At 42.8% G+C, this 67,919-nt stretch overlaps 1 protein-coding gene across 1 annotated transcript; it reads left to right on the plus strand.

Moving 5' to 3' along the window:
• Positions 1 to 2,691: 2,691 nt before the first annotated feature.
• On the plus strand, positions 2,692 to 56,210 carry PARP1 (poly(ADP-ribose) polymerase 1). The gene is made up of 23 exons (XM_074949170.1): positions 2,692 to 2,912; positions 13,268 to 13,430; positions 14,984 to 15,102; positions 16,305 to 16,519; positions 26,069 to 26,165; positions 28,252 to 28,368; positions 29,324 to 29,500; positions 30,527 to 30,668; positions 32,118 to 32,258; positions 33,116 to 33,358; positions 34,734 to 34,802; positions 36,057 to 36,189; positions 39,442 to 39,637; positions 41,153 to 41,281; positions 45,855 to 45,938; positions 47,506 to 47,628; positions 48,709 to 48,837; positions 49,355 to 49,453; positions 50,136 to 50,288; positions 50,681 to 50,808; positions 51,193 to 51,254; positions 53,317 to 53,431; positions 55,753 to 56,210. Exons 1-23 carry the CDS (start codon positions 2,793 to 2,795, stop codon positions 55,832 to 55,834), a joined length of 3,036 nt encoding a protein of 1,011 aa, XP_074805271.1. The 5' UTR covers positions 2,692 to 2,792; the 3' UTR covers positions 55,835 to 56,210.
• The last annotated feature ends 11,709 nt before the right edge of the window (positions 56,211 to 67,919 follow it).

Here is a 67,919-nt window from a genome sequence, read left to right on the forward strand (position 1 = left end):
GCAAATCTGTGTTTGTGCTAGAGACTGGAGAATGAGAGCTGATAACTGCTGATGACCCAAAGGATGGAAACTGCTGACGTGTACAGTACAGTTTCACACACAACTTGAAGTAATGGCCCTTTTGGCAGCTCCCGGATTTTATGGCTATGCCTGCAGCTTTACAAGCTATGTTGTCATCTTCTCAGATCACAAAGCAATCAATGGTTGGATAGGTGCTTTTGAAACCCCATATCTTTTTATTTTGTTATTGAAGCATCTTAGACTCTGGAGCATTTTGACTCTGCAGCAGTCCTGTATATCTCCTGGGTGTTGGATGAATACCAAGTGACATTGTTTCCTCTTTTCCATAATATATGCATTCTGGAATTTGCTTCTTGTGTAAAGTTCTTGGTAAATAGGTCAATATCTACTAAATATAGGTCACCTTATCAGCTAAAATCATGTTCCTGCACCTTTGGCAACTGACTCCCTTCCCAGAAGTATACTGAACATACAGTGCCATATCAGGTTTCTGTGATGTAAAGCTTAGGGATATTTAATAAAATAATGCTGTAGAGTAGTGTGAAGGGCAGAAATCGTATATAAATTTAACTTCAGCAGCAAAGTCCTGCAGTAGAACCCCGATTTTACGACACTGATGTTATGAACAACCGGTTGCATAAATCATTTTTCCTGGTGGAAAAAAAACTGTATCCCTCGATCAAGAAGCTACACATATGTACTTGGCAGCAAGTAGAAGGCATGTGCACTCAGAACAGAAGTGTATTATTTCACCAGTGGCTACAGGTACACTATGTTCATATATGACAGGTTTCAGAGTAACAGCCGTGTTAGTCTGTATTCGCAAAAAGAACAGGAGGACTTGTGGCACCTTAGAGACTAACCAATTTATTTGAGCATGAGCTTTCGTGAGCTACAGCTCACTTCATCGGATGCATACTGTGGAAACATAAATAAATTGGTTAGTCTCTAAGGTGCCACAAGTACTCCTTTTCTTTTTATGTTCATATAAGATTGTAAGATACACTGCATACATTTGTTACCATTCACTATGTACATTGTCACTGAATGATTTGCACATTAAGTTACATACTGTACTTACTGTAATTTTTAAATGGTCAAATTTTTGAATTTTTTGATTTTTTGAACACCACTCTGCAATGCCCAGTTAGTTCATGACATTGGGATTCTTCTGTAATGATCTCAGTCACGGTGGAATTTACAGCAAGTTATGTAAGTTACATACTGACCTAATTAACTATAGTTCCACATTGACTGTACGTGCAGGTGTCTACAACAGAGATCAAACCTGGGAGCTTCAGCAACCTTGTTAATTAGGGAGAATGCTAAGATTATAGTCTGTGCCCAGAAGGATAAGGATGATCTGTGCATTCACTACAGAGCCACTATCTTGCAAGTGGACACTACCTGAGCTAAACTGAAAGACCTGTCGTACAAGTCAGCAGAGACTCTAGGATTTTGCTCATTCACATCTGCACTCAAGTGACTTTCTGTGATCTAGTCTGGCATTTACACACACAGAGAGAGATCACACAGGGTCAGATTATGCTCCTGAGATATATGGACAGAAGTGCTTCGCTACCTGCAGATCTCCCCTGAATTCTGTGGCGGTTAACATCGAAACACCACCACCCTGGGGCAGCTGGGAGGAGGCTCTCTGCAGGTTTAGGTTCCATATGGGAGAAAGGAAGCTGAGAATGTGTGGGTGGATGGGTCACGCCAGATCCTAGGACACACATACTCCATCCAACTTGCTTTCTGGCTCTGAAGAGTTTCACAGAGACTGTATTAACTCCCCCTTTAAGAGGAATGGGGGAACAGCTGTAGCCATTGGGACCATGCTGGCAGGGAGCTGGGTTTTGGTTCCCTAAAGCCACCCATGTAGAGGCACAAAGCCGTGATGTGGATGCCACTGATCTCCTGTGGGATTATGTGGAGAGTGGGGACTGGTAAAGTGTGGAAGGACCTCTCTGGAACCCAGTGCAATTTTCCTCCTCCTGTGAGTATTACCCCAGGAGGGGCTTGCTGGGACAGTTATAATGGCACAATTTCAGAGTAACAGCCGTGTTAGTCTGTATTCGTAAAAAGAAAAGGAGTACTTGTGGCACCTTAGAGACTAACCAGTTTATTTGAGCATGAGCTTTCGTGAGCTACAGCTCACTTCATCAGATGCATAGCATATTGCTGTAGCTCACGAAAGCTCATGCTCAAATAAACTGGTTAGTCTCTAAGGTGCCACAAGTACTCCTTTTCTTTTTATAATGGCACAACTACGCAGTGGTCTAGAAGATAAGGGTATAAAGAGCCTCAGCCGCTTTAACGTCAAGGTTAAACCTCTCTAGAGCCTGGAAGTGAACAAGCAGGCAATGGGCTGACCTGACCGATGCCTCAATAGATGCCAGCAGACGTTCCCCAGCCTTGGGTGTCCCTGGACTGCAGCGACTCGCCCAGCACCGCCGCCAACGAGCGGTATATGCGGGGGGCCGCCCTCCCCCTATTATACAGCGCGGCTCGGGCAGGGGACGCCACGTGACACCCTCTCTTCCCCCGCCCGCCTCTGGCTACGTCCTTCCTCCCATTGATACACCGTAGCGAGCCGGAACGCCCCGAGCCCCGCCAGGCAGCCTCAGTCGATCGCCGAACGGCGGCTCGGGCGGCTGGGCTGAGCCCGGGTGGATCGCGCGGCACTCGGCTCGCGCGGGGGGCGGTCGGTCGGTCGCTGTCTCTCGGCGCTGCTGTTGCTGCTGCGCTGCCCGCGCCCCCCGGCCGCCATGGCGGAGCCGGCGGACAAGCTGTACCGGGCCGAGTACGCCAAGAGCGGCCGCGCCTCCTGCAAGAAATGCGGGGAGAGCATCGCCAAGGACTCGCTGCGCCTGGCCATCATGGTGCAGGTACCGCGTGGGCACAGGGGAGCCGGCCCCGCCCACGGGCCCCGCGGCTGCCGCGCCGCCTGCCTGGCAGCCCCCCCGGGGGGGCCGCGCGGCCCCGGCCGCCACGTGCCGCTTTCCGCCGGGGGCGCGGGGCCCGCCCCATTCGTCCCCCCCCCGCCCTGGGCCGCGCGGGCTGCAGAGCGGCCCGGGTGCGGCACGCGCCGGGCCAGCGCAGCTCTTCGCGGCACGTGGAGCGGCGGCGGCGGCGGCCCGCGGGGCTGGCCCTCCCCGGCGCGGCGCTGGGCAGCTCCGGCCGCGGGGCGGGGCGGGGCGGGGCTCGTGCGGGTTCCCAGTCCGCTCGGTCGCCCCGCGTTGTCCCCCGCCGTCGTGGTGGCCGGGATTTGTGCCCGCGGGCCAGATGGCGGCTCCCTGGGTGGTTGTGCGGGGGGGTTTTGGGGGCGGTGCCGGAGAGAATTCCGACTCGACTCCGGCCGAGTTGCGGCAGGTCGCTCAAGCGCGGGGAGTCGGTAGCGTGTGTGCGGGCCTGCGTTTGCTTGCAAGCTCGCGTGAAGCCCCCATGCTCGTAAGGAGGGGGCGCTGATGTGGTGGGATGTTGTGCTCTGTGCACATCGGGCAGAAAAAAGAGCAGGAGGACTTGTGGCACCTTAGAGACTAGCACATTTGTTTGAGCATAAACGACCGATGAAGTGAGCTGTAGGTCACGAAAGCTTATGCTCAAATAAATTGGTTAGTCTCTGAGGTGCCGCAAGTCCTCCTGTTCTTTTTGCGGATACAGACTAACACGGCTGCTACTCTGAAATTTGTCATTAGGCAGAAGAAATGACTTGATTTCCCACTACCCTTACAAGGGTGCATTCGAAATGCATCGGCTGAAAGGAGCAAGAATGCAATGCAATATGAAAGGCAGACAGCATATTAAAATCTCGCAGATTATTGCGTTGTCACAGCTTTATTTTGCTGTGGCTGTTTGATGGAATAAAACAAAGAAAACCTTAAGTTCTGTACTAGATGGCTTCCATTTTAATTTCATCGCCCTGTTTGTTTGAATTGAATTAGTTAAATTGAATTTGTTAGCAGATTTCGCAGGAAGATGTGATTTATTGAGTTGGGGGAAAGCAATAGAAATTCTATCCCTTGTTCTCACAGTCCATGTGATCCTGGACACTTAACTGTTCGTTAACTTCCTAACTGGGCAATATTTGTCCTTTTCCCCTCAATATTATTGTTTTGTGAGTTGCTTATCATTTGCTGAACACATTACAATGCTCTGTTTACCTCAGTCTGCAGCGTGGAGACATTTATGTGGAGACAAATAATTGGAGATGGGGAGGGCTGGAGATCAAAACGATGCATACAGTTGAAGTGTAAGCTCAGTCTCCTGAAGAGTTGTGGAGGTTTTTTCACTTACATTCTTTCCTTTTCCTCGGCAGCTTAATGTATGTGTTTGACAATGTTGTTTGTTACTGGCCTAAATCTTCCCTCCTGACAATCTGTAGATGAGTTTAACCTATTTATAGTGGCAGCTTGCATCTCCGTGCCCTCGCTCCCCCATTTCTGCATTTTTAATGAAGTCTGTATCGCCACCCTAGCAGTGCATTCTCACACCTTGCTCTGCTTTTCCCCATGGTCTGATGAAAAGTGTGGTGTTCAGGGAAACTTGTGTTTGACTAGTGTGGTTTAAAAAAAAAAAAAATCTGTAACCAGCCTTTCATCTCAGACCCTGTCTGTACTTTTAAACATAACCATGTTTAAATACGGCTTGCCCTCCGCTGCCTTATAGAACATTGCTTCTTACCTGTCTGGAAAGGAACGAAACCTGTTGGATAAAGAAGTTTTAGCTTAGGGTATCTAGCCTACGACTTTTAGTGTAGTGCAAGCGTAGGCCCAGTACAGTACTAGTATTATAAGCACTGCCGCCTCTAGTCTTGGTTGGAGGAGTTTAGTGGTGATGAAAACACTAGTGGCAGCTGATGCCTTGTCTACCAAAGTGCTGGTACAGACAGACATAGGAATTTACCAAGGTTAAAATGTGCTTATGATGCCTCATGACTTTTTTTTCAGTCCACACAGGCAGGAGGAATACATATTATAAGGGCTGTCAAGTGATGAAAAAAATTAATCACAATTAATCGCGCTGTTAAACAACAATAGAATACCATTTATTTTAAATATTTTTGGATGTTTACTACATTTTCAAGTATATTAATTTCAATTACAACACAAAATACAAAGTGTACAGTGCTCATTTTATATTTTTATTACAAATATTTGCACTGTAAAAAACAAACAAAAAAGATTTTTCAATTCACCTCATACAAGTACTGTAGTGCAATCTCTTTATCATGAAAGTTGAACTTACAAATGTAGAATTGTTTTTTTAAAAAAACTGCATTCTATTCTCTTAAAGTTTTACATTGTTTTATTTTAGAAGTCCACTCAGTCCTACTTCTTGGTCAGCCAATCACTCAGACAAACAAGGTTGGTTACAATTTGCAGGAGCTAATGCTGCCTGCTTCTTGTTTACAATGTCACCTGAAAGTGAGAACAGGTGTTCACATGGCACTGTTGTAACTGGTGTTTCGAGATATTTATGTGCCAGACAGGGTGGATTTGGTTTAAATCAAATTGATTTAAATCATGACTCGATTTAATCATGGATTTCTACATAAAAGTGCATTCTTGTTAGTTGTTACCAACCTGAAGATCCTGCATGTTCAGACATGATCCTTTCATCATCTTCATTGCAGCTTCCTCCTGAGAGGGAACACTTCTCATGATGTTGTTTCATTTGGGCTACCAGGCCTTGCATTTTTTTGTTGCACTGTTTGCATTTTGCTCGCATGCCTGTCTTACCCACGGGTGGAGGAACTTCATTAAAATATTCCCAAACTGGGTCTCTTTTATGGCCTGCTGCCATTACAGGTTTTTCCTTCTAGTGAGAAAATGGTATGGTAGATCTCAAATCAATGAAGGCTATACTCAGAAAGACCTCAAGACTTCTGGAGTATGCTGCTCAAACAGTTTCACTTTTGTTTCTACTGCCTATTCCTCTCTTCTCACATTTATCTCCAGACTTCTCCTTGTCCAGATCTATTCCGCACCTAACAATCTTCTATTCATTAAAGTTTTTGAAACTTTGCACTTTTAGAGAGAGGTAAGGGATTGACACTGTGTACACAAATTTGCAGAGGGACAATAGGGTTGAGGTCTGTTATTTCTCACCTCTATATATTATATTATATTTATTTATTTATTTAAAAACATTTTTGCTGTTTAACAAGCATGTTATCTCTGGAGACACAACTCCACAGTATGAGAACTGCAAAACTAAGCATCTCTGATGGTATCTTCTCGACTGAGCACTGAGTCCCATTGGGTAGATAGAAAGATTAACCTAAATAATGTATACAGAAGCTGCTGGAACCCTATAAGGTTGGGTCCCTAATCCATGAACTATTGGACTCATTTACAAACTTTTCTTAAAAAGAAAAGGAGTACTTGTGGCACCTTAGAGACTAACCAATTTATTTGAGCATAAGCTTTCGTGAGCTACAGCTCTGATGAAGTGAGCTGTAGCTCACGAACGCTTATGCTCAAATAAATTGGTTAGTCTCTAAGGTGCCACAAGTACTCCTTTTCTTTTTGCGAATACAGACTAACATGGCTGTTACTCTGAAACTTTTCTTAGACATTACATGAATATATTGTCTCATACTATAGAATTAGAATTTATAATCTCTATTCCATGATGAGATATCTTAATTAAAACTATTTTTAGATAGGTTTTTTCCTATAAAAAGCATTTTATAAAAAAAATCCAATTGAAATTTTAAAAAATCTGATTTTTAGTTTTTTTTTAAAAAATCATTGATTTTTATCCACCCTGGTGCCAGATGCGCTAAAGTTTCATATGTCCCTTTGTGCTTCAACCACATTCCAGAGGACATGCTTCCATGCTGAGATGGGTTCTGCTTGATAACGATCCAAAGCAGTGCGGACCCACGCATATTCATTTTCATCATCTGAGTCAGATGTCACCAGCAGAAGGTTGATTTTCTTTTTTGGTGGTTTGGGTTCTGTAGTTTCCTCATCAGAGTGTTGCTCTTTTAAGACTTCCAAAAGCATGCTCCACACCTTGTCCCTTTCAGATTTTGGACAGCACTTCAGATTCTTAAACCTTGGGTAGAGTGCTGTAGCTATTTTTAGAAATCTCAGTTTGGTACCTTATTTGAGTTTTGTCAAATCTGCTGTGAAAGTGTTCTTAAAATGAAATGTGCTGGGTCATCATCCGAGACTACTACATAACATGAAATATATGCAGAAAGCAGGTAAAACAGAGCAGGAGAAATACAATTCTCCCCTCAAGGAGTACAGTCACTAATTAAATTGACGTATTATTTTTTTTAATGAGCATTATCAGCATGGAAGCATGTCCTTTGGAATGGTGGCCGAAGCATGAAGGGGCGTACGAACGTTTAGCATATCTGGCATGTAAATACCTTGCAACGCTGGTTACAAAAATGCCGTGCATACGCCTGTTCTCACTTTCAGGTGACACTGTAAATAAGAAGTGGGCAGCAGTATCTCCTGTCAATGTAAACAAACTTGTATGTCTTAGCGATCGGCAGAATAAGAAGTAGGACTGAGTGGACTTGTGGGCTCTAAAGTTTTACACTGCTTTGTTTTTGAGTGGAGTTGTGTAACCAAAAAAAATCTGCATTTGTAAGTTATACTTTCACGATAAAGAGATTGCACTTCAGTACGTGTATGAAGTGAACAGAAAAATACTATTTCTTTTATCATTTTTACAGTTCATATATTTGTAATAAAAAATAATATCAAGTGAGCGCTGTGCACTTTGTATTCTGTGTTGTAATTGAAATCAATATTGAAAATGTAGAAAAACATCCAAAAATATTTAATACATTTTAATTGGTATTCTATTGTTATAAGTGCGATTAATCACAATTAATTTTTTTGAGTTAATCTCGTGAGTTAACTGCGATTAATTGACAGTCCTACATATTATGTCATAATCATAGTTTGGCCACATCCATGATTAAACCTGGTTATTTTTGTAGCATAGAGGTATTTTATTCTTCTTTTCTTGGAATGAACACATTCCTAAATGGCTCTTCGTTCCTTATTTTTTCCTTGATACCAAGTGCTATCTGTAGGCTTGGACAAGGCTGCCTTCTGAAATTAATACTGTGTAATATGCACAGTTAAGTTTCATATTAGAATATTTTTGAAATTTGGAGGTCTTTTGCAGGGCACTAATACAAGGGCTCTTTCAGTCTTTTTGAGAGCGAGGAGGAGGCATTGGGGATAGGATTAAACACATTTAATTAATTTGACATTTTTGCACTATGGAACAAATACATCAGACTTTTGTATTCTGGCCTCCTCCACTAAAGCGTCTAGGTAACTTATAGTAATTGGAACTTACAATAAAACCTTACTAATTGGGACACTGGATAATTCACAGACAAATTAGTATTCTCCCTTCACGCCTCAGCAGAGATTTAATAATGCCATAGCAAAGTCTCAATCTTCGTAATTAAGACTAGTGTTTTACAGAACACTCACTGGTGTAACAGAGCATTGCAAATAATTAGAACTAAACTGCAATGATCAGATTACATGAATGTTATTTTGTAAAGGACTGTCCTCTTAAATTTATTTGCTTAGTTGGTAAGGGCTTTGTCAAACTCCCATTAAAGTCAAGGCAAAGAGTCCTGTTGACTTCAGTGGAAGTTGGATCAGGCAAAATCCACTAATTCATATTAGGCTTCTAATCATTAGTGGGGGTTAATGAGGTTCTACCATATATGAGGATCTTAGATTATGAACACTATTGCTCACAATAACTCTGAGGTAGAGTGTTGTTCCCATTTTGCAGTTGGGGAAACTGAGGCACAAGGGATGAGGGTAAGTGACAAGGGGGATGGGGGCCATGGCCCTCCCACTTTTTGAAAGTGGAGGGACGAGGCCTGTCCATTTTTTGCCATGGGACTCTACCCCCTGAGGCCCAACCCCTCAGCCAGGCCAACAGCTGGTGGAGCTTGGCCAGAGAGCCCGGGAAGTTGTGGGTAGCTGCGCAGACCCTCCACCTGCCTGGGGTGTGGAGGGAGACCGAGAACAGTCCCCGACCCGTGTTCCCGCCCCCCCAGGCTCCCTGCCCAGGGCAGGTGGAGGGTCCGTGCTGGCTCCCCACACTTGCCTGGCTGCACGGCTCTTATCATGACTGGGCTACAGCTCCAAGGCTCCACCCCTCGGCTGGAGTGGGGTTGGGATAAGAGCCACGCTGGTAGTTATGAGGAACCTGGGTCCCTCCACCTGCCCTGGGCGGCTGGCTGAGGGGTGGGGCCTCCAGGGGAAGAGTGGGGAGGGGCAGGGCCTCTGGGGGAAGAGAATTGGCCTTGAGGGGTGCTGGGGCCTCCCCCCACTTTTGGGAAGGCTCTGCCACCCTCGTAAGTGATTTGTCCAAAATGTTGCAGCAAGCCAGTGGTAGAACTGGGAATAGAACCCCAGAGTCGGCTGCTAGACTCAGACCCCCGTGCCTCTGCTGGAAAAACAGTGGTATAAAAGGCTGAAAAGGTTCTAAGAGCCTTTTGGCCACCCAAGGTGGCAGAAGTTGGTCAGATTTGGCATGTTTTGCCAAAATACAGAGGGGTAGGAAAGGCCTGGTATGAAAAGCACCATGACGAAAAGGCAGCTGTTTGCTTTGTAACTCACAGGACATTTTAAAAATTGTTCTGATGATTAATTTTTTTGAAAATGTACTGTTACGCTGTGCAGCTTTCTTGGCTCTCTCAGCCTCATTGTGGAGAGAGGCCTAATTTCTGTTGCTGAGGCCACGCCTTTGCTTCCACTAAGTAAGGTTACATTCCAGAGTTGAGCACTTCACAAATTCCTCAGCAGGAGACGTTTCAGATAAGTGCCAACTACCCTAGCTATTGCTAGTGTGATTGCATTCTGATCCAATGGAAGTAGAACAATAAGGAGATCTCTTCTCATTAGGGCATTGCTTGAAAAATCTGCCCTACACCCTCTAGCCTGAGGACTGAGCCTTTAAGCCACTGTGAGAAATACTTGCAGCCTTCTCCCGCTTCCTAAGAGGCACTGATACACTTCTAGTTGTTTCCATTAGATATGCATATCTTGTTTTGTTCCCATAATAGGGATATTTGTATTTATTTAGCTTTGTAAAATACAAAACCTCAGTTTATTAAACTTCCTTTGCATTTTTTCTTCCTTCCTTTCCCCTTCACTCCTCTTCTTTCACTCCTACCACAATATAGCTTGGTATCTTTTTTCCACCAGCTCTTTGATGTCTGCTCTGTTTCCTCTCTTGCCCCCACTTTATACCATTCCTTTCTCATTTTCTGCCATTGTTTGATGTACCCCCACCTTCCTCCATGTTGTTTTTCAATCTTTCCCTCTTCCCCATGCTGTTATTCTCCCCACCATGCTCTCAGCTTACCACCATATGCATGTAACTTATTCACCAGCTCCATATTCTGCTCCACCCCCCCCCCCCCCCACAGCAAAAGGTTCTTGCTTCCCCTTCAGCAAAACAACTATCAGAGCCCTGCTCCTCAGCAGCTCTTCCAGGGTCCCATCTCCTTCACAGCTCTCCAGCCTGGACATCTTCTGGTTCCTGCACTTGTAGGGTTCCTTCTCCTGAGCAGCCCTACATTTTCCTTCCTAGCTCTTCCATCAGCCTGGGAGAGAGGGAAGCAGGCAGGCATTTACGCTGCTCTGTGTCAATGCAGCCTGGTCATGTGCCCCATCTAGAACTTGCACCCTGGACCAAGTGAGCTTTTTATCCTGTGCATTAGAACGGTGCTACAGTAGGAGCTTTTGTGGTTCATTCAAGAAGGGCTGCATTGAGATGCGGTGTGCAACGAGCCCTAAGATTTCATTTCCCTTCATCTTCAGAATGGAAACTACATATTACTCCGTGCTTCAGTCTGAGCCCACCTGTGATTAGCTCATACTTGTGACATCTCCAGATGAGATGCAAATCCTCAGTGTATCGTATGAGACGTGCCTGTTACTTAGCTTTCCCTTCTTGCTGAAGGGAACATTCTGAGTGAGAAATGAAAGGAATTTAGGGAGGAGAACCAAGTCAATATCAGCATCAGCACTTCTCCCATTGCAAGAAGTTCCCTACCATCTTAACCATAACAGGACAGAATCTTAATTGCACATCCCATCCACAAATAGCAGCTCCAGAGCATTACACCTCATATCAACAGGATACAGGTTGGTTCACAGGCCTAGAAAACATGACCTATGAGGGAAGATTGAAAAAATTGGATTTATTTAGTCTGGAGAAGAGAAGACTGAGAGGGACATAACAGTTTTCAAGTACATAAAAGGTTGTTACAAGGAGGAGGGAGGTAAACTGTTCTTGTTAACCTCTGAAGCTAGGACAAGAAGTAATGGATTTAAATAGCAGCAAGAGTGGTTTTGGCTGGACATTAGGGAAGAACTTCCTAATTGTCAGGGTGGTTAAGCATTGGAGTAAATTGCCTAGGGAGGTTGTGGAATCTCTGTCACTGGAGATTTTTAAGAGCAGGTTAGACAAACACCTGTCAGGGATGGTCTAGATAATATTTAGTCCTGCCATGAGTGCAGGGGACTGGACTAGATGTCCTCTCGAGGTCCTTTCCAGTCCTATGATTCTGTGATTCCTAACTCACATAGAGAAGCACTCATTGACTCCTACAGTGGTTCCTTAGACTTAGAGGACTTTCTGTTTAAGCATTGACCTGGCCTGACCCTGTTTGGCAGTCAGACAGTTTGTCTGGCTGAAAGTAAGAGACACACACACCAGCTGATTAAGAAAAAATCCACAGTGATTATAATATGACTGCTATGGATGATATAAAAATAGTGACATCAAGAAGAGAGCTCTGTGTCCCCTGTAGAGATGGGAGGGGAATTCACTACTTTTAGTGCCAGGAGGGAGGTGTGTAGAACAAGTGGAAAGAGGGAACGGAGTCTGTTTGATGAAGGCAGGGACAATGGGAGTCAGGAGTCCTAGGTTCTATTCCTGACTCTACCACTAATTCACCGTGTAGCTTTAAGTTCGGTGCCTCCATGCCCCATGAGGAAAACAGTGGGCTCTGTTTTACTATACCGGTGCTGCATCTGTAAAAGGGTAATGAAACACATTTCTCTCTCCCCTCCCCCCCACATACATACAGCATGAAAAGCCCTAAGGACAGTAAATTCAAAGCATTACTGAGCTGATGGTTTTAATTGGAAATTAAAGCTAATGTTTGCAGACGGATGAGACACCGTGCTTCTCAGATGTAAACCTCTCAGGTTAGGGATTACCTGCCAAAGATCACACGTCCATTTTGCATATTAAAAATCAATGTTACCTAAAAGTGAGAGATCACACTCTCCTCTTCCCGAGGCTGCAAATGTTGCCAAAGCATCCTCTTCAGTACTTAGCAGGGGGCCCTCCGGTGCTTAACAGTGCTGCTCTGGCAGAGTGTGTGGGGTAAAACCAAAGGGCTCTGAGATGGAGCCCTCTTCTTCAAATGCAAAATAATTCTGGGAGTGAAGGTGTGATATAAGGGAGCTGGGTTGAAACCTCAAGGCACCCTTGGAAAAGGGAAAAGTGTCACTGATTGGTGTGAAGATCTGAAGTATATTTCTTATCCGAATACATACAAAATACTCCCCATTCACCTACCCCTGCACACAAGCTTGGAAAAACAGGACCCTCACAGGTCACTTTATGGGCACATATGCAGTTAAGGCAAGTTGTAACCTCCCAGCTAAAATTAAGATCTCCCTGTTCACGTAGAGCTTGTTTTCAGATGGCTGTACTGAACACTCCCCCAGGCGCCGTTTCTCACATAGAATAGTGCTGTCATGATTCTGTCAATGTTTTGTTTTGAGTAATGTGGGAAAGGGAAGAAAGTTAAGAGCTAGTTGTAACATGGGTGAAGTTCTCCCTCTGTAAAGCCCCCTTGTGACCCTGCTTTTAGTGGCAGGTCAGTTTAGTGGTGCTGCCATAGGATTCTGAATTCTTGTACCTTGTCCCAAATCCCTGCGTGTGGTTAGAAAGAAAGTGTCTAGGGAAATATACAGAAGTGACTTTTTTCCTTTTGAGAAAAGGAGTACTTGTGGCACCTTAGAGACTAACAAATTTATTTGAGCATAAGCTTTTGTGAGCTCATGCTCAAATAAATTTGTTCATCTCTGAGGTGCCACAAGTACTCCTTTCCTTTTTGCGGATACAGACTAACACAGCTGCTACTCTGAAACCATTTTTCCTTTTGGGTATATCTGAATTTCCTCATCTTATCCTAATGTTGCTTTCTTCCTAGTCACCCATGTTTGATGGTAAAGTCCCCCATTGGCATCATTATACTTGTTTCTGGAAGCGGGCCCGACTCGTGTCCCATGCAGATGTTGATGGCTTCCCTGAGCTCCGATGGGAAGATCAGGAGAAAATCAAAAAAGCAATTGAAACTGGGGGAGCCGCAGCAGGTAAGTGACGCAAAAGTGATATTTACAGAGATTCAAGAGATTTAGAACCATCCTATCTATACTTGAGGGGATGTGATTATGGGTACTGGGTTTTTTGCTCACTGGCTGTGATGTCCCTTCAGATGGTGAAATCAGAACAATCACTGGAACTTTCCGGATTCTCAGTAATGACTAGGAGACTGACTGTATATACTGAACCCTGTGAGATAGTTAGAAAGTGACCAAACAGTGGAAAAAGCAAGGACACTGCATCACTAAATATACTTTTATTCACTTACTTGACTAGTGTAGTTTAGCTTCAATTAGCTGATACTAGTAAATGATCTGTAATGCACTGTGGAAAAGTAGTGATGATTTCACAGTAGGTCTCAGGTTACTAAGACATCACACCTACCAATATATCAGATCCAGAAAACATTAATAAAGATTGTATAAGCGCTGTATTAAGAGTTCAGTGCAATTAACTAAATGGTCAGGGAAATGACCAGATCCAGATTGGAAGTGGTTGGGTGGGTATAGGGTGCCTAGATGCTACAGTAATATGAATAATTTAATAAGAGTGCAGACTCAAACCATCAGTGTCCATACAACACAGGAATTGTGGGAGGTTTGTAGATTGACGTCAGCCTCTCTGGCATATAACATATCAAAGAAAATGCATCCTGTATATGGAAAGGGGAGTTCTGTTTGAGGTGTGGCTATTTGGTTGACTCCAGTTCTGGTCAGGTCTTCAATAGCAATGTTTATTTTATTTAATTTTATACTACTTCTAGAACGGACAGACAATGAAGCAATGAATTCTCACTACTGTGGCTCTTTTGGGTATTGTTGATCACTAATGTGGCTCCCAAACCACGGAGGGGCTGAGTATAACTGTTCTAAAATATACAGTTACATAAGCAGACTTCCACAGTTCCTCCTTCCACACATACAGAACACTTGACTTTTTCCAAGTGCTTTTTAAACGTTAACTGGTTCATCCTCACAGTATGCATGTGAGCTATAGTTAAGCTATATCCCCTCGTGACATATGGGGATACTGAAGCACAGAGGTGGTGATTTACCTCAGAGCAGCATATCAGCTCAGTGACAGAGCTGGAATCGAGCTTGAGTCCTCACTTTACACCTCTGACAGATCAGGCTTGTGTTCTTCAGAGTAGAAAGTTCATCTCTCATAGGGGTTGTTTTGTAAATGTGAAGTTGCAGGAACTAGTGTTGCAGCGTTTGACAAGTGCAGGTGAGAGACTGAGATTGTCTTCCCTAGTAGTGAAGACTGAGGTATAGGTGAGTAACCTTAGAAGTTGATTATGAGTCTACAGAGTTCCTAACGCTTCCTGTAGGATTCTGAATCGCAGAGAGGGCATTGTGGGTTTTGTCACTGTACTTATTTCTCTAAGTGTACTAGGCTGTGGTTGATTTGGCTTTGTTTCACGGCTAGTCTCTCACTATGTTTGTGCGGATTGTGGGGGATGATAAACAGTTGGGGAGACTTTTTAAAGAAATAAAATGAACAACTTTAGAAGTTTAATAGTATTTTTGCTTCTGTTCTCCAGGTAAAGGCATTGACCAGGAGGGAGGTGGCAAGGCTGAGAAGAGTTTAAATGACTTCGCTGCAGAATATGCCAAGTCTAACAGAAGTACCTGCAAAGGCTGTGCACAGAAAATAGAAAAGGTAGAGGCATACAGTTATTGGGTTTTTCCCCTTCCGGTCCAGGGCAACACAATTAATTCCATGAGTTCTGAACTATTGTCCTTTCTGTTGTTCTCTTTTTATATTATGGGTTTAAAAGATGCAGTACTTTCTCAGAAGAAATGCTCTGTTCTGAACAATTTGTCAACCCAAAGCTCTTGCACCGCAGTAGGGTCCCAAATCTGACTTCTTCAGAGCCTGGAAATTAGACCAGCTGACTTTTCCTTCTGTAAAGGAAAGAAAATATTTAATCAGTCCAGGCATTGGAGCTGATTGGCAGATTACTGCTGGTGTTTCTGCAGAGGAAAAGCCTGGAGAGAAGTTTTGGCTTCCCATTGTGGTACTGTAAATGTGTTTTTGTTCAGGAAGGCCAGGGGGTACTGCAGTTCTCCACTGACCCATCCCATCACTGTTTTGTAGGGTATGTCCTGCTCCTCCATATATAGGTATTTAAGAAATGCTAGCAAAATAAGGCTCTGCACCTGCAAGCACTATTTAATGTGAATAATCCCACCGATTACTCATATGCGTAAATTTTCATGTGTGTTTGCAGGATTGGAGTCCAAATTTGCTTTTGAAATGAGGATTTCTGAGTGATTGTTTTGAATAGTATAGGCTGAACTGTAATTCAGAATACGATCTGGTCAGAAATCAGGCTGACTTCATTAGTTCTCACACATTAATTTCTGGAGAACCAAAGTTTTATAATTTAAAATTCCTTGCATGGAGCCTGATCCTGCAGGGTTTGCTTGCTTGACCTCTGTAGGGCTACTTGCATGATTGAACGTTGTTGGATTGGATCCAAAATGTGATTAGCTATTGTTGAGTTATTACTGAGCAAAAATTACTTGATTGAATTTTATTCTTTGCTCAGACTGGTTATGGGATTTCCCACAATTTTTTTAAAGTAGTAGTAAGTATGGCCTGAGACTAAAAGAGAAAAGTTTAACTCAAAAAAGGAATTTTCAGAGCATGGGAAACTAGGGGGATTAGAATGAAAGTACTGGTGTAAATTTCAGCATGTGACTGCTAGCAGGTGATTGGTGGAACAGTTTCTACTACTCTACTATTTAAGAAGCATTACTTTTATAAAATCACCAGCCTATTTCTCTGAATTAACATTCAGGTCCTTCCCAGAGTGGCATCACAGCCACGCTTGTACTGTTGGTTTTTCTCTACTTCAGGGGCAGATCAGAATTTCCAAGAAGATGGTGCATCCCGAAAAGCCCCAACTGGGAATGATAGATAATTGGTACCATCCAAACTGCTTTGTGAGCCACCGAGCAGAACTGGGCTTTCTCCCTGCATTTGGAGCCAGTCAGCTCCAGGGCTTTGGGATGTTGAAAGCAGAGGATAAAGAAGATTTGAAAAAGCAGCTGCCTGCCATGAAGAGTGAAGGGTATGTGGGGGATGTAAGAGAGCCTGCTGGCTAGAAGATCCATGAAGACACACTGCATGTCTTCACAAATTCCGTGTTTTATATAGATAGGACTTTTTAATCTGTCTTAACCATTCATTGTTTGTATAGCAGTAGTGCCTAGAGGCCATAATCGGGGGTTTAGAGCCTTGTTGTGCTAGGCACTGTGCACAGATAAAACAAGACACACCCTTGCCCTTAGGAGCTTGCAATCTAAGTATCTCCCTTGGAAATACAGAGAGAGTGCAACCAAGGAACCATGACTTTCAAAACCGATCTAATATTTTGTGCCATAAAGTAGCAATCATGGGAGTGAGCAATAGGGAGTGGATCACTTGATGATTACCTGTTCTGTTCAATCCCTCTGGGGCACCTGGTATTGGCCGCTGTCAGAAGACAGGATGCTGGGCTAGATGGACCTTTGGTCTGATCCAGCATGGCCATTCTTATGCTCTCATGAGTTCAGTTGTAAAGACTCTGTGCTGCACTGTCTGGTGGTGGGGATGGTAATGTTGTTCTCTTTATTTCTGATCTGTTGATTGAGAAGTGATTCCTTAGACTTTCGTTCCTCCTGTGCCACTGACTCATTGGGCTGTCCAGTTCCTCCGTTGATTAGTTACTCATTAGTTGTGGTACTTTTCAGGTGATGCCAGCGCATTCAGTATCTTCTTCACTGTCATATGCCCACTCTTCCTTGGCCTTCCTCCCATAGGCACCGTGCTTGCTTAGCATGTTTTCCACCTTCCATAGGGTGTATGTGTCCCAGCTACCCGAGCTTGCTTTGATATTTTCTAATGTGCCCTGCTCTGTCAGCTCCCTTGCTCTCGCATTTGTTGTTTTGTCTTTCCATGAAATGTGTAACATCTTCCTCAGGTCTGTCTGAGACCTCCAGTCTCTTCTTAATAGCCACTGTCATTGGCCAAGCCTCTGTGCCATACACTAGCGTGCTCGGTACAGTCACATGGTACGATCTGACCGTTAGTTTGGTGTGGAGACCTCTGTTTGACCAGATGTTGTTTCACCTTTCAGAAGTGGTGTTTGCTTTTCCTAATCTTGTATGAATATCATTATCGCACCCACCTTCAAATGTATTCACACTTCCCAGGTAGCGGAACTCTTCTACCTGTTGGACTTCTTTTCCATCCATGTAGGCCTTTGCATCTGCTGCCCACTTTTCTACCTTCATAATCTGGTTTTCTCTGTATTTACTTTCAATTCAATTGTTGCTGCTTCCTGTTCTACCTCTGGTATAAGGCAATCATTCTGTTCCACATCCTATTTATTAAAGCATTGTTACTGGGAAAGCGACGGTCGTGTAACTCATCTCTGCTAACCCATTTTACACCACCTGCAATGTCTTTTGTTACCTGCGTCATCACCCAACCTATGGCAAAAGCAAACAGGATTGGTGATAAGGCGTACCCTTGCCTAACTCCAGTCACAATATCGAACCACTCCCCTGGTCTGTATCTGATCTTACTGTGCATCTACTTCTGTCATATAAACTCCTTATTATGTTGATCAGTTTGTCTGGTATCCCATAGTTTCTAGCAATATTCCATGGGGTCTCTCTGTGGGTATTATCAAAAGCTTTCTTGAAGTCGATAAAGTTAAGGTGGATTTTTGCCAAGCAGTAACTTTTTCAATGAACTGTTGAAGAGTGAATATCTGTTCACAGCATGATCTACCTGGATGGAACCCACTCTGTACTCCTGGTAATATTTTATCCACTGCCTTCTTAATTCTATTCAGCATAACAGTAGCCAATGCTTGGCACTGTTATCAATCCCAGGCAATACCTTGCCAGTTCGTGCACTGAGTAAGATCACCTTTTTTGGCAATGCCATGCTGATACCATCTTTCCAGTCTTGTAGAACTTGTTCTTTCACTCATATTTCGTTAGTTTTGTTAGCTGCTCAGTCAGAATTTCACCTCCCACCTGTAATTCCTCTGCTTGAATTCTGTCAACCCTAGGAGCTTTCTGCTGTTTGAGACCTTAGATGATTGCTTTAATTTCATCAGCTGTGTTTGGTCTCTCTTCCATTTTTAACTTAGCATTGGCATTTCTCTTGACCCTGTGCACAATCATTGGCCCTGGAGAGTTTAATATGGAATGAAAATGTTCCTTTTGTCATCTGGCTTGTTCTTCATGTGTTTTCAACATCTGTCCATGAGAATCTCTGTGATGGGTGGATTCTTCGAGAGGTCTTTCATTATTCTATAGAGCTGCTTGAAATCTCCTCTCTGTGCTGCATCTTGTGCTTCTGCAGCCTTCTCCTGAACCCAGGCATTTCTGTCTTGCCTGCATCTTGTCTTTTTTGTCCTTTTCTTTGTTTCTTGCATATGCCTCTAAGAGTTCTGCCTGTGTCTTGCACTGTTCCTTTTTTGCCCTCAGAGCTTTCTGGTTCTCTGTCGTTGCCCATGTTCCAGATGTAAACCATGCATCTTTCTTCCTTCCTCTCCAGTGGTCCACTATGTCCTCTGCTGTCTCAACTATCATCTTCTTCCACTTTGACTATCTGTCTTCCAGACTTTCATCAGCCTGGTCGTCTAAAACACTGGAATGGTTGCTATATTGAGTCTGGAGTCTGATATGCGTTTTTGTCCTTGAATGTCTCTGTTGCTGTAACACTCTCTCTATCCATCTTCCTGCTATCTTTACGTTTAAGTTGTAATTTGGCCACTAAAAGATAATGGTCTGAGCCAACATCTGCTCTTCTAACGTTCCTTAAAGAAGGTGTCCCATCTCCTAGATATAAACACGGTCTGTCTGGTTGACAGTCGCATTGTCTGGTGATCTTCATGTAAACTTATGAATCCTCTTGTGCTGGAAATGACTGCCTCCTGTTTTAGGGTGTTTGTGCCAGAGAGATTCAAGAGCTTGTTTGCCATTATTAGTTCAGATGCCTTCTGCTACTGTGGCTGTGACTTCTTCCCAGACAGTAGCGATGTTGCCAAATTATGCATCAAAGTTGTCTGTCATCAACTTGGAAGTGCCTAACTATGACATCAAGACTTACATTCTGTGAGCAGGTACAGCATCCTTTTCACTGTCACCTGCTGCATTTTGTTCATGCATGTTCTTGGATTATTGTACATTTGGCATGTCATGTTTGCAGCCTGGCTATTGTTGTTCTGTCATTCACTGGCTTCCACGCCAACAGTGTCTTCGCTGTGATTTTATCCAACACAATTCCTGCACCTCTTTCATGTGTTGCTCCTCCTGAGTATAAGATTACAGCACTTCAGACACAATCTTGCTACTCCCTGCTCATCTCGTCTCACTGACACCAAGTATGTTCAGGTGGTATTTTTTCATTCTTATTTCTTGTGTAACCTGTGCCAGCTTTCCCATGTAAGGGTACGTTCATTCCACATGCCTACTCTTGTTACAGATTTGGTTGTCACGATTTGAGATCTCAAGATCTCTGCTTCCTTCCAGCTTTCCTTGAGATCTGTCATACTTGTGTCTTGGGCTCCATCTACACCGACTGCCCTCAAGTTTTGGTTTCACTGAACCGTTTCTGTTGCGGATAGGTTTTACCTGAGTGTGTCACAAATTCAGCTGCAGAACCCCCTCCTCTTTTATCAGGCTTGGAGTCATCACCGTTGCCAACAGAGGCAGAGTAGGAATTGATTGTCAGTCTTTTTTTTTTTCCCTTCACCACTGATCTGTGTGACAGAAATTGAATCTAATTAAATTATAACTTATCTTGGGAACCCTCAGGGGGTCGCGAGGTTATTACGTGGGAGGTCTTGAGCTGTCAGCCTTCACCGCAAACCCCGCTTTGCCTCCAGCATGTAGAGTGGTATTAAATGTATTTAAAAGTGTTTGTTTTTAATTTTTAAGAGGTGTCCCACTCAGAGGATTGCTATGTGAAAGGGGTCACCAGTACAAAAGTTTGAGAACCACTGGTCTATGCTATACATTACAAAAGTCCCTCTCACACCAGTCTGCTCACCTTCCTAACCAACGCTTTCCCAGATGCAGTGAATTTGCAGAGTATCTGAGTTACAGCTGTTACAGGCCATTGATTGTAATGAATGCAGTTATTGCTGGGTAGTGCCAGGGAATTGGCCATCTTTACCCTTACCAGCTTTTACCATTCTCAGGTGCAGAGAGCTGAAAGTCTATTATTGCATGCAGAGTAACACGTAAATCTAGTTGGATCAGTATATGACGGGTTTCCTTAGTTCCTTTGGCAGAGCATAAGAAGTTTCACTATGTAAATATTTCCTCTTGTCTGCTTTGGCTCTCCTTTCCAGGGGATTTTGGTGATTCTACTTGAACTGTGAAGCATTTACAATCAGAGGCCATGGATTTGTTTGCCAAGTTGCTGTAAAAATAAAACATGAACCTAGAATCACAATGCCTGGTGATATACGGTGCAGCAAACTGAGGTCGCATACCAAGGTTTCTGGCCCTGTTGTCTTTGCTCATGTACAGGTTGGAAAGCAGCAAACGCAGTGGGCATGAAGGTGCCACATCCAGCTAGTGTGCCAGCTAGTCTTTCAACTCCAGTACCTTTTCTCCTGCTGTTTATGCTCGGTGGTCAAGCTACGGGTGCTAAGGATCAGCCAAGAAAGTAGCTGTGCATGTAGAAAAGGAGTCTAGCAAGCATTGGGAGTAATGTAGAATTCCCCTGCTTCCTCACTGCTGGCCTTTTGCAAAGAGAGAGGAAGAAATTCTCTTGAAGCCCAAAACTGGCTTGATTGACTGGAGAAGCTAATGTCCCAGAAGACTTGCCTCCCACATTAGCTCATGCAGGAGAAATGAACTGAACGTCTTTTGTCTCCGATGCACCTTTTATTAAACCAGATGAGATTTTAACAATGAGCTTCAAAGATGCCTTTGGCTTCCCTTTTCAGAGCTCTGTTTGGACCCAAATGTTGTGTCTGTGACTGGAATACTGCATGCATCCTTCGTGCTTCCATCACACCCTCCATTGAGGAGCTCAAGGAGCATTGCACACATTCTGGAACTAAGTCTTGCAGCAGTTCTTGTAAGGGAGACAATCATAGATTGTGGGGTGGGGGACTGAGTAACAGAGAGTTTATAGCAAGAGCTGGCTGGGAGTCTTCCATCAAAATAAAATGTGTATCAAAAATGGGAGGAAAACTTTATGCAACTGTTCCCTGTCTTTCTAGTCTGCCATAGTTGAGACTTGCCCATGGTCACACAATGATTCAGTGGCAGTGTTGGAGCTGGAACACAGATCTCCTGAGTCCCAGCCCAGTACAATCTAGGCACAACACCCAATTTTCCTGTATGTGCTCTGGGTTTTCATTTCTAGTCTTAGGGGTGTAAAGTAGGTAGATGGATTTGCTGGACACTTTGCCTGACAATACCATATTGCAACAGCACAAGAAAAAGGTCGTGGCTATGTGCTGAAAGGTTCACCTTGTAGGGAGCACTGATGCGTGGTGCTGAGGGCTACATTGGCAACTTGCCGAAAGTCTATAGGCTGCACCTCATTTGAATATCAACTAGCGTATGCTCTAAAAATAAAGAGTAAATGTCCATAGCCCTAGAATTCTCTTGTACGTTTATCTTTGTAGAGTAGAAATTGCTGTTTGTTTGAGGCAGCTTTTACTGGGGAAAGAGAGGCTGTCCTCTCGATACCACTATCGTACAGGGTTGGTTTAACTGCAGTGTTATATTAACCTGCAGGGGAATACCACTCACGCAAGGAACAAGAACAATCAGTTAATGCTTTGAAGAGGAGAGACTGAGGTGATGATCTTTGCATTTCTCCCTTTTCAGACTGGCTGCTGGTTTTGCACCAGAATCTCCACTGCTGTTAGTATTTTTCATATGTTCTTCTCTCCGCAAGGAAGATCTGAGCTTGGATGCCTGATGTGGTGATCAGAAGACTCAGGATACACTACGCCAGTCCTCAGCCCTCTTCCCCTATCAGCTTTCTAAAAGTTTAAATAAACCCCATAGCTTATATCCGGTAGGAAGGTGAGGAGAAAGTGGAACATTTCTGGTGGTGGCCTATGTCAGTTGGTCATAGGCCCCAGGCTTTTTAAGCAAGCCTTTTGCTATCTGCTGCCCAGATGTTAACTTACGACATACTCTCTCCTGGCAGAAGTAGTAATGTAATCCAATGCTGCATATGGAGAGGAGAACCATCCAAAGACTTCATTAGCTGATGGGATGTGTGGGCACAGTGCCTTTCAGTGGTGTATTAGGCTTCTGGCTATTCATGTGCTGACTCTGTTTGCGGGGGAAAGTCTGATTACTACATAAGAGTGCTGCTTAACTTTCCCCTTGCCAAAAAGGAGGCATTTTAGGTACTAGCATGCTGATTCAACAAAGCACTTGAGCACGTCCCTTAAAGTTCAACATATACTTCTTCCCTAAGCAATGAATGTAATGAACTGAAGCACAAAGTGCTTTGCTGAACTGGGCTTAAGTCGATAACCTTTTGCACAGGGTAGGTTTGGTGCAGGTGACAATTTTGCAGAACTTCCAAAAGACTTCAATTGTTGCAGCTAGTACACAAAACCTACTCCCAAGTAGGAGGTCACCAGAGAGGTTCCTGGCGTGGCTCACTTGGTGAAGGGGCTGGATGGACTCATTCACTCTGCAAAAAAACCGAGGAGTACTTGTGGCACCTTAGAGACTAACAAATTTATTTGGTCATAAGCTTTCGTGGGCTAAAACCCACTTCATTGGATACATGCAGTGGAAAATACCGTAGGAAGATATATATACACAAAGAACATGACAAAATGGGTGTTGCCATACCAGCTGTAATGAGACTAATCAATTAAGGTGGGCTGTTATCAGCAGGAGAAAAAAAACTTTTGTAGTGATAATCAGGATGGCCCATTTCAAATAGTTGACAAGAAGGTGTGAGTAACAGTAGGGGGAAAAATTAGCATGGGGAAATAGTTTTTACTTTGTGTAATGACCCATCCACTTCCAGTCTTTATTCAAGCCTAATTTAATGGTGTCCAGTTCGCAAATTAATTCCAATTCTGTAGTTTCTCGTTGGAGTCTGTTTTTGAATTTTTTTTGTTGGAGAATTGCGACTTTTAGGTCTGAAATTGAATGACCAGGGAGCTTGAAGAGTTCTCTGACTGGTTTTTGAATGTTATAATTCTTGACATCTGATTTGTGTCCACTTATCCTTTTGCGTAGAGATTGTCTGGTTTGGCCAGTGTACACGGCGGAGGGGCATTGCTGGCACATGATGGCATATATCACATTGGTAGATGTGCAGGTGAACGAGCCTCTGATAGTGTGGCTGATGTGATTAGTTCCTATGATGGTGTCCCTTGAATAGATATGTGGACAGAGTTGGCAGCGGGCTTTGTTGCAAGGATAGGTTCCTGGGTTCGTGTTTTTGTTGTGTGGTTGCTGGTGAGTATTTGCTTCAGGTTGGGGGGCTGTCTGTAAGCAAGGACTGGCCTGTCTCCCAAGATCTGTGAGAGTGAGGGATAATCTTTCAGGATAGGTTGTAGATCCTTGATGATGTGCTGGAGAGGTTTTAGTTGGGGGCTGAAGTTGACGGTTACCCCTCTGAAACCTGTCATTCATTCTGGTGGCAGTTGAAGGCCAGACTCTCTTAGCTTGTGCTTTTCTTGATATTCAGCTGCCCAGGTGAGTGAGTTGCAGGGGTGTTGGAAGGAACATGTGGCTTCTTTTGTGAAAAAAGTGATCTCCAGAGTGTGGTGCAGCTTTTCTGCCTCATTCTGGGCCTCCCAGCTGGAGGTGATGGTTAGTGTGCGGGCATTTTACTGTGTAGCCAGCCATGTTATGAGGCCATCAAACCCTAGTCAGACTAATGGCCTCACTTATCTGAACATGCAACTCAGTTGGAGAGAGATTGAGAGGAAGTGAATGCTTTCACTTGCTAATTTGGTAGATGGTGTTGAGGGCTCTGGGGATTAGCCATTTCCCCCACAAGCGTGATTCCTAATTAGTAACAAATGCTTTTTAAAGGGCGGCTGCTGAGTCATAGTAAGTGAAACCAAAGTTTGGCTAAACTCTAGACCCTTGGCAGGTTTTATAAAGTCTAAATGCAATGGAAATATTTCTACAAATCTTTGAATTTTCATGAAAATGGATCCTTTAATATAAACATTTCCCTGCACTATTTAGACCCCAAACACTTCAAGATTGGGCTAGTTTATTTCCATTGTCAAAGCTGATAGAAGTGCAAAAAGGGTAAACCATGTAAAATGGTGATAAGTAGTTTCATAGGGAATGTTATTTTCACAATCTAAGGTGGTGGTAGAAACACAGGTACGGTCATTTTGTTCTTAAAAATACAACAAACATGGCCTTGAATGGTAGGGAACCCGGAAGAATTAACCAGAGGTCAAAAGCACTGTGTATATGCATCCTATCTTGAGCTCTGGGTTAGTGTGGGTCCCTCTCCCTTGAGCTGTGTGAAATTCCCCCTTTCTCCCCAAAAGAGCGAAAACACTCTGAATTTTGGAACATATGTCAAGCCCACCATGGCCAAGAAAATGATCTGGAAATTTGTAAATTGTCTTCTGTGGGACCCCTTGTCCTTTTTGAAGTCCCCCCTTTTATTGGCTTTCTGAGCCAACGTTTTATATTGGAATTCCCAACAGCCAGTGCAGCTCCAGCCAACTTCAGTTAAACTGTTTGTGCAGAATTGTGTCCTAACACTGTGAGAATAGTGTCAACTTAAAACCAGGGGGCTGATATAAACTTTTCTCCTGTCTGATACGACATGAGTTTTAATCGAGGCCCTTGAAAGAAAACTGGCCTACCAAGGTCATTGTGTTTGCCACCCTTGACACTTCAAATTCAAGCAAAGTCTAAAATGAAAAGCCAGGTATTACTGATACATTATCCACTGATGTCCCTACTGTAAGGACTTGTATCTGTGCCAACTATTACATTGATCTGAGAAAATGTATTGATTCCTACTGACTTTTTATTTTTTAAGTTAAGATGTTTCAAATAGTTAATACAGCCGCAGATTAATATCTCCTGAGGCTCTTGGGTGATGCAATTAATTTTTTTATATATACTTTTGCCAGTTTGTACAGGTCTCCAGTGGAAAACTGTTTTAAACAGGCATAGTCTGGTCATGATTTTCCATTATGGAGTCAAGAATTTTTGAGCAGATAATGCATTTATATTGCATATTTAAGATCTAGCAGTAAGGAAATTTTAAAAATGAACTAGGGTTGCACAAATCAAAAGGTTAGTCTGTACGAAGTGTTCAGTTTCAATCTACTGTAATCACAAAAAGAAAAAAGAAAAGGAGTACTTGTGGCACCTTAGAGACTAACCAGTTTATTTGAGCATGAGCTTTCGTGAGCTACAGCTCACTTCATCGGATGCATATGCATCCGATGAAGTGAGCTGTAGCTCACGAAAGCTCATGCTCAAATAAACTGGTTAGTCTCTAAGGTGCCACAAGTACTCCTTTTCTTTTTTCTTTTTACGAATACAGACTAACACGGCTGTTACTCTGAAACTGTAATCACAGTTGCTGCCAAACACTTGAATGACTTCCCTTCTGTGTGTTTCTCCGTTAGAAAGAGAAAAGGAGATGAAGTGGACGGAAATGTGACCTCAAAAAAGAAACAGAAAAAAGAAAAAGGCAGAGAATCCAAGCAGGAGAAGCTGTTAAAGGTTTGTTGTTTGAGCTATCCCAAACTTTTTAAACTTTCTTTCCAAAATTTAGTGCTGTTGAAGGGTGCTGGGTTGACAGCCATGGCACGTAGAGTCCTATTTATTCACAGCTACAGGATCTAGAGTCTTATTTATTCACACAAGTACAGTGTGAACTGCAGCAATGCAAGCGTCCCTGATGCTGCCCTGTTAGTATGCTTCATCTGTAAAGTGGTGAGACGCTAGTTCACTATGCAAGCCCGTTCAGACCTTGGCCCCTCAGAGAAGTTAAGACACTTGTGCTGTGGAGCCTTTTTTGCCCCTGATAAGAGAGCACATCATTCCAAACAGGTCACCAAAAAGGTATTGGATGGTAGCGCTTTAAGTCCTCGCTGTTGGTGGCTGGATTTTAACGGGTGACCTAGAGGTGAAAGTCTCATCTTTCAGATAACTTGTTTTAGTCCTTTCTATGCCACTTTCTGGCTCCAGGGATGCTATTAAAACTGAATGTTGTTGCCTAAGATCTTGGAGCATATAAAATGTGAGAAGTTGAACAGAGACAAGGTGTGGAACTAGGTCAATGAGAAATAATATCACTTGCTCAGTTGCACCCTTTTGTGACTCAACTGTCCAGTTCTTCAGTATAAACTTTGATAAATCCTAGCTTTGTGTATTTGGTTTAGGAGAGACAGTGGAAAGACTTTCTAATTTGGTTTCAAGAATTTTATAGACATTAAACGTTTGGCATAGATATCTTTCAAGAAAAAATTACCTGCAGCTTTTCCTGAAATTGAAGTCTTAATAGTATGGCTATCACACAGCTTACATAGAGCAGAAAGGCCTTTTAGTTTTCTGCTGCTTTATTTTGCGATTTTAACTTGTTACATCCTTAGCAGAGCACACTGTTCACAGTCTACAGATCCAGAAGGTTTCAACTGCTACAATTTATCATTCTGAGAATCAGGGTTGGTTTGGGGTTAAACTCTTAAATTCATCATGGTTTTTTGTTTTTTTGCTTAGTATGATGAACTCATTTGTCTTTTCTACTGAAACTAGAAATTACACTGTTTAACGTACATATCTACTACCCATTATCACCATGCTACAGAGAAAACCACACCTAAACACACACATGAGAAATACACGTGCATTATTAGAAATGTCTCAAGTGATATTTTAGTGTCCAACATTCTGTCATTATCCTTCCCTTTTCTCCCTCTCAATGGAAAGTCCCAAAAGAAGAGTTTCTAGATTTTTCCCTTTTTGCTGGATGTCTGACCTTTATAGTTCCTTTTTATAGGGGAGTGTGTGTATGTGGCCTCGTAGCTTAAAACTGGCAGTACGAGTCAGGATTTGTGGGCTCTACTTCTATCATGTGACCTGTTGTATTAATTTAGATGGAATATGTGGGCCTAAAGAGTCAGTGGTGTTTAACATGACCCCATCACTGTGCAACATTAAACAGAGTTAAACAAGGTTCAGGATTTGGTTTGCAGAGACCTCCGCCTGCTGAGTACTGCTACAAACTTCATAAACATATTTTTGACCTCTTATTAAAGATACAGAAAAGAAGGAAAAACAGTTAAAGCATTTGAAATGTAAAATCTTAAGTAAGATTTTCATTTGAACATTTATTGTTCCCTTTCCCTCCAGCTGGATTTTTAAAAGGACTCCCCCAAGTCCCCAATTTGAGAATCTCTTAGATGGTATTAAAGATGGTAATAACTGTCCTTCCGAGGAAAAGAGAAGTTAGTTGAGATGGGCTGGAGCAGTTGTTGTTAAAGTCTGATCCCATTTCCTAGAAGACAAAACAAGACAAACACACACTAGGGGAGAGAGAAGCACAGCAGAGGGAGAAAATGCATCTTGTCTCTCTGGTGCTGACTTTTACTTGCAGCCTCACAGCTGGAAAAACACAGGTACAGCACACAATCTCATCAGTCACACCGAAACCTGACAACTTGTAACCGCATTGGGCTGTTTGCAAGTGTTCCTTTTAGTTGCCTCTTTCTGGTTTGTTGGAAGCCTGACAGTAGCCTGCTACTTCAGGATTGCTCTTCTTGGACAGTGATTGCAAATATCCAAGCTACCAGGTTTTCCTCAACAGGAGCAGACAGAGTTGATTTGGAGCATCAAAGACGAGCTGAGAAAAGTCTGTTCCACTAATGACCTGAAAGAGCTGCTGATAGCCAACAAACAGGAAGTGCCTTCTGGGGAATCTGCTGTGAGTTGGGGTTTTATTTCTTTTATGAAAGTGACTGTCTGTCTGAATCCGTGAGGTTCAGTCAGAGCGATGTTGCTAATGACAGCCAAAGGTCTGAAGCGAAAGCCTATTGTAAAATCTCAAGAACAGAAAAATCATTTGGATTGAGCACTTGGCAGAGGTTTGCAAACTGCTCCATGCCCTCCTGGCATCAGATCTACTCTTTCTTCCCAGCAGCTTAATTACACTAAAAGAAGCTAAAACGACATTTAAGCCTTTCCTAATGTTACTTATTCACATAAGTAATTACTGTAGTTGCCACAGTGTTGTGAATGGGATAGGAAGTGGCCTTTGCAATCTGCGTTGGAAGGTGTGAGCCATCTCTGACTTGGAGTATTTACATTTCCTAAAGCAGTGCTAAAGCCTAAAGGGTGTTGGGGGGGGGAGGTGGAGGGGGGCGGGGGGGACCAGGGATGGGATGGGGTAGGATGGCTACAGTAGGTCTCTAGGATTAAAATGGTCAAGGACCATTTTCCAGGGAGGAAGATTGGATTATTATGGACTATGCACTGACAGCTAAATACTGTGTAACCAAATGTAACACCCATCCTCCAGCATTTTTAACTTATTCCAGTGGAAGCATGCTTAGCACTTTACAATAAACATGCTGTCTCAGACACAGAGCAGAAGCCTGGTCCTGAGGAGACGACAGTCCAAAGGCACAAGTGGGTGCCTGTGTGTGGACAGGCAAACTTAGTGACATATGGTCAAGGCTTTGTGCCACAAGTAGTTTTGAGGAATGTGTTTTTATTTATAAGCTAGCTATAGATTCAGCAAGTAACACTGTTTGTCTTCAGGCCAAGATATTCAGATGTGTGTGAGTTTGCTGGATTCTCTGACACAGTGTACTATGTGCTTGCTGTGTGTGCTTCCACCGTTACCCTGGCGTGATTTGTTTGCGTCTCTGTTGCTTTAGCTCTTGGACCGAGTAGCAGATGGGATGGCATTCGGAGCTCTGCTTCCCTGTGAGGAGTGCAAGGGGCAGTTTGTGTTCAAGAGTGATGCATACTACTGCTCAGGGGATATCACTGCCTGGACGAAATGTGTTGCCAAAACACAGACCCCCAACAGGAAGGAATGGATAATCCCAAAGGTAGACGCAGCAAACTTAACTATCTGAAACTCAGGCTTTTAATTCTTAAATTACTCTATTGCTCGTGGAAGGGAAGAATAAATATTAATGCCCACAACTTGGTATTAGTGGGCAGGGCATACTGCAGCTTCTGTGCACCTCTGCCTCTGAGAATGGGAAGAGCTGCTCATAGCTAATGCACAGGGGAGATTGTTTTACAGTAGCAGTGGGATGGAGAGATGTCATTTCTTCCATTCCAGAACTTTGGGCCTCTCCAATTTGTCCCACTGTTGCAAGAGTGACTTGTGGTTTGGGTCTGTGATTTTTAGTGTAATTCCTAATAACTGGCTCATTTTGCTGTTTTAATTTTTCCTTTCTAACTGAGACAAGTGATTCTAATTCTGTGCCCTCAGAATTTCAGGTGCTAATGTCTGAATGCCAGAACACTGTAAGCAATTATCGTCTTAAAATAAACGGCTATGCAGTTTCCTCTGATTTCCCTCTGAATTGGGAAAAGCATTTTCAGAGACCGTGTTCATGACTTTTAATGACTTTTTAATCAGGGCGTTTAAAAAAAAAAAATTGCAACTCCTGCAGCAGAAATGTTGGTGAAATATCAACTGAAAAAACCAAGGTTTTTCCTCCACTTTGTTTTAAACACTACACTGAGGAGAAAGAGCAAATGTGTCTGGGGAATTAGGTTCTTTTGCAACAGGAAGCAGAGTTCTCTAATAGTTAGGGAAGGGGATGGGGAAGTGCTAGGACTCCTGATTCTATTCCTGACTGTCACTAAATTGCTGTTTTGACCTTGAGCAAGTCACTTAACCTTTCTGTGCCTTAGTTTCTCAATCAGTAAAATGGGATAATTACCAACTTTGCATGGGAGGTTGTGTGGCTTATATAATGAATTGATTGTGAACCACGTTGAGATCCATGTAAGAATCTTTCAGTAGTAAATGCCAAGATCTGACCAATACTGAATTTAGTCTTTTAATTCAGTAACAGTATTAGTAGGTTTTAAAGTCGTCTTATAATGCTGCCCCCCAGGAGTTCCGGGAAATCTCCTACCTGAAGAAATTTAAGTGTAAAAAGCAAGACAGAGCATTCCCTCCAGAGACTGTGGCTGTGAATGCAGTGCTTCCAGCAACAGCTTCTGCTCCTTTGACAGAGAAGGCGTCTGTGCCAGCAGGTACATGACTCGCTAGGTGGTGTTCAGAGCCAGGAGAGACTGGTTTGAATGGGAATACGTGTCTATCCAGTTGTTGGAGACAAATAACATTCACTTTATGCTTTCCCTAGTGTGGCAATGGGGAGGGGAATGGCAGGTGTCAGTGCTGCCTATGGGATTTCTCCTGGCACTCTACTGGCAAGGAGGCATTGATTGGTCTTTTGAGAAGCCATGGCTTCAGTGTGCGACCTGCTCACCGAGCTCACTCCATAAATCTCCTTCCTGTTGCTCCACTCAGTCACTTGTCTGCTGTACTGCACTTCAGGAAGGGGAACGTGGATGGCCAATCACATGGTGTCCCTGAAGTGCACTGCAGTATATTGTACTCCTCCTTCTGCTCCAACATCAGGCTGAATCGCCATGGTGAGAAGCAGAGGCAGCCTCTTCTGTTCCTCACCCCTGATGTGGATAGATCCCAGCTTCAGTCTGTGGACAAATGCATTTGAGATCCAGGTTATGCTTTAACAAGTCACCTAGGAGTTTTAAAGGTTGAACTGCCCCTTGGGATCCCCTTTCCCTGCCACGTTTATAACTGTGTTTGTGGAGAGCTCATACAACTCCTTGGGCAGTGTGACTAGGGTTCAAATGAAACATTTAATTGGGTGGCTTCTTGCTTGATTTTGTAAGGAGCATCCATAGACCTTTGAATCACATGTTCCACATCCAGAATTAAACTGTTAGGGCAGTAGCTTGTTTGAAATCACTTATTTGCATTTGGCTTACCAGTCATTGGCTTCTCTCACTTAATGGTTATTACCTGTACCCTCTTGATCCCAGACTCCTCCAACATTACCTATCTATTTATCAGTAGGAGCTACTTTGATTTATTCAGCCCTCAGCACTTGTAACAGTCTTCAGTGTTACTGTGATATGTTTCAGTGTTTGTGGCTGTCTAGACTGCAAAACTATTACAGGTGTGTTTGATCTATAACATGATAGTGCTCCAGCTGTGTTACCACTTCGATCCTGAGTGGTTACAGAGCTAAGACAGCTCAGTATCATATCTGCTTCACAGTCTGGCCTCATCTAGACATCCTCCCTCTCCAGTTCCCCCAAAGCAGCTTTTCAATGAAGGAGGTGCCCTTTGTGGCTTAAATGTTACCTTTTGGTTTCTCTTGGGTCCTCCCTTCACTGTACATGGAAAAGGGAAGCTATGTTAGCACTTCATAGCCAACAGTATGCAAGCAGTGTCTGCTGGGAAGGTGCCAGTGCCAGGGTAAAACCCTTTTCATTTCTCCGCCCCTCTTCCCAGGAAGCTTACTGTACATTGAGTTATGCTGGCTTGTAGGTGCTCTGTACTAGGGGAGGATGAACTCTTGTGACAGTTGCTCAGAGTATCAGACTCAGGATCTGTGGGTTTGGTGCTCAGTGCTCTTTACTTACATGATGTTTTTATTTCTGAACAACTAGATAAGCCATTATCCAGCATGAAGATTTTGACCCTTGGAAAATTATCCAGGAACAAGGAAGAAGTGAAGGCTATAATTGAGGACCTGGGCGGAAAGGTGACAGGGACAGCAAACAAGGCTACCCTGTGCATCAGCACACAAAGTGAGGAACAGTGCTATATCAACAGCAACCTTAGGACTTGGGAGTTAGGAGATTATAGAGGCCATAGTTAAATTCCTGTGTAAAGGCTGGAGGTGACATTCTGTTGAACCATGTTTGGATAGTGGTTTTTTTTTCATATTCTTGGAAAAGTGAATAAAAGTATACTTTGTAAGCATGACTTTCTATAGCGCTCTTAGTTCTGAGTGATCTCCTAGTGTTTTCCTGACTCTGCAGTAGAACTGATGTCTACTGGAATAGGTATATTTCTGTTTTGGATTTGAAAGGACTAGACTGTGTTTTAATTGTGAGGTGGCTTCTTTTATGTAACTGGTAGCTGAGGTTGATGTAGGTATCTACATGTCAAATTTGGGGTGGGGCGTAACTATTTAATAGCATTCATTCACGGCCTCGTTGTGACTATTTCAATGTTAGGTCCTGCTCCCACTGAAGTAATAGCAAAACTGTTGACTTCAAAGGTGCAATATCAGGCCCTTATGGTGTAGGGGAGAAATGTCCCTGATAGACAGTTGGCCTGTAGGATGCTACCACAGGCCTCATCGGAGCAGCTCCCACCAAGCCCCTGGCCCAGCTGGGAGGTGAGGCAGGGTTTGAAATCCAGAAAGTCACTGTGCAACAGGTAACTTTGTTTTAGCCTAGACGAGGCTGTTGGGGATTTTGTTTGGGGCAGGATGTGGCACATGCAAAGCGCCTCTTTAAAACATTACAAAGCCTGGACCAGCACAGCAGGGCTAGAATCCGAGCGTCTCAGAAGGGCTCCGCGCTGTCTTTGTCGCTGTAATGTTTGCTCCAGGAAACTTGGATTACAGTTTCCCTGATTCTTATCCCCCTCCTTGCAGAGGAAATTGAGAAAATGACCAAGAAGATGGAAGAAGTGAAGGAGGCCAAAGTTCGAGTGGTCTCAGAGCAGTTTCTGCAGGATGTGAAATCCTCCAGCAAGGGCTTCCAGGAGCTCCTGTCACTGCATGCGCTCTCGCCTTGGGGTGCAGAGGTGAAGCAGGAACACACGGAGACGTCCCTGGGAGGAAAGTCCAGCGGGCTCCCAAACATGAAGAGTGCTGGGAAGGTCAAGGAAGAGCAAGGTGAGAAACACAATGACTCTTGTCTCCACAGGAGCGTTTGTTACTGTGTGTTTAAGCATTGCTTTACCCTTCCATAGCGTGCCTCTTGTGTGAGGGTCTGAGGGGAATGGGTGGGCTCCTCACACAGCATAGGTACCCTGGCTATAGTCCAAACTCATCCCTTTCCCAAAATTGGGCCCTTATTCTTTCTTCGAGTAACAAAGCCCCAAGGCCAGACCAGCCTCAATGTCCAAACTCCCTCCCGAAGGGGCTATTCGTAGAGTTTCTCCCTGCCATACTACCTCTCCCTCTTCTAGCTCACTCTTGCCTGGGAGAGAGAGAGACGGCCTCTGGTATTCCTTAGTTTGAAATAACAGTGGGGGAGCCAATGACATAACTCTGCTTCTCTATCCTTATACCCTGAGATACTCTGCTGGTATAAATCCACACACCCCTATGCTCTGTGACTTACTCTGGGTCATATATTGAGTGGCAGAACCCAAGATTCCTGGGTTCTCAGTCCCATGCTGTACCAGACACCCAAAATATAGTGACTCTTTCAACAAAATAAATCTGTTAATACTGGTGACAGTCCCCATCTGAGCAATAGGCAAGCTCAGGTACAAACATAGGCTTTTATATAGGGTCCAAGATGAGTAAGTAAGTTCAATGTATATAAATTAAACTTCAGAAACAATTGCACTGAGTTCAGCCTTGTGAATTTATCATCATTCTAGCTAATGTGCAAAAGTTGTACACACACATTGTAGAGAGACCACTACCTTGTGATGCTGAGTTCATGGGGCACATTTGAGACTGTTAAGGAGGCCTGTATAATGTCTCTGTCTAGAGACAGCCAGTGCTACACAATACCTTCCTCTTCCATCCATTTCTCTGGTGTGTGAATGTGCTGTCTCCATGGATCCTTCCAACCTTTGATTGCTCAGAGGTGAGGAACAGAGTTCATGACCCCCAAACTTAAATTTTCACCACATGTTGTATGTTGCATTAACAGCCTGGCCCACAGCAGCAGAATCTGAATGTATCGTTCATAAACAATTGTCCGGGTTTTAATTTATGGAGGCAACTCTCACCAAAATTCTAGCAGGATAACTAACACATTCCACCTGTTTGGTGGGGGCAGGGGAGAAGACAGGATGGCCAGTTCCCCGGTTAGATCACGTAAGGTGCAGTGTAGCTGGAAGTCAAAGTGCAGTGACTTTCTAACATTGCTTAAGAAGAGCAGTGTGCTTTATAGAGGTGTCAGTGTGAATCCAGACAGGATGAAAACTACTCTACTGCTTTTAAAGAACTTGAGCATTGATACAAGGAGAGTTCTTCAGACAGTCCTGCTTTATCAGATTAAAAATGTAAGTCTTCCCATCTCTTTCTTCAGGAACCAGCAAGTCTGAAAAGAAAATGAAGTTAACAGTTAAAGGAGGAGCAGCAGTGGATCCTGATTCAGGTGAGTGCTGAAAACCAGCTGTGCCTCCAACCATCCTAGCCAGAGTCTGATCAGTTTGAATCCATGCGTTCACATCGCAGTCCCCATCAATACCCAGCCCTAGCCGGGGAAGCTACTGATCCAATCCGCGGACCAAATTCTATGTTTTAAATTCTCCTCTGCAAAAGAACCATGATGGCCCACACCTGAGATTTGAGTGCTCTTTGGTTCCCAGTGAGGTACCTAGGAGTTGTGGATTCTCAGCACCTTTCGTGCTGCCTACCCCATAGAAGAAACATTTGCTTGGTGAACTGTTTAATGCTGGTGCTCATCCTGCATATGCATAGAAATAACAATGGCTTTTCCATTGTCTGCATGCATAAGAACGGCCATAATGGGTCAGACCAAAGGTCCATCTAGCCCAGTATCCTGTCTTCTGACAGTTCCAGATGTCCCAGAGGGAATGAACAGAACAGGGTTCTTTTTTGAACCCTGTTATAGTCTTGGCCTTCACAACATCCTCTGGCAAGGAGTTCTACAGGTTGACTGTGTGTTGTGTGAAAAAATACTTCCTTTTGTTTGTGTTAAACCTGCTGCCTATTAATTTCATTTGGTGACCCCTAGTTCTTGTGTTCTGAGAAGGAGTAAATAACACTTCCTTATTTACTTTCTCCATGACAGTCCATGATTTTATAGACCTCTATCGTATCCCCCATTAGTCGTCTCTTTTCCAAGCTGAAAAGTCCCAGTCTTATTAATCTTTCCTCATATGGAAGCCATTCCATACCTCTAATAATTTTTGTTGCCCTTTTTCTGAACCTTTTCCAATTCCAATATATCTTTTTTGAGATGGGGCGACCACATCTGCACACAGTATTCAAGATGTGGGTGTACCATGGATTTATATAGAGGCAATATGATATTTTCTGTCTTATTATCTATCCTTAATGATTCACAGCCTTCTGTTTGCTTTTCTGACTGCCGCTGCACATTGAGTGGATGTTTTCAGTGAACTATCCACAGTGACTCCAAGATCTTTCTTTAGAGCCTATCATTTTATATGTATAGTTTGGATTATGTTTTCCAATGTGCATTACTTTGCACTTATCAACACTGAATTTAATCTGTCATTTTGTTGCCCAGTCACCCAGTTTTGTGCCCGTGTGCCTTAATATTTCTTGGTTAAGTCTGCATACACAAAATTAGTCTGAATAAGGAAGGGAGATACAAAATGACTACCCCACCCTGGCTCTAATTCACTGCCTCTCTTCGTAGGTTTGGAGGACTCTGCTCATGTCTTTGAAAAGAGTGGTAAAATATTCAGTGCCACGCTCGGCTTGGTAGATATTGTCAGAGGAACCAATTCCTATTACAAACTGCAGCTACTGGAGGATGACAGAGAGATCAGGTGGGTTTAATTTCCCATGGAAATGTGGGGGTTTTTAGAGTAAATTTTTTTTTTTTTTTTTTTTACAACTGCCAAATGTAAATAGAAATGTCTTCATGACTTCTTTTAAAAATTTCTGTGATGTTTGTTTTGTTCTGTATGGAAAAGTTCCTTTGTAGTTCTGGAAACCCAACTACATCAACATCGCGTAAGTGCATGAGAACATGGAAGTGAAACTGACCAATGCAGTTTCATTTTTGCCGAATAAAGTGAGATGAGAAAAAAAGTAAACCTACAGGGTGAAATGGAAATTAGGAATTGATAAGCACCTGAGCAAGTCTGGTTTGTGCTCAGTTCCACTAACAGTGAAAACATCCCAGATTGAGCAGTTGGGGTTTTTTAGATATAGAATTAGCATTAATTAAATGATGTATACCCAAACTATAATGTCCTGGGACCGGTGTCTCAGCATTCAAGAGCAGCAAGGCAGGATTTGGCACAAGTGTGCCCATTTTATTTTGGGACATTGTTTATGAAGAGATGTGCAGGTTGCATTTTTTTCCCTCTAACTCCTGTTTGGTGCGAGATGACTGTGAAGCCTCTGGAGGCCAGCTCAGTTTCAGGCTTCTCCACATCTGTGTAAGCATGTAGAAATCAGTACCCTGAGGTTTGGCAAGGTGTATTGAAATGGGCCAGGAAGCATCATGCCCCGTCTCGGCCAAGCATACATCAGAATTGTGCACATGCTATACTATTGAAGAGGGTGCAGTCAAGAGGGCCTTGGGGAAAATTGATTCTCTAGGAGCAGAGAGAATGCACAATAGGGCTGCAGATAAGCTGCCTATTTCAGCTGTGGATGACTTATACTTTAAATTGGACTCTTGTTACCAGTTCCCATATCTGGATTTGTGATTGGTATGGGATGAAATTTCAGGGCTGGTATTCAGTGCTGACAAATCAGAAAAAATGATTAACCGTATGTCTACAAATCATGCAAAAACTCTTTTAAGATGGTGCCAGTACCACAGCTGGACTTGTAAATGATTGTATTTTGACAGTTTCTCTCTCTTTAAATTTAGACCAGGATTTGGAGTCTTGCCTAGTTAGTGAATAGTTTAAAGTTGTGCATGCTTAACAAGGATTTCCTAGCGGCTGTTTTGAAAATGTCTGACCACAGTAAGCTGAAATTTGCATTATTCTGTCCAGTTTCCACATTACACAAAGCAAAAATTAGCCATAGCAGTGACTGGATATAGGCAGTGGAGTTGTAGCGCCATAAAATATGACATTGGGCAACCACACAAATGGGAATTTTGGGCTTTCCACTTGCTCGCTTCATTCTGGGTTGCTACTTTGACTATTGAATTCCTTGTTTCTCTCCTTTTATGTGTCAGACACTTTGGATCCTTTGTCTGTGCAGTCACGAGAGTTGATTCTGTCTCTCCCTTCTCTCTCCCCCCCTGAACCCCAAGAGCCGTCAGAATCTCTTCGAATAACTGTCTCATCTGGCTCCACTATAGGCCAGTTCAGCCTTGGTGTAAGCAGGCACAACTCTGACTCTCTCAAATGGAAGTTGAACCCTCTTACCGTGCTGCTGCTTATGGCAAACACTTAATGATTAGTGGTGAAATCTGACATTTGTAGCCATGCCCCTATGTTTTTGAGTGTGATGTAAAGTTGGGCATTGATAACAAAAAAGCACTGAAATCCTAATTAATCTTACTCTGCGGTATTGTCTTCTTTAGCCCGCAGTAGAGCCCAAACATGTTAGTTGATTGCAAGATAGAGGCTGATCCCTTTCCCAAAGACATGTAATGTAAAATGACAGATGAGTAAAGGGTGGGGAGAAAGGGATACAGCACACAAGCAAAGCAATCAGACTAGTGTATTAATGTTAAAGGTTTTCTGGGTGTGTAGGTGGGAGGACTGGATGGCACAGGTGACTAGTGACGGACTATAGAGCTGAACTGGCAGACTAGAGATGAGAGGTTCACGTTGGTAGTGAGCAAAATATGTTCTACTGTTTGGTTGCTGTTGTTGGGCGTCAATGATGAAACAAGGTTAGTTTTAATCCAGGTCCCATAGGTAGGGCCCTACCAAATTCACCACCATGAAAAACACGTCACAGACCGTGAAATCAGATCTCCCCCATTAAATCTAGTTATTGTAGGAGAGGGGCAGGGCTGGAGGTGCCCCAACTGGGGTCTCCTACTGTGCACCAGGCTCTAGTGGCTAGTCCCAGCAGGGCTGGGGAGAGACGGGACGACTTCTTCCCCTGTACGGCCGCACTCCAGGAGAGATCAGACCTACCTCCAGGTACCTCCCTCAGCTTCAGGAAACTCCACTGCTGTGCTGTCTTTAGTGCCCAGATCTGAAGGCAGCGCAGAAGTGAGGGTGGCAATCCCGCGAACCCCCTACAACAGCTTTAGCAACCCCCTTTTGGGTCAGGATCCCCCACGGTTACAACACCATGAAATTTCAGATGTGAACATCTGAAACCATGAAATAGACTATTTTTAAAATCCCACGGCCCTGAAATTGACCAAAATGGACTGTGAATTTGGTAGGGCCCAAGTGCCAGCATCTCAGCCACAATGGACACCAGGTGGCACCTTTGTTGGCGTCTCCTGAGATTGCAAAGGGTTGCCTGGTTCTCTGCCATAGGGCTTGTCTATACACAGAAGTGGCCCTATTTTAACTATACCAGTATTGCTAAAGCAGTACAATCCTCTTAGTGTGGACATTGTTATACCGGTATAAAGGCTCCTTTATAATATAACAATGTACTCCTTTGATTATTTCAGTAAAAAATCAGCCCCAACTGAAATAGTGAAATTAGTACAAAAAACTGCATTAGACCAGGCCTTGGAGACGGTCCCTCCAGGTCGAAGTTGAAGCATGATGATAGGACAGTAAAGGAAAGCTTTCGCTGCTACCCTCACATTTGCCTCCAGAGCTGTTAATCCAGTGGCCTTCAGTACTACATTCACACATCAAATTCAATATTGGTGCCTAAATAGTGTGCACACCTTTCTGTGGCAGCCACTTTTTGCCTGTAGGTATTGATATATAAAAACTTGGCCCATTTTGTGTGTGTGTGTGTTTGTGTAGTCATTCCAAAACTAGAGAGCCTTCCATTTAATGATAATGCAGATGGATGATTCTGATACTATGCTTATGTCCATGCAGTCTTTATTGCGGGATCAGATTAATTTAGAACTGGGATCCAGAGATCTTACTTGTGTCCCCTTTTCCTGTTTTGTTTGCTTCTAGGTACTGGGTTTTCAGATCTTGGGGTCGTGTTGGCACTGTGATTGGGAGTAACAAACTGGAGCAGATGCCGTCTAAAGATGATGCCATTGAGCACTTCTTGAATTTGTATGAAGAGAAAACGGGCAACTCCTGGCATTCCAAGAACTTCACTAAATATCCAAAAAAATTCTACCCTCTGGAAATAGACTATGGACAGGTAACTCCCTAATAATCCTGTGCTGGGAAGATAATTCTTTCTTACACAAAGGAAAATGCTTATCCTGCACTATCTTATCTGCTTTTTGAATGCATTAGTTCAACAAACTGCTAAGGTGCAGGAATCCGGATATTTTGCATTAGGCTGAGTGCTAAACTGAGCTCAGTGCTCTGCAAACGTAAGATGATACTGTGCCTACCCTACGTGATTTACCGTGCAGATCAGATGCGAACAGTAGTGCATTTAAATAGATAACGAGTCACGTTAGAAAAGTGTTTAAAACTAAAGTTAGCTCCGATGCCTTTAAGTTGACCCTGTGTGTCCACTTTTGGGACCTCTCAATTGGGGAAGTTAAAAGGACACCAATTTGAAAAGTTGTCATTTAAAATAAGTCAAAAGTCGTTTCATGTACTACCCAGATCCCTGAGACCCAGGCCAGTTGTACATCACCGTCTCATTTTCCTATTTTTAAAAAAGTACTACTCTGCCCTTCCCCTGTATGAGTGACCCATCCACACAGAGGAAACACTAAAACTGGCTCTTCCCCAGAGTTCTGTCAAATGCACATACTGAACAGACTGAAAAAGAGAAATCAGCCATTGCAGAAAAGTCAGCTGTTTAAATAGTAAAACAAGAATTCTCCCTCTTCTGGCCCATGAAAACTTCTGAGAGTTTACTTAAAGGGATGTCCTCAACTTTAATCCTACTTCTGAGCATTTTTAAACCTACAGTTGTTGAACATAGCCCCTAAGATAGCAGTAACAAAAAAATTAGAAAATATTTTCTAGCTATTGCATATTCATATGGCCAAATTGTTGGATGTCAACTAAAATGTTTGAATATAAAAATACATAACTTTAGCGAAGTGGTCTGCATTAATTCAGAGTGTTACACTGATGAACTGTTAATAAAATTACAACCTCAACGCACACAGAACTCTGTTTTGAAGTACAAGGCAGATGCTTTATTGATCAGGCTACAGCATCTTTGATCTATATCCAGGAGAACACACAGATTACATTGTGGTCCACAGAAGACTACTGGACTGTTCCATGAATAGAGAAAATTTACAATAGAAATGTATTGAAAATTATTAGTATATTTTTTAAGTAGTTGACCTTACAGGCTGTGAAGTTCAAACAAACCACAGTCCCCTAGTTCAGACCAGGATCTACATACATGCTAAGTATTGTTGAAAAGAAAATCTATTTAATATTGGTTTGGGTGAAGCAGCAATACAGGTGTGAAGATGAAAAATATGTTCTTCTAAATTTAACTTGCATTTACATGGAGCACCTCTTGAAATCATGTATGTCAAGTTAATGGTGATTCAGTTTTTATTAATGCAGACTTAACGTCCCCTTGCTTTGTATTGTCAGAGCAATAATCCCTATTTCCCACCAAATTTAGTCTTGTGTGCAATAATGTGCCCTCTCTAACTTGGTCTTGAATTGTTACCACGACAATCAGTCCATTTTCCTTATCCCTTGGTGTGTTGGTATTTACTCTTTCTAGGATGAAGAAGCTGTGAGGAAACTGACCGTTAGTGCTGGGACCAAGTCAAAGCTTCCTAAGCCAGTCCAGGACCTTATTAAGATGATCTTTGATGTGGAGAGCATGAAGAAAGCCATGGTGGAATTTGAGGTACTTGCACTTTTGCTTCTTTCTCGTCACTCCTTCCCACTAGACACCATAGTTGTGCCGGCAGTAGCAGGCCGTTCGCACTGTGGATCTGATCCAGCACTGTCAATGGGAATCCTTCATTGACTTTGGAGGACATTGAAACAGGCCCTACGATATTGTGGGGGGGGGGGGGGGTGTTTTCTAACCAGCTTTTATCACTAGTTTGAAGTATCATTTATCGTTTTTTTTTAAATCATAACTGTACAAATGTCATCTTGGTGCATCTTTTTCATTAGTGACTTCTGTATCGAATGTTCTCAGCTTGTAAATCTAAAGGGGACTTTTCTGTCTGCTCATCCTGTAAGCTCAGCCTGGGATCAGGAAAATCATTCTGTGCTATGCATATCATCACCATTGGTAGAGGTTTTGGAATCTTAACTGAGATGGCCACCGGTACATGAGGCAAGAAACACCCTTCCTTCTGGGTCTGCAGCACTGACACCAGTAAAACTATTATTAGTAAATTTAAGTAACAGAGACTCTGGAGGTGCACAGAAAGCTGATATGTGCAGTAAGGTGATGTTTAGATAAAGCCTATTTCCTCCTCTTAGCCATGTTAAATGCCGGATTCTTGTGTAATGTTTCTAAGGCTTGCTCTACACTATGGAGTTAGGTTGACATGAGGCAGCTTATATCGACCTAACTATATCGGTGACTACTCTACAGCCTTGCTCACGCTGATGTAAGTTACCCTCCTACACCAGCGACATAACTCCACCTCCATGAGAGGCATAGGCTTATATCTGTGTAGTTAGGGTGACACAGTGTCTGTGTAGACACTGCGTTCCTTACATCAACTGTGAAATTGACAAGAAAGCTGGTTCCTGGCACCCCAGCTGGGCTGCTGCGGGTTCTCCACTCCAAATTGGGCTGCTACCCAGACTCCCCACTCCCTGCTGCCCCTGGGGTCCCGACACCCACCCAGGAACATGGCAGCTGACTGGACTCTGGGTGTGGATCTCCCTGCCAGAGGCGAGTGGCCCTAGGCGGCTGCTTCCGGCTGATGGGAGGCAAGAAGCCCCAAGCGGCTGCTCCCCTGCTCCCGACTGGGAGCTGTGCAGACCTGAGAGCCCTGGCTCTCAGCCCCCACCCCACACTGCCCCTCTTCAGTTAAGATGTGCACCACTAGCAGAAGAGGAAGATAGTAATTACTGTGGTGGCTGTAAGTCGACCTAATATAGGTCGACTTAAGATTGTAGTGTAGACGTGGTCAATGGCTCACCACTCTCAGCTGTGGGGAAAAAAGCGCTGTGATCCACCCTTCTTCCCATGTCTTTAGTATAACCTATAGCTATGAATCCAAACAGGTGGGGCTAAGAATGGTCTGGTAGTGCCTGCCTAAGGCCCTACTTAACTTGCAATATTGCAGAAATTGCGGATTCCACAATATTAGGCTTCCACCGCAATTGGACAGCGGGAGCCCAGTCTGCGCTGACAGAGGAGGCCCTGGGCGGCCCACAGCGGAAAATCATGGAAAAATAATAATGGGCTTTATTATCTCAAATAATAAGGTCCATTATTACTTTTCCGCAATTTTTCATGGCTTCTCCACAATTCAGCCACTATTTTTTGATAATCATCTCACAATTCAAGTAGGGCCATATGCCTGCCTCGCTCCATATAAACGTGTGTACTAACATTCATCTGCAGTCTCCAAATCTATTTTTAATGTTGTGGGTGAACTGCTGCATGTCAGGGCATCTGTAATGTTAAACAACTTTTCTCTTTGGCTTTCTTTGGTCAGCCTATAAAGGTAGTTTAATTTACCTAGCATAAAATTGCATATTGAAAGAGGTGTTGCTTGCTCTCTGTGACATACAGATTAATTTGCACACCACCTTTTCTACAACTACACTGCGGTTTGTCATGTGCAGTGAAACTCTGTATACCTGAAGTCCTTTTAATGTGCAAGCACATTCTGAAGCATCTATGAGAAGAGATTTTCCTGTATATTCTGTGGCTTTTGAAAGCACAGATTTTTGGATTAAAGCCCCTAAAATAAATGCTAATGATCCTCCATTTCCAGTACTGTCCAGATCATCTGGAGAAAATTAGCTCCATTGGACCCATGCTAATTTGTGCCATCTGAGGATCTGTATGGCCCTTAGAGCTAGAATGGAGACTTGCTCTTCCGATTAGATTCTGGCTTCAGTATTATCCCATGCACGGGAGCAGCATCTCTTTCCAATGAGGGAAGAATATTTGCCTCTGCTAGGGAGCCAAAAACTGTCTGCAGTCTCCCCAAGGGGTTTATGAGGTCCTTTCATCCACCTGATTTCATGTGCTTCTATTTACTGCACCGTATCCAGGCACTCCCAATGTGTGTAGATAGCTTTGGCAGCTTCAGGCTTTTTCCCGGTAGATTTACTGTGATGTAAAGGATTTTTTCCATGATGGGGGTGATCTGAAGACTCTCTTCAGCTTTCTAATTCTGTAAAGACTTCCCCTCACTTAACCCTATCCCAGGCCTGTTACAGTTCTTCCCACCATTGCCTTGTAGTAAACACCTGCTAGGTGGACTAGGACCTGAACTACCCTAGTACTGTCCCTTTCATTCCTGGATGGAGACATCGAGCACTGGGGCGAAGTACTACATTACCCCTTTGCGAAGCATTGGTGTATTAACTGTTTTGCTGCTGGTACTCCATATGTCTGCAGCTTCCGCGTTGCTTTGTCATCATGTCCCACCTGGTGCTTGTGACTGCACTGGAGGTGATTCTGACAATATACCTGATGCATTTGGCAGCAGCAAAGTGGCTATATTATTGATCTAAACCTGATCCTTCATGATCTCTGTGCTGTTTTGTCCAAAATTAAACAGATCAGATCAATGTTGCTTTGCAGCTTAAAATCATAGTTGTACATCTCATTTGCCACTTTACTTCCTATATAGCAATTGGAGATGGAAGTTATAGTGGGGCATTCAATTGGAGATGGAAGTTATATTGGGGCATTTAGTCCAGTCCACCCTGGTAATGCTAGTTTTAAGTGACTCTAGGAAGGGGCTTCCAGCACTTCAGCCCAGACCTGGCCTCTTGGGAGGCTACATAACAGTCTAATGTGTATTGGTCTAGGTAGTGGCTAGCCTAAATCGTCATCACTGAGAATGCTTTGTCTGATTTCTCCTGAAAGTGCATGTGTCCCTCTACATGAGTGTCCCCAAGATATCATAAGTTGCACTCTGTCACATCTGAGGCTGTGACTTCTATCTCTCCATCCAACTTGTTTTTTCTTTATTGCTGGATTTCATCATGTTGTAGATGCAGCGGGAGGGGGAAGCAAATCTCTGTACCATAATATAAGGTGCAAATTGCCATGCAAATTACTTCAGAACTTGGGTGGCAAGGCTCACTGGTTCAGAAGAGCTTCTCAAGCTCCTGTGCAGAAGGGGTGTGCATGTAGCTGGGAATTTTAATTTCACTTTAATGAATAAAATAGAATTTATCCAACAGGAAAAGATTTCTGGAGTTTCCTGGAGGGTTCTGCCATTGAATCCTGTTTGGAACCAGCCGCCCTACAGTTTTCCTCTCTGCAATGAGGATTTTGGACCTGGTGCCTGTCAGTCAGTGCTCTAACTACACAAATAGTTCTGACCTGATGAGCTGAGGTGTGTTCTCTGAGGACTGCTAATGTCCAGAGCATATCCATAACCTCTCGTAAAACTTTCAATTAAAATGGAGCTTTGTTAAATGCTGCCACATACAGAGCTGCTTCATTACAAAGCTGGTGCATGAACAGGTCTAGTTTTAAGCTAAAACTCCCAAGTTCCAGCTGTTCAAAAGACACTCTTATCAAAACTGTGCTGCCAGACCAGAGAGAGAGAATTAATATCGGGGGCGGAGGTGGGGTAATTAGTTTGCCCAAAAAGTGGGGAGGGTGAGATAGGTGGGGGTGCCAGGCAACATCTATTTCTAAAATAAATTAGTAAATAAAATGTGGAAAACAGAAGCGTAATTTGTACTGTGAGATTACACTTTTAGTTAGCATGTGCCTTGATGGGGCACTCTGTATGCAAAATACAGAATACAACTTCCTCATGCTTTACTCTGTAGTTTTGTACAGGTGCCAAGTGCAAATGCTGAAAATGGAGTACGCTTGGACTGTTACTGCAGTCAAAACACTGGGTACATTATGTGATCTCCTGAAGGATATTTTATTCTGTTCAAACTGCCATTTTATATTAGTTTCTCCAGCAGCAGACTTAATTGTAAAGGGTCATGAGTGCTTATGGCATTAGGTAAATGTTAAACCTTAGACTGAAACGCTTATTTTGTTCAGGCCAAGTACTGCACATTGTCTTAAGTTACAGACATAATTTTGTCTCATTGGGCGATAACGTGTCCATATTCTGGCTGCACTGCTCTAGTCATTCTTCAACCCGTGCAGATAAATGCTAGCTCTGAAATGTTTTAATTTTTATATAATGTATTCTGTCTGGAGACTCAAATCTTTCTGATGGCCAGATGAGAGGAACTATGGGGGTTTCATTGTAATGGAGTCCTGTTTTAATTGCGTCAACAAATCTCCTTGTCAGATTGACCTCCAGAAGATGCCACTGGGAAAGCTGAGCAAGAGGCAAATCCAGAGTGCATACTCCATCCTTAATGAGGTTCAGCAGGTGAGCAAGAAACAGACTTAACAACCAGCAAGGGAATTCAGAAGTCATTCTGGGCTCAGAACGCGACTGGATTCCTTGCTGCATTTGTGCTTTACAGAGCTTACACTTGTTTTGATCAACTAAAAGTTAATGGAGGAAGGGTACATACTTTATGTTGCAGTAAAGGAGCTGCTTCATTCTTCTTGCAGTAACCCGTGGTGTCTGTATCTGAGGCTGTCTACACTTAAGATGCTACGGTGACACAGCTGCAGTGCTTCAGTGTAGACACTCACTACAGCAACCGGAGGGGTTCTTTCATCACTGTAGTTAATCCACTTTCCCAAGAGGCAGTAGCTAGGACAACAGAAGAATTTTTTGTCTACCTTGTGCTGCCTATACCGGGATTAGGTCGGCATAGCTACATCTCTCAGGTGTGCATTTTTCACACACACGAGATACAGCTCTGCCAATGTAAGTTTCCAGTGCAGACCAGCCCTACGAGGACATAGTGTGAATATGCAACTAATTACTTCAGTGTTATAGTGTAAATAGACCTGATTTGTTCTTTAGGAAGAACAGCATTTTAAGCATGTGGTAGAGGAGTATGTAAAGTTAAACCTGGTCTACACTTAAAACATAGCTGCAGTGCTTGGGGTATAAAAAAATCCACTTTCCTGAGCACCATATCTATGCTGACCTAACCCCTGGTGTAGATGCAGCTAGGTTGACAGAAGAATGCCTCTGTCGACCTAACTGCTATGTCTCAGGGAAGTGGAGTTCCTACACCAATAGAAAAGCCCCTTCCATCACCATAGTCTGTGTCTACACTACAGGGTTACAAGAGGCCTAGCTGTGATGCCGTAGCTATGCCGCTGTAGCGCCCCTGGTGTAGACATGGCCTAAAACAGGACCAAATCCACTGCTGCTGGTGTAAATGCGGGATTAATCCACTGAAGTTTGTGGAGTTACTCCTGTTCACTGCATTCCAAGATGAGGTTCTAAGCTGTTTACTTTTAGATGTGCTGTAGTGCTCATCTGTTCTGGGTGCTATAAGGCACTGTTGCTCATGATTTGGAGCATTGCAAGAATCGCTAGTCGGTATTGCCCAGAGAGCTCACAAAAGTCCTCTGTATGGTACCCAAAAGAGGCATGCAGAGGGGCACTTCCAGACTTCATATAAATGCACGTCGGCTGCTTGCTGCAACAAAATGATTCATTCAGCTGTTCTCTGGTTCACTCAGTCAGCACGTCTGCACTTATGGTTTTATTGCAGTTTGTTTTAGTGTACCAGAACCTGTTTTTTTTGTTTTTCCCCCCCCAAACAAGCTTATTCCTTTATCAGTTGTTCCTTTACCAAAAAATGATTGTATTGCTGCAGGTATTTTGATTTGGAACATGGAAAGTGATTTAACAGGACTGTCCCTTTTATTCATTTAAGTGGGTTTCAGCATTAAAATCACTTTGGTTATGTTTCTCTGTTCTTGTATTGTTAACGTTTCTTTTTTCTAGCCTTTCCAAACAAGTACCTTGAATGCATCTATTGTTCCATGGATCTTTCCCAGAATTCGTTTCTCTTCTTCTCATTTAGGCAGTGTCTGATGGTGGCAGTGATTCTCAGATACTGGATCTCTCCAATCGCTTCTATACCCTGATACCTCATGACTTTGGGATGAAGAAACCACCTCTCTTAAATAACCTAGAACATATCCAGGTATCAGTGAAACTTATGATATTTATTGTGGAAAGCAGCTCTGGCACCTGATATTCAAATGTAGAAGGTTTGCGTTTTAAGTGTGAATGAGGAAACACCTTCTTCTAGGAATTTAACTAAGTCAACTTAAAAGTGACCGTTGCTTCATTGTTTGGAACAGAACTGTTCGCAATCCTATTTGACACTGCAAGGCTGTGACTATAATAGTGTAGCTTTGTGTTTTAAGTATGTAGGCTTCTTTCTGTGCTGTTTAAGTTGGCTTAGCTGTTATCCAGAAATGTCTGAAGAATTGTCCCCTGTGCTTTGCATAACAAAGGCTGAACTAGCTCTTAACCATCACTTCATAGGCTTTGTGGCTTATATACAGCTAAAGAGATTCTGGGCCAAATTCATCCTCTGTATGAGTGGGATAACTTTAGGTTTTCAGGCCTGACTCCCGCCCATATTCTGTTGCATATCTTTGCCAAAGGATCTACTGATGTAAAGTTTTAAAGTAGCAAAACTGAATGAAAAGGGGAAAACTGAGGGGATTTGTTTTTAGCTTTGTGGAAGCAGAGAAAGATGTAGAGCTTGACCTTAAAGTAGGAATTGCAGGTTTTAATGTAGGTTCTACACAATCCTCATGGATACTGAAATGCTTTTGACATCACAGCCTTGGATCCACTTGTCTGAGAAATTGCTTATCTCCCCATGACCCTCTGCAGAGGATGAAGAAACTTGCCAGTTTGCTTGAGCTCTCTGTTCTGGAGCTTAAACTCTCCATAGCTGGCAGCAGAACAGGGGAGGGCTTCTGAAATCTGCACCCTCCTTTGGAGCCTGGGGTGGGTAGCTTAAAGAAAAGTGTCAGATCCATTTGCCTAGGTGCTGTATTGATTTTATAATAGAGATAGGTGGGTTTTTGTTAACAGGAAAGTTCTATAGATAGCTTTATTGATGTGAGCCACCCAAGTGTTGTGGCAGTGGTGCACAGACATTTATAAATATCTCGGCATTAACATGCTCATAGCAACTGCAGGACAAGGTCTTAAGGTTGTAAAGACTTTCCTATGGCAAGAAAAATAACCTCTTCAAATTATCCAGGCCAAAGTGCAGATGTTAGACAACCTGCTTGATATTGAGGTCGCTTACAGCCTTCTCAGAGGTGGAAATGAAGATGGGGATAAAGACCCAATTGACATCAACTACGAAAAGCTCAAAACTAACATTAAGGTAAATGAAATAGAATAGTAGACTGTGGTCACTGGCTGTGAATAAGAACTTGGCACCCATTCGTATGGAGTATAACAGATGAATAAGGTACTGCTGGTAAACTAAAAATACAGCTTTCCACTCTAGCAGGGAACAAACCATGCCCCATGTTGAGCTCCCAGTATACCATTGTATATGTCTGTATTCACTCCACCATCTATACAAAAAAAGTCTCTTAATTCTAATCCCGTTTGTGTTCCTGAAGGGTGGAATGGGAAAGCCCATATATCCCTGTCTCTCCAAAGCCTCCAGTACTAGATTGTGTCACCCTTCAACTCACACAGAGAGGATCCTTTGATTTTGGCCAAAAAACGTCTTACGATGCCCTAGACATGTCTTTCCTAGTGATAAATAAGAGATTTAGTGGGGGGAGCCACCAACTGCAGGATGAATTTTTCAGTCCCCAAAATGACCTAACAGGCTCACATTAATCTGCATTTTTAAAGGAAACCTTTTGTGTTCTGCTCTTTCCTTCCAGGTTATTGATAAAGATTCAGAAGAAGCCAAGATCATAAAGCAGTATGTGAAGAATACACATGCCTCTACCCATAATGCATATGATCTGAAAGTTGTGGATGTAAGTTTTGAAGGGGTGGGGAGTTAAGTGTATAAAATTGGTTTATACACTTTTGCTTTCTTCCATGGCTCTTTTGTGTGTTGTTTAACTACTGAGCTTCTGTTATAGAAAGTACTTGTTACATGAGTGAATACAACAAAATCTCAAGGCGAGCTGGGGAGGAATTTTCAAATCTAAGTTTTTAGACATTTCTTGCTGTTAAGATGTCTTTATTTTCATTTGTCTCTTAATAAATCCAGGGGGAAAATCACCTTTTGCCCTGAAAGCTGGAAAATTTCAGCCCCAACGGAGAATTATTCAGAAAGTTGTGAGCAATAAAAAGTAGAGGGGGTTGGGGAACAGAGGTGGTGCTAGCCCACTCGGAGCCCTGCGAAGGAATATTTTGGTGCCCCCTTTCCCTCAACACATTCTAAAAAAGCAAAGGGGGGCCCCCTTGAGTCTGCTTATGCCTAGCACTTAGGGGAAATAACGTGTAATGAAATGTCCTGGTGTAACCTTTGCTATAGATAACTGGCTGCTGGAGTTAGATTATGACAGTATGAAAACAGTATGAAGTTTGCTTCTCTTAGTATGTTAACTTTCCTAGCACAGATTAACCCATTTTCAAGATCAGACCATCTTGCCATGCGCCAATTAACCATGAGATTTTTATTTTCCTTTCTCTCTCTTTAAAATGATAAAGATCTTCAAGATTGAACGTGAAGGAGAAAATCAGCGTTACAAACCGTTCAGGCAGCTTCATAATCGCCAGCTGCTCTGGCATGGCTCCCGCGCTACCAACTTTGCTGGCATCTTCTCGCAGGGTCTCCGAATAGCTCCACCTGAAGCTCCTGTGGTATGTAAAATGCTACTTGTTAAACAAATGCATAAAAATGATTGTTGTGCCACTCATCCTGTTCCTCTTGACACCTTTTGCCCCCTCCATCCATCTGGTCTCCTGGGGCCACTATTGGTAAGAGCCTAAAGAAGAGAATGTCTAGATAAGGAGGGGCCAGATGACCTTTGTGAACATGTAATGCTATTCAAGCTGTCCAGAAAGAATGGTTGCTGAGCAACATGTCTATAAGTTTGTCAATAAGTTACACCTCAAACAGTGCTTGGGAGTTGTTTTGTAGCATTACTCTTCTAGTTAATACAGAGAGAATTCTAGGCAGATGGTTTCAACATCAACTTGGTCTTTGAAGCTGGGATTTTATTTTGATAACCTTTTTCCTTTCCCACTCCCAGACTGGTTACATGTTCGGTAAAGGTATCTATTTTGCGGACATGGTGTCCAAGAGTGCCAACTACTGTCACACATCTCAGACTGATCCAATAGGCTTAATTTTACTGGGAGAGGTTGCCCTTGGAAACATGTAAGTAACTTGTATGTTATTAACTGGCTCACAGTTGTAGAAGGTAGCACCTAAGCTGCAAACTTCTACATCCAAGTGACAATGAGAAGCTGTTGCAGTTTGCTTGGAAATAATTAAAAGCATTCTTAAATCAGGAAAATTTTGGAAACTCCTGAAATAAACAAATAATTTGAGTAAAATTTGTGCTGTAGATAGAGAATATTGCCTTAAAAAGAAACAGCATAAATAGTAATAACCATGATAAGGAAGGAAACTGTGATGGTGTTGCCTTCTAAAGGCATAGTATGTAAAATAACTTCATAGTATTGTAACAAAATGTCTTTATTTTTCATTAAGAAAGTTCTCTTCAACTCCTCTAGAAATGTTGTTCTTTCTACTTTCTAGGCATGAGCTAAAGAATGCTTCCCACATAACTAAGTTGCCCAAGGGAAAACACAGTGTCAAAGGTAAAGCTTCGTTGAGAAATTATCAGGGTGACGGTAACTGTAACAAACTTTGACAGCTTTTGCTTGGTGAAAAGAATAGTCTAGTCTTGTGCTATGGCTGTATCTTTTAAAAGGATTGGATAATATTACCTTCAATAATGTATTTTATGTATTTTCAGATGGGGAGGGATTTCGTGCTTCATAGTATGTTAGCTGGCTGTCTAACGGTTCAGGCAGGAATTTCCCCCCAAGTGTAGCACTGAACAATAAAGTTAGGTGTGTTTGGGAGCTTTGTACTTACCAGATACTTTAGAGGCATTGGGCATTGCTGGAGGTAGGATGTTACTTGATAGACCAATAGTGTAAAGGTTTTGTAGAACACTTTCAAAATGTCTTGCCAGAAACTGGGAATGGATCACTTGATGATTACCTGTTCTGTTCATTCCCTCTGGGGCACCTGGCACTAGCCACTGTCAGAAGACAGGATACTGGGCTAGATGGACCTTTGGTCTGACCCAGTAGAGCCATTCTTATGTCTTTAATATTCAAGGAATAAATAGCTGGTTTTGTCTATTACTGATAAAAGCTGGAATTGGAACGATTGCTGTTCTTACAATGCTACTTAAAAAAAAAAAAAAAAGAGTTTTTGTTTTCTGGGGAATTTGTAGAGGAGAATTTAGAGGGAATTAATGAATTTTGAGAATTATCCGCACAAAGTTGGGGGAATAGTAACATTTGGCAAATGCCCCTGATAAAACAAAGTGCTTCACGTGGATCTGATAGGCATCTTTGATCTTTAAAGATATAAGCTCTAGTAAAGATCTGACGTAAGTGTTCATTTAAGTATACAGTATACATTAGGCCCCAAATTAACTGTATGTCAAGGAGGGGCTTATACAGAAGAACAGGAATTAGTTCATTATTTTAATTTCATTTAAATTTTACAATATAAACATACTCTGTATTGGGAATGGTATGAGAGACTGGAAAGTGAATCTGACCCATCAGTTTTAAGTGTCCAAGATGTGTGAAATTAAACCAAGCAGCCAGCACAAATGGAAAAATAAAGTAAATTTTGAATTATTTCAGTCATAACAATCTAATGGACTATTAGTGCTACAAGTGAGGTGATAGTATATTTAATATAGTCTGTACACTGTCAGTGTCACTTTTAAGATCTCTTGGGATATAAATCTGTAGTTTACAGCAGTGGTTCTCAACCAGAGGTCTGGGGTCTCCTGCAGGGCTGTGAGTAGGTTTCAGAGGGACCACCAAGTGTGGCCAGCATTAGACTCGCTAGGGCCCAGGGCAGAAAGCCAAAGTCCTGCCGCACCGGACTGCAGCCCGGGGCACTGAAGCCCATCACCCAGGGCTGAAGCCAAAGCCTGAGCAACTTAGTTTCATAGTGTCCTTGGTGTGGGGCCTCAGGCACTTGCCCTGCTTGCTACCCCCTAACGTCGGTCCTGGCTTTTCTATGCAGAAAACCAATTGTTTTGGCACAGCTGGGCCATGGAGTTTTTATAGCGTGGGGGGGGGGGGGGGTTGCTCAGAAAGAAAAAGGTTAAGAATCCCTGGCTTACAGTACAAGTGAGGCTGTGCTGAAGCTGAAGTGCTTGATTTCCAGTGGACATACATGGGAACTGGATAAGATCCCTCTGACTTCAGTGCAAGCAGAAATGGGCTCTTCGTGTGAATGGGCAATCTGGCAATTGTACACGGTTTCCTTTGAAGAAATAAGAAAACTTAAACTACATGCCAGAGAGACTGGACATACCATAGGTTTCAGAGTAGCAGCCATGTTAGTCTGTATTTGCAAAAAGAAAAGGAGGACTTGTGGCACCTAAAGTGCCACAAGTCCTCCTTTTCTTTTTGGACATACCATACGATTCCCCAAATGTCTTTTATGACAAGCCATTGTGAGTAGGGGTATGTGCTTGTAATGGTCTGTAAAGTATCATACACATCTATTGCACTGTATAAATGACTGTAACACTGTCATTAGTGAGAATTTTTCTAATACTAAGCAAACAAGATTTTGCCTACATTTCAGACTTATAATTAACACTATCTTTCTCTTTCATAGGTTTGGGCAAAACTGCACCTGATCCTTCAGCCACCATCACTCTAGATGGTGTAGATATTCCTTTAGGGAATGGGATTCCATCTGGAATTAGCGATACCTGTCTTCTATATAATGAGTATCCTTTACTATCGTTCCACTTTAACTGGAAAGCATTTCTCTGTATTATAACATGCAGAATTATTAGCAAGTACCATTATGTAGAGGAAGTTTAGCTACAGAAGCCTTTTCTTTTAGATCTTTCATGGAGTGGTTAGCAAGCTACAATTTGCAGAGCCCCTCTTACAAGGGGAACAATTTTAGAATGATGTTTAAAGAAACTCTCATTATCAACCCTGCATAAAAAGAAATCGTACACACAGTGAGTAGTTATGTTAACTACAGGACTTTGCACTTCTGTAGCACTTACAGAACTCTTTGTAAACAAGTTTAAATTTAAACTTCACAGCACTTTGGGGGGGGGAATTAGCCTTTTACTATTTCTAGATGGATGGATAAACTGAGACCTAGAATTCATTTGTCCACACTCATGGTATGTCAGTGTTCGAACCAGGGATAGCACCTGTGTGTCTTGATTCCCAAATAGATGATCTAACTACTACATACGCTTCCTCTCATCCTACTAAGCAAATAACTTCTTAAATTAACAATCTCTAGACCGGTCAGAAACTCAGCTGACTGCTCTTGGGTGAATTGTTTCACCACAAGGCTGTCTATCTTAAGAGCTGGCAGCACGGAGCATATGGCAACTTTGGCTTTTAATATCGCTCCTGTCTTAGTTCAGCTGACAACATGAAATGGAATTGTAACTTTATTCAAGTCAACTAATGTGCTACTCATTCAGCTAGTCACTATTAGTTTTAATCTACATCAGATTTAGTGAGAATTTGTTTAATCTCGCATAGGGCAGGTCTATGCTACAGCCTAAATCGATATAATTTACATTGCTATGGGGTGTGAAAAAGCACCTCCAGTTTTGTGCTGTCCATACCAGTGCTATGTCGGCGGGAGATGCTCTCCTGCCAACGTAGCTTCCACTTCTCAACAAGGATGAAGTAATTATGCCAACAGGAGAGCGCTCTCCCATCGGCATAGCGTGTCTTCACCAGACATGTAGTGCTGTGGTGTAGACTTGCCCTTAGGAGTTATCATCTTAGAAGTAGGTTTGTAGCATTAAGAGTTGAGAAAATTAACAGACAAGGTGAACTGCCTTATTTTTCTAATGAAACTTAGTAACATAATAACTATGATACAGGCCGTGTCAGTCCATTTTAGCAATGCCAACAATTGCACTGTTTTTCATTTTCAGTCCCTCTGTGAGGCCAGCAAGTATTCTCTGTTTTTATAGATGGGGAACTGAGACAGATTAAATGGCTGGCTTCACACTGGAAAATAGTAAGAGAGTTATGATTAGTATTCAGGAATTCCTGATCCCTAGTCCCATGTTCAGACCACACCTTTTTCTTTGTCCCTGATATTTGGACTGAGCGTGTGACTTGGCACCATGAGGTCCCGGCAGACAAGAATGGCATTGGCTAAACAGGTTTCAGAGTAACAACCGTGTTAGTCTGTATTCGCAAAAAGAAAAGGAGTACTTGTGGCACCTTAGAGACTAACCAATTTATTTGAGCATAAGCTTTCGTGAGCTACAGCTCACTTCATCGGATGCATACTTGCATAAACCGAGCCTCTCAGCTCCTTCCTCGGTAAAGTAAGCTTGGTTTCCTGTAGGTCTCACCTACAGGAAACCAAGCTTAGCGTCTCGGTTTATGCAGGTGTGCATCCGATGAAGTGAGCTGTAGCTCACAAAAGCTTATGCTCTAATAAATTGGTTAGTCTCTAAGGTGCCACAAGTACTCCTTTTCTACTGGCTAAACATAATCTTCAGCAAACGCAGTCCCTGGTCCAAGTCAGTTTGTCTCTTGAGATTCCCATCACACTTTCTTTAATGCTTCTCCTGTCTGGTAACTCTGCCTATTCCTGATTTTTGATCAGAGCTCTGAAGTAAGCAATTAACATAATATACTCTGATTCAGAGAGGGGAATAAGGTTGTGTGGGGTCAGGAAATTAGGTGTGCCTAATTTTGTTGTTCAGTTCTGCTTTTCTGAGTTCATGATTCAGTTTAGGCTGAAGCTGATTTTCCTGTAGTATTTGCAGAGTCTAGCACTGTTCCTTTTGTTGGTATTGTCAGAATTTTATAGAACATAGACTTCTGTTTCACACATTGCAAACTAAAAAGGAAACAAAATGTGGGGTGGGGGTGTGGAATGTTCTAATACATAAGCAGAAATACTGGCATATACCTTGAATTTGACATCAGGAGCTTGCTTTTACATTCAGATCTGCATAGGGCAAGACTCAAATACTGTTGAAGTCCAAGTTATGTTTATATTGTTATTTTATAGTAGCTGTTCCTTAACTCACTGTTTCCTTCCCAGATATATTGTCTATGATGTTGCTCAGGTAAATCTGAAGTACCTGCTGAAACTGAAGTTCAACTATAAAACATCACTCTGGTGAACCCTATTTAGAAGCCCTGTTAACGAGTTATTATGTAGTTACATTCTAGTGCTGACTTCTGACCTGCTTAAGCATTGACTTCCCTTATCAAGGTATCAAAGAGCTAAGTTGCAGAAGAGGTTACTAAATCCAGATTTAGTAAATCACTTTAGTAAGAGGTTTTTATATAAATATGTGGCAGCACATGGAACTGAGTTCTGATGAGAATGAATACCTGGTTTTGTTTTAAGCCACTTCTAATTTTTTGGGCTATCACGTGTGTCTTTGAATTGAGGGTAGACCAAAAAACAGAAAAGGAAGGGGATTTTAGCCAAATGGAGTTGGGGAGGAAAAGGAATTTATGAATGTTTACAAATAGTTGCGCTATTTAAAAAAAGGTTGCCCTCTTGTTTAAAATCTCCTCTTCCTGTTTTGATTTTGAATAAATGTTAAACGTCCATTTATTTTGAGGTAAAAATAAAAGCTAATTTCATATTAACAACTTTTATTTTTATGTTGCAAAATGATTGAATTGCTTTAATTGTTTCAATGTATTCTTTTGTAATGCTTTTAAACACGCCATGTCTCTCTAAATATAAACACTGAACATTAAAACCTGTGGACGCATCTCACAATCCACGTTGGAATGAAAACTTGGACTGCCCATTGAGATTTTTTTCCCCGTGAACAGTCGGTGGTGGTAGTAGTAAGCAGTTTCTGATTAATCCAAGGCCAAATGTGGTGAATGTCCATGGAAAGCACCAACACATGTTGCTATGTTTTGTTCAGTGTTAGCCTCAACAAACCTCCTTAAATACCAATTTTTCATGTGATTTAGGGTGTGTGGTCATTCTTGCAGACCAGTGGTTCCCAAACTTTAACCACCTGTGAACCCCTTTCACTAAAATGTCAAGTCTCGCGAACCCCCTCCTAAAAATGAATATTTCCAGGGATTTTCTCCGTTACCTAAGTATAAATTATAAAAGCAGTGATCTTGGAAATATAAAATTTGTTTTTATGACATGCTTATTACACACTATTTATTATTAATTATCATTACAGTATTTGTATTACATTATGAAAATGGCAACACTCTTGCAAGACCTCACTTTCGTAGCTTGTATCACTTTTAATAAGCCTGTTATAAGACACGGCTTCTACGTTTCATCAAGGAGTATCAGATGCAAAACAGCATGAAGGTATTTAAGAAGGCAACTCAAAGAGTTCCTCCTACACAAGGATTCAGTAATTGAGTAATCCAGGCAAACAACGCATGTTACAACAAAGCTTAAACTTGTTCCTCATAGTAATTTTAAAAACAATACTAGCTGCCTATTTAATTTTAAAAACAAAAAATATCACCTCCCTTTGTTTGTTTCTTAGAAGGAGTCTTGAAGTTTAAATCTCCTCAGTGTGATAGATATGCTTGCTTTGATCTGCTTAGCTTTTGGAAATCCAGGGGCTCCGGGATGCTGGCCCTGTGCTGCCTGGGGTCCCTAGTGACAATTTGTTAGCCGATGGCCAAGGATGTTTGGTGAGGTGCCAGCTATGCCCATTTTATACCATCCGTGACTTTAACCGCTAGGACGCACTGTCCCTTCGTGGCGGGCAGCCCGGGCTAGGCTGACTGATGCCCCAAGGTCCTAAACACCCGTGACTTTAACTGCTAGAGCTCAGAGCTCCTTCGCAGTGGGCAGTCAGGATTGACTGACAGGCGCCCCAAGAGTTTGCCCCGTGGAGGCGGCACAACTCAACGCTAGGCTCTTAGTACTCTCACCTAATGGCCAGGCTTTATAGCCAAAACGGCTGAGGTTCTTTAATTGTGTTGGCTGCTTTACAGTAAACCAGAGAAACAAGTCAGGCTTATGCACAAATGGTTACCAAAATTTATTAAACTAGATTCTAATCATGTGGTTACAAAATTGCTAGTGCCTACTTATTTAAATGTAGAGATGTTACACACACACAAACAAGTTACAAAACTGAAGCCACAATCCCAAAGAAAGAAAATAAAGTATAGAGCTCTATTTCAAAATATGTGTACACTAAAGATAGGAGATCAGGTGTGGGTGCTTCTTACCCTCCTTGCATCTCTCGATTCCAGCGGTGCCAAGCCAGGATCGGTCACTCAATTCCGCGGAAAGACTAATAAGGGACAAGGCTTAGGGACCCTCTTAGCTGCAGAAGCCTTGGGAGGCTGTCACTTATCTGACCAGCAGATAGATAGTGAAAAGCACTCCAAAAATCATGGTGCTGTAGGTCCCATACTTATACCTCTGTACTCCTTTATTCTCTTTCTCCTTTCTTATGCCAAATTGGGGCTGGTCTGTCTAGGCGACACCAGCTCTCGCAAGAGTAGTTTACACTTGCAAGGGAGAGAAACAATAAGTTTCGACTACTGGACATTCCTTTTATTAGGGTAAATATTTTCCCACCTAGGATATTGGGGTGTGTGCATCACGCTATTTAGTAGGGGCTAAGAGCCATGTCTCTCACAGCTTCTCTGTCTGCTGTGAGCCTAATCGTTGTATATGTTCCCAGAGGCACATTGTAGCAGCACACCTGTGCTTCTCACAGCTTCAAAGGCTGTGCTGGAATTTATGTTAAGTGCCCTGTTGTTTTGGCTCCCTTGTGTTCCCAGCAATGCTGGTCGGGGGGGGGTGGGGGGGGTGGGCTGGCTGGCTACACAGTTCTGTCCACCATTAGGGATTTTTTTCCCGAGAACCCCCTGTAATATTTCACAAACCCCAGTTTGAGAACCACTGCTGTAGACTGACGTTCTTTTGATCCACAGAACAAATGGTTGCATGGGTACAGCAGGCTTCACTTGTCCTGACCTCAGCTGAAATGCAGGTTCAGTCTCCATGGCCAATTTTGTCCTTGACCACTCTTGAGCGACTGTAAACAGAAGATGCCTTTAGTTCTAAATATGGTAGTTTTTGTGATGTGGGTATTTCTCCTGAATCCAGGGAGAGACCAACTCACTTCCCACAGACCACAAAACAACCTGGCATGATTTTTGATCATGGTGACTTAGTGTTGAAATGTTGCTTATGTAATATCCTGAGCTATCCATTTCTGCATTGTTTTGATATATGCAGGGTAAAACATGGAGTAAATAACTAATAACCCTGTTTCTGTGACTCATTCACAAACTACACATGTTGTGGGCTAAAATACATAAATTTTAAATTTGCTGAATCTCAACAGAGGAAAGTCCATATTCAGGGCAGTGTTCTAATACGTATATCATAATGCCTGCAGCCACAGTAATGATAAAATGCTTGATTTTTAGAGTGTGGACCAGATTTTTACATAGTGAAGTTGGTGTGATTGCAATTAGTGTTCTAAGAACAGTGGCAGTTGCTAATGCAACAAGCAAGGCAAACTATATTATTTGCTGCCTCTGACTTATTGGGGTTCAGTGCACAATGGTTCTGAGTGGAACTGTAAAATTGGATTATCCACTGGGATTTTCAACTGCTTGCTGGTGAGAGATTTTTTTTCTGAAGTGTAAGTGTTTGTATTGGAACCCTTACCTGCAACTCAAAATCAGGGGCGTGGGGCAGTGCTGCATGGGCAGTGAGATCCATCCCTGCCCCATAGTGAAAGAAAAACCAGCAGAGGCAGAGTACAGTTCCCGTTGGGTTTGTTGCATTCCAGTCATTAGATACTTGTGTGGAAACAGTAGATCCACTTCCTAACGCATGGGGTGTCCCACTGCCTTTGAAAGAGGAGTTTCAAGGCAGACAGCTGCCTACATGGCTGCTTCTGCTGGAGCTGGGACTGAATGAATAAGGGGAATGAAGAGCCAATAGAGGGAACACAGAGCTGCTGTTGCTCTATGGGAAGGAAACGAGCAGCTGGTACTGTAAGATTTTTTTTTTTTAGAGAGAGAGAGACACCCCTGATTGGTTGCTCCTTTCAGAAAAGGAGATGGGGAACAGAGCGCAGGTACATGAGGAACTGGGAAGCCAAGGGCTTCCTCTGAGTGCAGCAGCAGCCTCTTCCCCCTTCCAGGGTAAGAGGAGTATTGCAAAGAGTTAAGGGAATAGGGGGGGGAACTGATTATGACAAACACTGGAGTGTCCTTTATTGTAAGTCTTTGTTAGCAGGTTGCAGTCCAATGAAATCTCCATTACAGAATGGAATTTGAGTTTGAAAATATTTCTCTAGTGCATATTCTGTTTAATAATTAAAGACTTACAGTGTATCCCAACTATCATAAGCTTGAACACAGTGATTGTATTTTACCTTGCAACTTCCTATAGGTCAAATCAAATGAACCGAACCCCTGAACACTGGTATGTTTCTGCTCTGAATAATTGGCTTTGTGGGGTTTTATGTTGACTGTCTTAACTTCATGCCAAAGTTGCTCAGTTGACAAGTTTTTTAAAAAAAATCCTAAATGTCAGCCTTGTATACCCAACCTGGAATCAGAAAATTGTGATTTTTGGGCTCATATCACCATCAGTGATAAAAAGCTCTGCGCCTCATTGCTCTGGAAGTAAAAAGAACTTTGAGAGAATGTGAAGGGCCTTAATGTGGGTATACATGTAATTCTATTGCCAGCGTGGCATAAGAGTGCCTTAGTGTAAATGATAATCAGCCCCTCTTTGACCGTGTGGACCAGAGTAAATCATTTTCCTGTAACTACTGGCTGTGCAGGACTAACATGAGAGGAAAAACATAGCAGACCTATTTTGTCACTAAAATACCAGATAAGACTTGGAATATATGCAGGGAACAGACTCGTTGAGTAAGTACAGGGCAGCACTTGACCATAATACTCTCAAAGAAGGAACTGCAGAGTTAAATAAGATGGTTTTTTGGAGAGTTAAGGAGTTTAGATCAAAATAGGAATGATTCCAATTTAAATATGCTGGGAAGAAATTATGCAAGTATTACCAAATGAAGAATTTTCTGAATTAGGAGAACTATAGCAGAAGCAATTTAAGAATAAATCTGGTATTTATTTGTATTATGGTAGTGCTAGAGGGCCCAGCTGAGACTGGTCATTGTACAGTGCCTAGCTTAAACACATGGTAAGAGAGAGTCTCTGCCTTTAAGAGTTTATAATCTAAATGGACAAGGCAGAAAGGGAAATATGTCCCTTTTACAGATGGAAACTAGACTACAGAGGTAAGTGACTTGCCCACATTCCCTTGGGAAGTCTCCGGCTGAGACAGGAATTAAAACCCAGTTCTCTTAAGTGCGCCAGGTTAATACCTTAACCACACTTCCATCCTTCCCCTTTAAACCACTTTAGTATTAAAGCCTATGGACAAAGTTTTGTTTTTGTTTTTTAAAGAAAATCATCACTGTGTACATAAATGAAAGGGAAAATACTTGTGTGACTAAAGGGCCTCCAACTCTGAGTTATTATATTTCTTTTCTACATCTTGCATCCCTTCTGCTATGTCTTTGACTATAACGAACGATGTTTTCACTGTGATGGACTACATCGGGGTTCTCAAACTTCATTGCACCGCGACCCCCTCCTGACAACAAAAATTACTACATGACCCCAGGAGGGGGGTGACCAAAGCCTGAGCCCACCCAAGCCCCACCGCCCATGGTGGGAGGGGGAAAGGGGGACAAAGCCTGCGCCCCACCACTCCTGGTGACCTCACTTTAGGGTCCCGAGCCACAGCTTGAGAACCCCTGGACTACATACATCTGGCCAGCAGCTTGCTTGGGTTTCTGCCTTTGAAGAAATACTGGGCTACCTCCCAAAAAGTATTTCCATTTCATTCATACACTGGCATGTAGAAGACTGGTAACATCTTCTGGTGTGGCTAAACTAACATTGCTATGGCAGTTTTTCTGTGGGCTGCTCTAATCTAAAAGCATGGAAAATCCATTTCACCCAAAGCCTGACCCTGCAAGGTGCCAATATCACTGAAATCTATGAAACACAGAGGGTACTCTGCTTTTTGTAGGATTGGCCCCTGAAACAAGTGGTTTTTTGCTTTCGAAGTTTTGGGCACTAAGTTCAATATTCTACTGATTTGGAAGTAAGAAAAGGGAAAGTTAGATCTGCTCAGCTGTCTTCCCCACTCTTAAAATAACAAGATTAAAATATAAATAAATTTAAGCTCTAGCTATAAAGACATGATTTGCTATTTTTGTCCTGAAGTTTTTTGTTTTGTTTTTTTGTGTCTACCTTCATGCACTGTAGTCTAAAATTTACTGTCTGGCTATTTTTTCTTGGCTTTATAAAGCATCTATTACTGTAGTTTCTAGGTGGCATAAGCATGACACCAACAAAGAGCTAGATTTCATATCCTGTGCTTGTTTTAGTTGCTATTCTGAGTAGCAGAACCACTTTGTATCTCAATTGTGGAGGAAAAAGAGACCCTATGAAAACAGAAGAAGCTAAAGTACAGAGATAATTTAGGAGGGGGAATTCTACAGCTTTTGGGGAATTCTACAGCTTGAAGCCTTCTACCAAGAATTCAGTGCCTACAGACAACCAGCAGCAATTTTCGTATTAACTGCAGGTACTTGAGGGAGAGGTAATCAGAGATACTTGTCCCTAGTTCATTCAAAGCTTTAAAGATCAGGGTCTAACACCTTGAAGTACATCTGGAATTGGATCAGGCACCACTAAAAAGTGTGGAGCACTGGTCTTATCTATCCCATTTCTGAGGCAGGATGCTGAATGATGAACTGGCTTCAGTTACTGTATGGCCATTGCATTCATTTCCACTGAGAATGTGGCGTAGTAGTCCTAGAGGTGGCAAGCCTCTCCAGGAAAAGAGCATGGTCTCCTGGCTAGTCACAAGTGAAACAAAGTATTTCTAGCCTCTGATGAATGGCCTAGAACAGTGGTGAATACAGCAGGATAAAGAGCTTGCACTAGAATGTCCATCAAGAGTACTGTTACTGACCAGAGAGCATTCAGTTCCTGACACGAAGTGTGTTCCTCCCATCATCGCCATCTTCCCTAGGATAAGTGTTCAGCTAATTTTTTTCAGCCCCCGGGAAATAACGTCATCTGCACTATATGCAAAAGAGATGCAGAACACATTGGTAATAGTCGAAATACAGGGATTTACATTATCTCAGTGTCTTGCATAGTTGAAAAATAGGGCTGATGAGTGGGCTCCGGGGGACTTCAGGATGATGCTCAGGCCATTAAGTGCAATAGCCTGTTATGACTCTTTATAGCCTCTTAAAGGAATGAGCAAAGCCAATTTATACAGAATCTCCCATCTGTATCAGGTAGGTGGTCAGCAACATCTAATGATGGACTGATAGGTTGCTAGTACTGTGGACATCTGTTTTTCACTATAATTTGTGTGTCAGTACAAATGGGGCCATTGTCATGCCAAAAAGCTTGAATCTGAAATCTTCATTCAGGTTTTCCCCTTTCCTCTCTATGACCACACATGGTACCATTTGAATGTAAGCTGCTGGCATTTTTTAAATGCTATAAAAGGACATGAACAGTCAAAACGAATAGCTCAGGTGTGGGGCCTAAGAACTGTGATCATCAAATGCCGGCAGAAACTACACCTGACCTGATTGATAGTATTTTTCTGTGTATGTAGCATTTTGTAGAAAATACCATATACACAAGAAATGAAAAGGCATAAAATGCTTGAATGCACTGGTATAGTAGCTTTCTTGAAAGGCCAAAAGGTAAAAACTTGTTAATGCTGGAATCCAAATTATAAAGTAGTTATTCTTTACTCTTGTGACATACTGTGTAACAGGGATGTGTTTTACAAAATCTGTAACAGCAGCAACTGCAGCTGAAGGAATGGAACATTATAGAAATGTCCAGCTGATTTGTAGCCTGTGATCTAATAACTTAAAGATGACCAGCAAAGGGGGATGTAGAAACTCTGGAAGTGTGTTTTTGTTTGTTTTTTTAAAAAGGGTTTTATTGTACTATTTTTTTTATATTAGAAATTTAATGTCCTAACAACAGTTGTTGACCATTTGGCTGTGTCTACAGTAGGCTTTCCCCCCTAAAATTTCCCTCCAGTCTAGCTCCAGTGAGGGCTGGCAACTGCTGGAGTCTTTGCCACCAAGATCCAATGGGACAGACTTAATAGAGGCCACCCCAGCTAGTCCAAAACCAGAGTTGGCAGGTTGATATTTCTAAGATGGCAAAACAAGTGGGGGGATGGGGAACCATTCTTTATAAAAGAGAGGAGCAAAAACAAAAATTACAGGTTACCTTTTAAAATGTCAGTTGGAATGTGCAAGTCCATGCCTTCACTTTTAAAAAAACACATATGGCACTTTTGTTGCCTTGTAAATGTCTCCTAGGGGGGCTGGATGTTCATAAACAAATATTATTTTCCCTATCTGCAATAGCAGGGAATATCATGCATAGATGGCCTATCTGTGTGTGCCTTTATACTTGGATTAAGTGTAGTAGAAGAGAATACAGAGCCCTTTTAACATGTACAGGAGACTAAGTTCTAGCACCAATGTCCCCGTCAAACAAGTTACTAGTCGCCTTTTTCCACTCCTGGGAATACAAATTCCTACTTCCATGAAAAATTTTGCCAGAAGCCAAGCTAAATTTTTATATTGGAAACTGCCAAGTAGATGACTTCTTCACTTAAGGCATGACTACCAGTTGCAACTTAGAATTATGTTTCAACTGAAGTTTTTTCAAGATATTTAATTGTCATTAATCAAACATCTTATCTGTGTGAAGCAGTCAAACACTCTGCCACAATTTCAGTTGTCACTCTTTTGGTACAAAATCCAAGCCCCCATAGCGTCTTTTAAAGAAAATTAACAATTAAAAAAAAGGGGGGGGGGGTGAGAATTGAAAAGTAGCTAAAAGGATAACTTAGCCCACACAACCAAGGAAATCCTACATTTAAAGTATACCCTTCAGAGAATCCATTTTGCTTAAAAATTACATGTTTTACCAAACAGGGAACAATTTCATATTCCACACTTACTATAATAAGGAGGGGAAATGGTGAGGTATGGACAGTTTCAACCTTAATTCTGAATTTCTTTCGTTCCAGGACAACATAAGGTATGTCTACACAGCTAGAAGCAGGCTGCTAGGCTTCAGAGCCTGCACCTGAACGTTTACACAGTTATTTTTAACACTGTTGTGTGAGCCTGAGTCTGTAGATCCAGAGTCTGTGATTCACCACCATGGGCTGCCCCTCACTGCATAGACTAACCCATAGTCTAAAATCAAAGACTCTTGGTATCCTAAACAAGCAAACATCCATGCAGTGATTGTCCTAGAACGTCTTGACCTGCAGGGCTTTGTGAACCTCAACTCAACATTTAATAGTGAAAAATATTCTTACAACAAATAAAAAAAAGCTGAACAGTTTTTCAACTCAAAATATTGCTGCTGTTTGTGCACTTATTTCTATATTACTCAAGGTGAGTCATTTGATGAAAAGTATTCTCTGCCGTAATAACCAGTGTATCTATAATGATCAGATGTTCTCTATTGATATATTTGATGCAAACACTTTATAAAAACAATGCAGTTAAACTAACCATCTCCATTTGCATCTCCCGGCTGCAATCACTTCATTTCATACTGTGCAATGTGGAATGTTTGTGTTGATACATCTCAGTCACTGGAAGATAAGGGGAAGAATGGCTGCTAAATAGTTCTCTTTGTAGATAATAATTTTTCTGAATTATTAGATGGAGACTGGATGCTAAGTTTCAGACTGTTGTGTCTGTCCTGCTAATGATGTTTATTCTGTTCAACTAAACTGCTTTTAAGCACACGGTTTGTTGGAAAAACCCCTCCTATCTTCTTCCCAAAACACAAAGATCACAGTAGTTACTCTTACATACTGCAGAATTTTTCATAACTTCAGCTATTTAAGCCTCACATATAAAGGATCCAAATGTGTGAAATTAGGCAAACAGTACAAATCCACCTTTCTGTTTCAAGTGAGGATTCCTACTGTATTCCACTGAGGGGTAGGCGCATGCACCCGGAGCCAGAGCTTTTTCAAAACAATACAGTATTGCTCATCAATCTGCGCAGGCACCCTTGTACTGCCTCATGGTTTCGCCCAAGGTGATAAAGAGCAGGGCAGACAGACCACGTCTCCAGTTCCTTCTCACCACTGCGTCAGAGCTTCTGCTGAGTTCCTTCTCACGGTCTGCATCAGAGCTTCTGCTGTCTTCTTGCCCATTTTCCAAACTTTATAGAAAAACTGATTTTACTCTTGTTCAGAGTTAGGATTTTATTGTTTTTACAGTAATTTTCTAGTTCCTAGAAGTTTTATAGGATTAAGGATTTGGGATGCCACTTTGGCAGTTTTCCAGCCAAACAATTCCCACCCTCCCCCCTTTCCAGCATTAGGATCTGGGTACTGGATTATGCCGAAGACATTGGGATTCAAAGTCTGCACTTCCTGCCCTTGCATGTTTCCCATGAGCAACGAGCTCCAACACTCTATGGTTTAGGGGAAGCCCACACTGCATCCATGTTCAGTATCTGTCTCTTCCTCCCTGCTCGTACATGGGAAGGCTGAGCTCTTTGCCTCAAACAGCACCTCATGGAGGTTACCATGGGTCGCAATCAGATCCTGGCCGGGGGGAACCCCCCACCCCGTACGTCAGTCTGAACAATCTAAGAGCACTCCCCCTACCATGGAGCCTCTGTCCAGCTCCGTTAGTACCAGTGCTGTGGACCCCACAGTAAGTCTTCCTCCAAATCCAAGAAGGACGCTGCATCATCCATGAGTTCTGGCCACTGAGGAGCAATGTATTCCAAGGCTCACAAGAGCAGTAAGAGGCCGCTTATCTGTTCACTGGATCCACCAGTCCTGGTTCCGGAACCATGTACCCCTCCTGCTTCAGCTCTACCAGCATCCTGTGAATTGTTGGTCCAGAGACACATCCCTTACCCAGTTTCTGGCTGGGACCAGGACTGGTAATCACTAACCCTGGGAAGACTTGGCAGTGATCCCAGACCTCACAAAACTGTTTGCCCTGGAAAGAGTAAGGTCTCCCTGTGTTCCGGTGCGCTCACCTGCTCAGAGGGCCCCCTCTCCTGCATTGGCCATACCCCTTTAATGCATCCCCTTCCGACCGCTCCATTGGCACCACAGTTCGTGCAGACTCCAGTTTTTCTGAGTCTGAGGATTTGGCTGTTTGACATAGTCTGCCGTTTCCGTTCTGGAGCCAGTACTACCAGAGGTTTCCGATGGCACTGTGGCAGTTCCCTCCTTTAGCTCAGCCAAGGAGCCACTGGTATCCAGTTCCTTAGGCACTGACACAACAGGATCAACCAGGTTGGCCATACTAAAGCTTATGCCCTCACTATTTCAACACAGGAGGACTCTCCTCTATTACCACCCCATCCTTCATAGAGTAAACACTTGGAACCGAGGGTAGACAGTGCCAACGGACCTGGGAAGATTCCCTTCGTTAGCCCTAGACGTGGCTGTGTCATCAACATTCTCCTCCTCACCAGATGACTAGGGTCAGTTTCAAGAGCTACTAGGCAGGATCGCCAATGCTCTTGAGATCCCCCTAGAAGTGCAGGACAGTCTGTACCACTTACTATAGACATCCTGCACACATGCATATGGGCAAGCAGAGTCAACTAGATGAGGTTGAGAGTAGGCCCTAGAGCAGGAGTTCTCAAACTGTGTGTTGGGACCCCAAATTGGGTGATAACCCCATTTCAATGGGGTCGCCAGGGCTACCCTTAGACTTGCTGGGAGCCAGGACTGAAGCTGAAGCCCAAACTCTACCCTCACTCAGGGCGATGGGGCCCGGGATCGGGCTCTTCTCCCCCGTGGGGGCCAGGTAGTAATTTTGTTGTCAGAAGGGAGTCATGGTGCAATGAAGTTTGAGAGCCGCTGCCCTAGGTGGACCGTTAGGCTGACCTAGGAGGGCCACTCTCATGTTCTAAAAACTAAATTGATTCGATTGCCCCTGCAGTGCCACGTAGCAGCGTCACCTGCCAGCCTCATGTCACCAGCTCGCTGGGAGGAGGGCAAATAAGCTGGGTGGGGAACCGTTTGGAGAGGGGGGAGGGAGCATTATTTGGAAAACCAGGGAATAAGGAGGGATGCTTAGAACAGGACCGTGGTTCTTTAACGATAACAGTACGAAAAGCGGCTCCTGTCTCCCC

The sequence above is a fragment of the Natator depressus genome, chromosome 3 (genome assembly GCF_965152275.1).
Source record: "Natator depressus isolate rNatDep1 chromosome 3, rNatDep2.hap1, whole genome shotgun sequence".
NCBI classification, from domain to species: Eukaryota; Metazoa; Chordata; order Testudines; family Cheloniidae; genus Natator; species Natator depressus.

Excerpts from the sequence above, each read along its gene's own strand:
- PARP1 (XM_074949170.1), top strand. The coding sequence starts at position 2,793 with ATGGCGGAGCCGGCGGACAAGCTGTACCGGGCCGAGTACGCCAAGAGC. Across the intron at positions 32,259-33,115 it reads CCTGTGCATCAGCACACAAA|AGGAAATTGAGAAAATGACC; the intron begins GTGAGGAACAGT and ends CCCTCCTTGCAG. Across the intron at positions 41,282-45,854 it reads AAGCCATGGTGGAATTTGAG|ATTGACCTCCAGAAGATGCC; the intron begins GTACTTGCACTT and ends TCTCCTTGTCAG.